The following is a 72,089-nucleotide window of genomic DNA, read 5'->3' as shown; positions in this document are numbered from 1 at the left end:
TTTTCTGCCAACCTCTGAATACAAATATGAAATCTTAATAATAGTGCTACTGACGCTATAATCACAATATAACTTGAAGCAATTATCAAATCATAAAACACTTTGAACTGAATAAACCATATCATATATGAAGGTCGTGAGAAACCTTCCTTTGACACCTGGTTTGTCTTGGCATTGTAATTTTCTTAATTGCGTGATTTCCCACTTGAACAAGAATTAACATGATCATACTTGCGGGTCATGAGAACCTGTTTCTTGGACCCCCCTGGTTTGTATTGCAATTGTTATAATCTGAAGGCGCGACCCCCCAGTGTGGTACCTCCAATGTTTAACCCAGCCCAGAACGACATAACTACATATCAAATGGAGTTAAATGCGTATTTATAACGACATACATGCCAAAAATAGCCTGCCGTAAAGGACGAAAACTGATTTTTCTCTATGACGTCAAAGGGCGTCAGAGAGGTTACACACGTACAAAGAGAAGGGGGCATAACTCCACTATGCTTAGCACTAGTTTATTGTAACTCAGGTCAATTGGTGAGAATTAGTCGTGGGTAATTATTCAAAGTACACATGTATATAGAGAGTCGACTTGTGATTGGCCGTGATTGGCCGTGATTGGGAATTATACAATTTACACCTGTAGAGGGTCGACTTGTCACATCAGTACAGGGGGCCGTGATTGGGAATTATACAATTTACACATGTATATAGAGAGTCCACTTGTCACATCAGTACAGGGGGCCGTGATTGGGAATTATACAATTTACACATGTATATAGAGAGTCCACTTGTCACATCAGTACAGGGGGCCGAGATTGGGAATTATACAATTTACACATGTAGACGGTCGACTTGTCACATCAGTACAGGGGCCGTGATTGTGAATTTTACAATTTACACATGTATATAGAGAGTCGACTTGTCACCTCAGTACAGGGCGGCAGTGATTGGGAATTATACAATTTACACATGTATATAGAGAGTCGACTTGTCACCTCAGTACAGGGCGGCTGTGATTGGGAATTATACAATGTACACCTGAAGAGGGTCGACTTGTCACATCAGTACAGGGGGCCGAGATTTGGAATTATACAATTTACACATATGGAGGGTCGACTTGTCACATCAGTACAGGGGGCCGTGATTGGGAATTAAACAATTTACACATGTAGAGGGTCCACTTGTCACGTCAGTAGAGGGGGCCGTGATTGGGAATTATACAATTTTCACATGTATATAGAGAGTCCACTTGTCACCTCAGTACAGGGCGGCTGTGATTGGGAATTATACAATGTACACCTTTAGAGGGTCGACTTGTCACATCAGTACAGGGGGCCGTGATTTGGAATTATACAATTTACACATGCGGAGGGTCGACTTGTCACATCAGTACAGGGGGCCGTGATAGGGAATTATACAATTTATACATGTATATAGAGAGTCTACTTGTCACATCAGTAGAGGGGGCCTTGATTAGGAATTATACAATTGATACATGTATATAGAGAGTCGACTTGTCACATCAGTACAGGGGGCCGTGATTGGGAATTATACAATTTACACATGTGGAGGGTCGACTTGTCACATCAGTACAGGGGGCCGTGATTGGGAATTATACAATGTACACCTGTAGAGGGTCCACTTGTCACGTCAGTACAGAGAGCCGTGACAGGGAATTATACAATGTACACCTGTAGAAGGTCCACTTCTCACGTCAGTACAGGGGGCCGTGATAGGGAATTATACAATTTACACATGTAGAGGGTCGACTTGTCACATCGGTACAGGGGGCCGTGATTGGGAATTTTACAGTTTACACATGTATATAGAGAGTCGACTTGTCACATCAGTACAGGGGGCCGTGATTAGGAATTATACAATTTACACATGTATATAGAGAGTCTACTTGTCACATCAGTACAGGGGGGCGTGATTGGGAATTATACAATTTACACATGTGGTGGGTCGACTTGTCACATCAGTACAGGGGGACGTTATTGGAAATTATACAATGTACTCCTGTAGAGGGTCGACTTGTCACATCAGTAGAGAGAGCCGTGATTGGGAATTATACAATTTACACATGTATATAGAGAGTCTACTTGTCACATCAGTTCAGGGTGTCGTGATTGGGAATTATACAATGTACACCTGTAGAGGGTCCACTTGTCACGTCAGTACAGGGAACCATGATTGTGAATTATACAATGTACACCTGTAGAGGGTCCACTTCTCACATCAGTACAGGGGGACGTGATTGGGAATTATACAATTTATACATGTATATAGAGAGTCTACTTGTCACATCAGTTCAGGGGGCCTTGATTGGGAATTATACAATTTACACCTGTAGAGGGTCGACTTGTCACATCAGTACAGGGGGCCGTGATTAGGAATTATACAATTTACACATGCGGAGGGTCGACTTGTCACATCAGTTCAGGGGGCCGTGATTGTGAATTATACAATGTACACCTGTAGAGGGTCCACTTGTCACATCAGTAGAGAGGGCCGTGATTGGGAATTATACAATTTATACATGTATATAGAGAGTCTACTTGTCACATCAGTAAAGGGGGCCGTGATTGGGAATGATACAATTTATACATTTATAAAGAGAGTCTATTTGTCACATCAGTACATGGGGCCGTGAATTCGGAATTATACAATGTACACCTGTAGAGGGTCCACTTGTCACATCAGTACAGGGGGCCGTGATTGGGAATTATACAGTTTACACATGTAGAGGGTCGACTTGTCACATCAGTACAGGGGGCCGTGATTGGGAATTATACAATGTACACCTGTAGAGGGTCAACTTCTCACGTCAGTACAGGGGGCCGTGATTGTGAATTATACAATTTACACATGTAGAGGGTCGACTTGTCACGTCAGTACTGGGGGCCGTGATTGGGAATTATAAAATTTATACATGTATATAGAGAGTCTACTTGTCACATCAGTTCAGGGTGTCGTGATTGGGAACTATACAATGTACACCTGTAGAGGGTTCACTTGTCACGTCAGTACAGGGAGCCGTGACTGGGAATTATACAATTTACACCGGTAGAGGGTCCACTTGTCACATCAGTACAGGGGGCCGTGATTGGGAATTACAAAATTTACACATGCGAAGGGTCGACTTGTCACATCAGTTCAGGGGGCCGTGATTGGGAATTATACAATTTACACATGCGGAGGGTCCACTTGTCACATCAGTAGAGAGGGCCGTGATTGGGAATTATACAATTTACACATGTATATAGAGAATGTACTTGTCACATCAGTTCAGGGTGTCGTGATTGGGAATTACACAATGTACACCTGTAGAGGGTCCACTTGTCACATCAGTACAGGGAGCCGTGACTGGGAATTATACAATGTCCACCTGTAGAGGGTCCACTTCTCACGTCAGTACATAGGGCCGTGATTGGGAATTGTACAATGTACACCTGTAGAGGGTCGACTTGTCACATCAGTACAGGGGGCCGTGATTGGGAATTATACAATGTCCACCTGTAGAGGGTCCACTTGTCACATCAGTAGAGAGGGCCGTGATTGGGAATTATACAATTTATACATGTATATAGAGAGTCTACTTGTCACATCAGTAAAGGGGGCCGTGATTTCGGAATTATACAATGTACACCTGTAGAGGGTCCACTTGTCACATCAGTACAGGGGGCCGTGATTGGGAATTATACAGTTTACACATGTACATGTAGAGGATCGCCTTGTCACATCAGTACAGGGGGCCGTGATTGGGAATTATACAATGTACACATGTAGAGGGTCAACTTCTCACTTCAGTACACGGGGCCGTGATTGGGAATTATACAATTTACACATGTATATAGAGAGTCTACTTGTCACATCAGTTCAGGGTGTCGTGATTGGGAATTATACAATTTACACATGCGGAGGGTCCACTTGTCACATCAGTAGAGAGGGCCGTGATTGGGAATTATACAATTTACACATGTATATAGAGAATGTACTTGTCACATCAGTTCAGGGTGTCGTGATTGGGAATTACACAATGTACACCTGTAGAGGGTCCACTTGTCACATCAGTACAGGGAGCCGTGACTGGGAATTATACAATGTCCACCTGTAGAGGGTCCACTTCTCACGTCAGTACATAGGGCCGTGATTGGGAATTGTACAATGTACACCTGTAGAGGGTCGACTTGTCACATCAGTACAGGGGGCCGTGATTCGGAATTATACAATGTCCACCTGTAGAGGGTCCACTTGTCACATCAGTAGAGAGGGCCGTGATTGGGAATTATACAATTTATACATGTATATAGAGAGTCTACTTGTCACATCAGTAAAGGGGGCCGTGATTTCGGAATTATACAATGTACACCTGTAGAGGGTCCACTTGTCACATCAGTACAGGGGGCCGTGATTGGGAATTATACAGTTTACACATGTACATGTAGAGGATCGCCTTGTCACATCAGTACAGGGGGCCGTGATTGGGAATTATACAATGTACACATGTAGAGGGTCAACTTCTCACTTCAGTACACGGGGCCGTGATTGGGAATTATACAATTTACACATGTATATAGAGAGTCTACTTGTCACATCAGTTCAGGGTGTCGTGATTGGGAACTATACAATGTACACCTGTAGAGGGTCCACTTGTCACATCAGTACAGGGAGCCGTGACTGGGAATTATACAATTTACACCGGTAGAGAGTCCACTTGTCAAGTCAGTGCAGGGGGCCGTGATTTGGAATTATACAATTTATACATGTATATAGTGAGTCGACTTGTCACATCAGTACAGGGAGCCGTGACTTTGAATTATGCAATTTACACCGGTAGAGAGTCCACTTGTCACATCAGTACACGGGGCCGTGATTGGGAATTAAAAAATTTACACATGTATATAGAGAGTCTATTTGTCACATCAGTACATGGGGTCGTGATTTCGGAATTATACAATGTACACATGTAGAGGGTCCACTTGTCACGTCAGTACAGGGAGCCGTGACTGGGAATTATACAATGTACACCTGTAGAGGGTCCACTTCTCACGTCAGTACAGGGGGCCGTGATTGGGAATTGTACAATGTACACCTCTAGAGGGTCGACTTGTCACATCAGTACAGGGGGCCGTGATTGGGAATTATACAATTTAAACATGTATATAGAGAGTCCATTTGTCACATCAGTACAGGGGGCCGTGATTGGGAATTATAACATTTACACATGTATATAGAGAGTCGACTTGTCACATCAGTTCAGGGTGTCGTGATTGGGAACTATACAATGTACACCTGTAGAGAGTCCACTTGTCAAGTCAGTGCAGGGGGCCGTGATTTGGAATTATACAATTTATACATGTATATAGTGAGTCGACTTGTCACATCAGTACAGGGAGTCGTTACTGGGAATTATGCAATTTACACCGGTAGAGGGTCCACTTGTCACATCAGTACAGGGAGCCGTGATTGAGAATTATACAATTTACACATGTATATAGAGAGTCCATTTGTCACAACAGTACAGGGAGCCGTGATTGGGAATTAAAAAATTTACACATGTATATAGAGAGTCTACTTGTCACATCAGTAAAGGGGGCCGTGATTTCGGAATTATACAATGTACACCTGTAGAGGGTCCACTTATCACATCAGTAGAGAGGGCTGTGATTGGGAATTATACAATGTACACATGTATATAGAGAATGTACTTGTCACATCAGTTCAGGGTGTCGTGATTGGGAATTATACAATGTACACCTGTAGAGGGTCCACTTGTCACGTCAGTACAGGGAGACGTGACAGGGAATTATACAATGTACACCTGTACAGGGTCCACTTCTCACGTCAGTACAGGGGGCCGTGATTGGGAATTGTACAATGTACACCTGTAGAGGGTCCACTTGTCACGTCAGTACAGGGAGACGTGATTGGGAATTATACAATGTACACCTGTACAGGGTCCACTTCTCACGTCAGTACAGGGGGCCGTGATTGGGAATTGTACAATTTATACATGTATATAGAGAGTCTACTTGTCACATGAGTACAGGGGGCCGTGACTGGGAATTATACAATTTACACATGTATATAGAGAATGTACTTGTCACATCAGTTCAGGGTGTCGTGATTGGGAATTATACAATGTACACCTGTAGAGGGTCCACTTGTCACGTCAGTACAGGGAGCCGTGACTGGGAATTATACAATGTACACCTGTATTTAGAGAGTCTACTTGTCATATGAGTACAGGGGGCCGTGATTGGGAATTATACAATTTACACATGTATATAGAGAATGTACTTGTCACATCAGTTCAGGGTGTCGTGATTGGTAATAATACAATGTACACCTGTAGAGGGTCCACTTGTCACGTCAGTACAGGGAGCCGTGACTGGGAATTATACAATGTACACCTGTAGAGGGTCCACTTCTCACGTCAGTACATGGGGCCGTGATTGGGAATTATACAATTTATACATGTATATAGAGAGTCTACTTGTCACATCAGTTCAGGGGGCCGTGATTGGGAATTATACAATTTACACATGTAGAGGCTCGACTTGTCACATCAGTACAGGGGGCCGTGATTGGGAATTATACAATTTACACATGTATATAGAGAGTCTACTTGTCACATCAGTACAGGGGGGCGTGATTGGGAATTATACAATTTACACATGTGGAGGGTCGACTTGTCACATCAGTACAGGGGACGTGATTGGAAATTATACAATGTACACCTGTAGAGGGTCGACTTGTCACATCAGTAGAAACAGCCGTGATTGGGAATTATACAATTTACACATGTATATAGAGATTCTACTTGTCACATCAGTTCAGGGTGTCTTGATTGGGAATTATACAATGTACACCTGTAGCGGGTCCACTTGTCACGTCAGTACAGGGAGCTGTGATTGGGAATTATACAATGTACACCTGTAGAGGGTCCACTTCTCACGTCAGTACAGGGGGACGTGATTGGGAATGATACAATTTATAAATGTATATAGAGAGTCTACTTGTCACATCAGTACAGGGGGCCTTGATTGGGAATTATACAATTTACACCTGTAGAGGGTCTACTTGTCACATCAGTACAGGGGGCCGTGATTGGGAATTATACAATTTACACATGCGGAGGGTCGACTTGTCACATCTGTACAGGGGGCCGTGATTGGGAATTATACAATTTACACATGCGGAGGGTCGACTTGTCACATCAGTACAGGGGGGCGTGATTGGGAATTATACAATGTACACCTGTAGAGGGTCCACTTGTCACATCAGTAGAGAGTGCCGTGATTGGGAATTATACAATTTATACATGTATATAGAGAGTCTACTTGTCACATCAGTACAGGGGGCCGTGATTGGGAATGATACAATTTATACATGTATATAGAGAGTCTATTTGTCACATCAGTACAGGGGGCCGTGATTTCGGAATTATACAATGTACACCTGTAGAGGGTCCACTTGTCACATCAGTACAGGGGGCCGTGATTGGGAATTATACAGTTTACACATGTAGAGGGTCGACTTCTCACATCAGTACAGGGGGCCGTGATTGTGAATTATACAATTTACACATGTAGAGGGTCCACTTGTCACGTCAGTACAGGGTGCCGTGACTGGGAATTATACAATGTACACCTGTAGAGGGTCCACTTCTCACGTCAGTACATGGGGCAGTGATTGGGAATTATACAATTTATACATGTATAAAGAGAGTCTACTTGTCACATCAGTTCAGGGGGCCGTGATTGGGAATTATACAATTTACACCTGTAGAGGGTCGATTTGTCACATCAGTAAAGCGGGCCGTGATTGGGAATTATACAATTTACACATGTATTTAGAGAGTCTACTTGTCACATCAGTAAAGGGGGCCGTGATAGGGAATTATACAATTTACACATGTATATAGAGAGTCGACGTGTCACATCAGTACAGGGGGGCGTGATTGGGAATTATACAATTTACACATGTGAAGGGTCGACTTGTCACATCAGTACAGGGGACCGTGATTGGGAATTATACAATGTACACCTGTAGAGGGTCCACTTGTCAAATCAGTAGAGAGGGCCGTGATTGGTAATTTTACAATTTCAACATGTATATACAGAGTCTACTTGTCACATGAGTACAGGGGGCCGTGATTTGGAATTATACAATTTACACATGTATATAGAGAGTCGACTTGTCACATCAGGTCAGGGTGTCGTGATTGGGAATTATACAATGTACACCTGTAGAGGGTCCACTTGTCACGTCAGTACAGGGAGCCGTGACTGGGAATTATACAATTTATTCCTGTAGAGGGTCTACTCGTCACATCAGTACAGGGGGGCGTGATTGGGAAGTATACAATTTACACATGTGGAGGGTCGACTTGTCACATGAGTACAGGGGGCCGTGAATGGGAATTATACAATGTACACCTGTAGAGGGTCCACTTGTCACATCAATAGAGAGGGCCGTGATTGGGAATTATACAATTTAAACATGTATATAGAGAGTCTACTTCTCACATCAGTTCAGGGTGTCTTGATTGGGAATTATACAATGTACACCTGTAGAGGGTCCACTTGTCACGTCAGTACAGGGAGCCGTGATTGGGAATTATACAATGTACACCTGTAGAGGGTCAACTTCTCACGTCAGTACATGGGTCCGTGATTGGGAATTATACAATTTATACATGTATATAGAGTGTCTACTTGTCACATCAGTTCAGGGGGCCGTGATTGGGAATTATACAATTTACACCTGTAGAGGGTCGACTTGTCACATCAGTACAGGGGGCAGTGATTGGGAATTATACAATTTACACATGCGGAGGGTCGACTTGTCACATCAGTACAGGGGGCCGTGATTGGGAATTATACAATTTACACATGCGGAGGGTCGACTTGTCACATCGGTTCAGGGGGCCGTGATTGGGAATTATACAATTTACACATGCGGAGGGTCGACTTGTCACATCAGTACAGGGGGCAGTGATTGGGAATTATACAAATTATCAAGTATATAGAGAGTCTTCTTGTCACATCAGTACAGGGGGCCTTGATTGGGAATTATACAATTCATACATGTATATAGAGAGTCGACTTGTCACATCAGTACAGGGGGCCGTGATTGGGAATTATACAATTTACACATGTGGAGGGTCGACTTGTCACATCAGTACAGGGGGCCGTGATTGGGAATCAAACAATCTACACCTGTAGAGGGTCCACTTGTCACATCAGTACACGGGGGCCGTGATTGGGAATTATACAATTTACACCTGTAGAGAGTCTACTTGTCACATCAGTACAGGGGGCCGTGATTGGGAATTATACAATTTACACATGTATATAGAGAGTCGACTTGTCACATCAGTACAGGGGGGCGTGATTGGGAATTATACAATTTACACATTTGAAGGGTCGACTTGTCACATCAGTACAGGGGGGCGTGATTGGGAATTATACAATGTACACCTGTAGAGGGTCCACTTGTCCCATCACTAGAGAGGGCCGTGATTGGGAATTATACAATTTAAACATGTATATAGAGAGTCTACTTGTCACATCAGTACAGGGGGCCTTGATTGGGAATTATACAATTCATCCATGTATATAGAGAGTCGACTTGTCACATCAGTACAGGGGGCCGTGATTGGGAATTATACAATGTACACCTGTAGAGGGTCCATTTGTCACATCAGTAGAGGGGGCCGTGATTGAGAATTATTCAATTTACACATGTATATAGAAACTCGACTTGTCACATCAGTACAGGGGGGCGTGATTGGGAATTATACAATTTACACATTTGAAGGGTCGACTTGTCACATCAGTACAGGGGGGCGTGATTGGGAATTATACAATTTATACACGTATATACAGAGTCTACTTGTCACATGAGTACAGGGGGCCGTGATTGGGAATTATACAATTTACACATGTATATAGAGAGTCGACTTGTCACATCAGGTCAGGGTTTCGTGATTGGGAATTATACAATGTACACCTGTAGAGGGTCCACTTGTCACATCGGTACAGGGGGCAGTGATTGGGAATTATACAAATTATACATGTATATAGAGAGTCTACTTGTCACATCAGTACAGGGGGCCTTGATTGGGAATTATACAATTTATACATGTATATAGAGAGTCGACTTGTCACATCAGTACAGGGGGCCGTGATTGGGAATTATACAATGTACACCTGTAGAGGGTCCATTTGTCACATCAGTAGAGGGGGCCGTGATTGAGAATTATTCAATTTACACATGTATATAGAAAGTCGACTTGTCACATCAGTACAGGGGGCCGTGATCGGGAATTATACAATTTACACATGTGGAAGGTCGACTTGTCACATCAGTACAGGGGGCAGTGATTGGGAATTATACAAATTATACATGTATATAGAGAGTCTTCTTGTCACATCAGTACAGGGGGCCTTGATTGGGAATTATACAATTTATACATGTATATAGAGAGTCGACTTGTCACATCAGTACAGGGGGCCGTGATTGGGAATTATACAATTTACACATGTGGAGGGTCGACTTGTCACATCAGTACAGGGGGCCGTGATTGGGAATCAAACAATCTACACCTGTAGAGGGTCCACTTGTCACATCAGTACACGGGGGCCGTGATTGGGAATTATACAATTTACACCTGTAGAGAGTCTACTTGTCACATCAGTACAGGGGGCCGTGATTGGGAATTATACAATTTACACATGTATATAGAGAGTCGACTTGTCACATCAGTACAGGGGGCCGTGATTGGGAATTATACAATTTATACATGTATATAGAGAGTCGACTTGTCACATCAGTACAGGGGGCAGTGATTGGGAATTATACAATGTACAACTTTAGAGGGTCGACTTGTCACATCAGTACAGGGGGCCGTGATTGGGAATTATACAATTTACACATGTATATAGAGAGTCTACTTGTCACATCAGTTAAGGGGGCCGTGATTGGGAATTATACAATGTACACATGTAGAGGGTCCACTTGTCACATCAGTACAGGGGGCCGTGATTGGGAATTATACAATTTACACATGTATATAGAGAATCTACTTGTCACATCAGTACAGGGGGCCGTGATTGGGAATTATACAATTTACACATGTATATAGAGAGTCGACTTGTCACATCAGTACAGGGGGCCGTGATTGGGAATTATACAATTTACACATGTGGAGGGTCGACTTGTCACATCAGTACAGGGGGCCGTGATTGGGAATTATACAATTTACACCTGTAGAGAGTCGACTTGTCACCTCAGTACAGGGGGCCGTGATTGGGAATTATACAATTTACACATGTATATAGAGAGTCTACTTCTCACATCAGTTAAGGGGGCCGTGATTGGGAATTATACAATGTACACATGTAGAGGGTCCACTTGTCACATCAGTACAGGGGGCCGTGATTGGGAATTATACAATTTACACATGTATATAGAGAGTCTACTTGTCACATCAGTTCAGGGTGTCGTGAATGAGAATTATACAATTTACACATGCGGAGGGTCGACTTGTCAGATCAGTACAGGGGGCAGTGATTGGGAATTATACAATTTACACATGTATATAGAGAGTCTACTTGTCACATCAGTACAGGGGGCCGTGATTGGGAATTATACAATTTACACATGTGGAGGGTCGACTTGTCACATCAGTACAGGGGGCCGTGATTGGGAATTATACAATGTACACCTGTAGAGGGTCCACTTGTCACATCAGTAGAGGGGGCCGTGATTGGGAATTATACAATTTACACATGTATATAGAGAGTCTACTTGTCACATCAGTTCAGGGTGTCGTGATTGGGAATTATACAATGTACGCCTGTCGAGGGTCCACTTGTCACGTCAGTACAGGGAGCCGTGACTGGGAATTATACAATTTACACCGGTAGAGAGTCCACTTGTCAAGTCAGTGCAGGGGGCCGTGATTGGGAATAATACAATTTATACATGTATATAGAGAGTCGACTTGTCACATCAGTACAGGGGGCCGTGATTGGGAATTATACAATTTACACATGTGGAGGGACGACTTGCCACATCAGTACAGGGGGCCGTGGTTGGGAATTATACAATTTACACCGGTAGAGAGTCGACTTGTCACATCAGTTAAGGGGGCCGTGATTGGGAATTATACAATGTACACATGTAGAGGGTCCACTTGTCACATCAGTAGAGGGGGCCGTGATTGGGAATTATACAATTTACACATGTATATAGAGAGTCTACTTGTCACATCAGTTCAGGGTGTCGTGAATGAGAATTATACAATTTACACATGTATATAGAGAGTCGACTTGTCACATCAGGTCAGGGTGTCGTGATTGGGAATTATACAATGTACACCTGTAGAGGGTCCACTTGTCACATCAGTACAGGGAGCCATGACTGGGAATTATACAATTTACACCGGTAGAGGGTGGACTTGTCAAGTCAGTGCAGGGGGCCGTGATTGGGAATTATACAATTTATACATGTATATAGAGAGTCGACTTGTCACATCAGTACAGGGAGCCGTGACTGGGAATTATACAATTTACACCGGTAGAGGGTCCACTTGTCAAGTCAGTGCAGAGTGCCATCATTGGGAATTATACAATTTACACATGTGGAGAGTCGACTTGTCACATCAGTACAGGGAGCCGTGACTGGGAATTATACAATGTACACCTGTAGAGGGTCCACTTGTCAAGTCACTGCAGGGGGCCGTGATTGGGAATAATACAATTTATACATGTATATAGAGAGTCGACTTGTCACATCAGTACAGGGGGCCGTGATTGGGAATTATACAATTTACACATGTGGAGGGACGACTTGCCACATCAGTACAGGGGGCCGTGGTTGGGAATTATACAATTTACAACGGTAGAGAGTCGACTTCTCACATCAGTACAGGGGGCCGTGATTGGGAATTATACAATTTACACATGTATATAGAGAGTCTACTTGTCACATCAGTTAAGGGGGCCGTGATTGGGAATTATACAATGTACACATGTAGAGGGTCCACTTGTCACATCAGTAGAGGGGGCCGTGATTGGGAATTATACAATTTACACATGTATATAGAGAGTCTACTTGTCACATCAGTTCAGGGTGTCGTGAATGAGAATTATACAATTTACACATGTATATAGAGAGTCGACTTGTCACATCAGGTCAGGGTGTCGTGATTGGGAATTATACAATGTACACCTGTAGAGGGTCCACTTGTCACATCAGTACAGGGAGCCGTGACTGGGAATTATACAATTTACACCTGTAGAGGGTGGACTTGTCAAGTCAGTGCAGGGGGCCGTGATTGGGAATTATACAATTTATACATGTATATAGAGAGTCGACTTGTCACATCAGTACAGGGGGCCGTGATTGGGAATTATACAATGTACACCTGTAGAGGGTCCATTTGTCACATCAGTAGAGGGGGCCGTGATTGAGAATTATTCAATTTACACATGTATATAGAAAGTCGATTTGTCACATCAGTACAGGGGGCAGTGATCGGGAATTATACAAATTATACATGTATATACAGAGTCTACTTGTCACATGACTACAGGGGGCCGTGATTTAGAATCATACAATTTACACATGTTTATAGAGAGTCGACTTGTCACATCAGTTCAGGGTGTCGTGATTGGGAATTATACAATGTACACCTGTAGAGGGTCCACTTGTCACATCAGTACAGGGAGACGTGACTGGGAATTATACAATGTACACCTGTAGATGGTCCACTTGTCACGTCAGTAAAGGGGGCCGTGATTGGGAATTATACAATTTACACCTGTAGAGGGTCGACTTGTCACATCAGTACAGGGGGCCGTGATTGGGAATTATACAATTGATACATGTATATAGAGAGTCGACTTGTCACATCAATACAGGGGGCCGTGATTGGGAATTATACAATGTACACCTTTAGAGGGTCGACTTGTCACATAAGTACAGGGGGCCGTGATTGGGAATTATACAATTTACACATGCGGAGGGTCGACTTGTCACATCAGTACAGGGGGCCGTGATTGGGAATTATACAATTTATACATGTATATAGAGAATCTACTTGTCACATCAGTACAGGGGGCCGTGATTGGGAATTATACAATTTACACATGTATATAGAGAGTCGACTTGTCACATCAGTACAGGGGGCCGTGATTGGGAATTATACAATTTACACATGTGGAGGGTCGACTTGTCACATCAGTACAGGGGGCCGTGATTGGGAATTATACAATTTACACCTGTAGAGAGTCGACTTGCCACCTCAGTACAGGGGGCCGCGATTGGGAATTATACAATTTTCACATGTATATAGAGAGTCTACTTGTCACATCAGTTAAGGGGGCCGTGATTGGGAATTATACAATGTACACATGTAGAGGGTCCACTTGTCACATCAGTACAGGGGGCCGTGATTGAGAATTATACAATTTACACATGTATATAGAGAGTCTACTTGTCACATCAGTTCAGGGTGTCGTGAATGAGAATTATACAATTTACACATGCGGAGGGTCGACTTGTCACATCAGTACAGGGGGCCGTGATTGGGAATTATACAATTTACACATGCGGAGGGTCGACTTGTCAGATCAGTACACGGGGCAGTGATTGGGAATTATACAATTTATACATGTATATAGAGAGTCTACTTGTCACATCAGTACAGGGGGCCGTGATTGGGAATTATACAATTTACACATGTGGGGGTCGACTTGTCACATCAGTACAGGGGGCCGTGATTGGGAATTATACAATGTACACCTGTAGAGGGTCCACTTGTCACATCAGTAGAGGGGGCCGTGATTGGGAATTATACAATTTCCACATGTATATAGAGAGTCTACTTGTCACGTCAGTACAGGGAGCCGTGACTGGGAATTATACAATTTACACCGGCAGAGGGTCCACTTGTCAAGTCAGTGCAGGGGGCCGTGATTGGGAATAATACCATTTATACATGTATATAGAGAGTCGACTTGTCACATCAGTACAGGGGGCCGTAATTGGGAATTATACAAATTATACATGTATATACAGAGTCTACTTGTCACATGAGTACAGGGGGCCGTGATTTAGAATCATACAATTTACACATGTATATAGAGAGTCGACTTGTCACATCAGTTCAGGGTGTCGTGATTGGGAATTATACAATGTACACCTGTAGAGGGTCCACTTGTCACATCAGTACAGAGGGCCGTGATTGGGAATTATACAATTTACACATGTGGAGGGTCGACTTGTCACATCAGTACAGGGGGCCGTGATTGGGAATTATACAATTTACACCAGTAGAGAGTCGACTTGTCACCTCAGTACAGGGGGCCGCGATTGGGAATTATACAATTTTCACATGTATATAGAGAGTCTACTTGTCACATCAGTTAAGGGGGCCGTGATTGGGAATTATACAATGTACACATGTAGAGGGTCCACTTGTCACATCAGTACAGGGGTCCGTGATTGGGAATTATACAATTTACACATGTATATAGAGAGTCTACTTGTCACATCAGTTCAGGGTGTCGTGAATGAGAATTATACAATTTACACATGCGGAGGGTCGACTTGTCACATCAGTACAGGGGGCCGTGATTGGGAATTATACAATTTACACATGCGGAGGGTCGACTTGTCACATCAGTACACGGGGCAGTGATTGGGAATTATACAATTTACACATGCGGAGGGTCGACTTGTCACATCAGTACAGGGGGTCGTGATTGGGAATTATACAATTTACACATGCGGAGGGTCGACTTGTCACATCAGTACAGGGGGGCGTGATTAGGAATTATACAATGTACACCTGTAGAGGGTCCACTTGTCCCATCACTAGAGAGGGCCGTGATTGGGAATTATACAATTTAAACATGTATATAGAGAGTCTACTTGTCACATCAGTACAGGGGGCCTTGATTGGGAATTATACAATTTATACATGTATATAGAGAGTCGACTTGTCACATCAGTACAGGGGGCCGTGATTGGGAATTATACAATTTACACATGTGGAGGGTCGACTTGTCACATCAGTACAGGGGGCCGTGATTGGGAATCAAACAATCTACACCTGTAGAGGGTCCACTTGTCACATCAGTACACGGGGGCCGTGATTGGGAATTATACAATTTACACCTGTAGAGAGTCTACTTGTCACATCAGTACAGGGGGCCGTGATTGGGAATTATACAATTTACACATGTATATAGAGAGTCGACTTGTAACATCAGTACAGGGGGCCGTGATTGGGAATTATACAATTTATACATGTATATAGAGAGTCGACTTGTCACATCAGTACAGGGGGCAGTGATTGGGAATTATACAATGTACAACTTTAGAGGGTCGACTTGTCACATCAGTACAGGGGGGCGTGATTGGGAATTATACAATTTAAACATGTATATAGAGAGTCTACTTGTCACATGAGTACAGGGGGCCGTGATTGGGAATTATACAATTTACACATGTATATAGAGAATCTACTTGTCACATCAGTACAGGGGGCCGTGATTGGGAATTATACAATTTACACATGTATATAGAGAGTCGACTTGTCACATCAGTACAGGGGGCCGTGATTGGGAATTATACAATTTACACATGTGGAGGGTCGACTTGTCACATCAGTACAGGGGGCCGTGATTGGGAATTATACAATTTACACCTGTAGAGAGTCGACTTGTCACCTCAGTACAGGGGGCCGTGATTGGGAATTATACAATTTACACATGTATATAGAGAGTCTACTTGTCACATCAGTTAAGGGGGCCGTGATTGGGAATTATACAATGTACACATGTAGAGGGTCCACTTGTCACATCAGTACAGGGGGCCGTGATTGGGAATTATACAATTTACACATGTATATAGAGAGTCTACTTGTCACATCAGTTCAGGGTGTCGTGAATGAGAATTATACAATTTACACATGCGGAGGGTCGACTTGTCACATCAGTACAGGGGGCCGTGATTGGGAATTATACAATTTACACATGCGGAGGGTCGACTTGTCAGATCAGTACAGGGGGCAGTGATTGGGAATTATACAATTTACACATGTATATAGAGAGTCTACTTGTCACATCAGTACAGGGGGCCTTGATTGGGAATTATACAATTTACACATGTGGAGGGTCGACTTGTCACATGAGTACAGGGGGCCGTGATTGGGAATTATACAATGTACACCTGTAGAGGGTCCCCTTGTCACATCAGTAGAGGGGGCCGTGATTGGGAATTATACAATTTACACATGTATATAGAGAGTCGACTTGTCACATCAGTTCAGGGTGTCGTGATTGGGAATTATACAATGTACGCCTGTCGAGGGTCCACTTGTCACGTCAGTACAGGGAGCCGTGACTGGGAATTATACAATTTACACCGGTAGAGGGTCCACTTGTCAAGTCAGTGCAGGGGGCCGTGATTGGGAATAAAACAATTTATACATGTATATAGAGAGTCGACTTGTCACATCAGTACAGGGGGCCGTGATTGGGAATTATACAATTTACACATGTGGAGGGACGACTTGCCACATCAGTACAGGGGGCCGTGGTTGGGAATTATACAATTTACACCGGTAGAGAGTCGACTTGTCACATCAGTACAGGGGGCCGTGATTGGGAATTATACAATTTACACATGTATATAGAGAGTCTACTTGTCACATCAGTTAAGGGGGCCGTGATTGGGAATTATACAATGTACACATGTAGAGGGTCCACTTGTCACATCAGTAGAGGGGGCCGTGATTGGGAATTATACAATTTACACATGTATATAGAGAGTCTACTTGTCACATCAGTTCAGGGTGTCGTGAATGAGAATTATACAATTTACACATGTATATAGAGAGTCGACTTGTCACATCAGGTCAGGGTGTCGTGATTGGGAATTATACAATGTACACCTGTAGAGGGTCCACTTGTCACATCAGTACAGGGAGCCGTGACTGGGAATTATACAATTTACACCGGTAGAGGGTGGACTTGTCAAGTCAGTGCAGGGGGCCGTGATTCGGAATTATACAATTTATACATGTATATAGAGAGTCGACTTGTCACATCAGTACAGGGAGCCGTGACTGGGAATTATACAATTTACACCGGTAGAGGGTCCACTTGTCAAGTCAGTGCAGGGTGCCGTGATTGGGAATTATACAATTTACACATGTGGAGGGTCGACTTGTCACATAAGTACAGGGGGCCGTGATTGGGAATTATACAATGTACACCTGTAGAGGGTCCATTTGTCACATCAGTAGAGGGGGCCGTGATTGAGAATTATTCAATTTACACATGTATATAGAAAGTCGACTTGTCACATCAGTACAGGGGGCCGTGATCGGGAATTATACAAATTATACATGTATATACAGAGTCTACTTGTCACATGAGTACAGGGGGCCGTGATTTAGAATCATACAATTTACACATGTATATAGAGAGTCGACTTGTCACATCAGTTCAGGGTGTCGTGATTGGGAATTATACAATGTACACCTGTAGAGGGTCCACTTGTCACATCAGTACAGGGAGACGTGACTGGGAATTATACAATGTACACCTGTAGATGGTCCACTTGTCACGTCAGTAAAGGGGGCCGTGATTGGGAATTATACAATTTACACCTGTAGAGGGTCGACTTGTCACATCAGTACAGGGGGCCGTGATTGGGAATTATACAATTGATACATGTATATAGAGAGTCGACTTGTCACATCAGTACAGGGGGCAGTGATTGGGAATTATACAATGTACACCTTTAGAGGGTCGACTTGTCACATAAGTACAGGGGGCCGTGATTGGGAATTATACAATTTACACATGCGGAGGGTCGACTTGTCACATCAGTACAGGGGGCCGTGATTGGGAATTATACAATTTATACATGTATATAGAGAATCTACTTGTCACATCAGTACAGGGGGCCGTGATTGGGAATTATACAATTTACACATGTATATAGAGAGTCGACTTGTCACATCAGTACAGGGGGCCGTGATTGGGAATTATACAATTTACACATGTGGAGGGTCGACTTGTCACATCAGTAGAGGGGGCCGTGATTGGGAATTATACAATTTACACCTGTAGAGAGTCGACTTGTCACCTCCGTACAGGGGGCCGCGATTGGGAATTATACAATTTTCACATATATATAGAGAGTCTACTTGTCACATCAGTTAAGGGGGCCGTGATTGGGAATTATACAATGTACACATGTAGAGGGTCCACTTGTCACATCAGTACAGGGGGCCGTGATTGGGAATTATACAATTTACACATGTATATAGAGAGTCTACTTGTCACATCAGTTCAGGGTGTCGTGAATGAGAATTATACAATTTACACATGCGGAGGGTCGACTTGTCAGATCAGTACACGGGGCCGTGATTGGGAATTATACAATTTACACATGCGGAGGGTCGACTTGTCAGATCAGTACACGGGGCAGTGATTGGGAATTATACAATTTATACATGTATATAGAGAGTCTACTTGTCACATCAGTACAGGGGGCCGTGATTGGGAATTATACAATTTACACATGTGGAGGGTCGACTTGTCACATCAGTACAGGGGGCCGTGATTGGGAATTATACAATGTACACCTGTAGAGGGTCCACTTGTCACATCAGTAGAGGGGGCCGTGATTGGGAATTATACAATTTACACATGTATATAGAGAGTCTACTTGTCACGTCAGTACAGGGAGCCGTGACTGGGAATTATACAATTTACACCGGCAGAGGGTCCACTTGTCAAGTCAGTGCAGGGGGCCGTGATTGGGAATAATACAATTTATACATGTATATAGAGAGTCGACTTGTCACATCAGTACAGGGGGCCGTGATTGGGAATTATACAAATTATACATGTATATACAGAGTCTACTTGTCACATGAGTACAGGGGGCCGTGATTTAGAATCATACAATTTACACATGTATATAGAGAGTCGACTTGTCACATCAGTTCAGGGTGTCGTGATTGGGAATTATACAATGTACACCTGTAGAGGGTCCACTTGTCACATCAGTACAGAGGGCCGTGATTGGGAATTATACAATTTACACATGTGGAGGGTCGACTTGTCACATCAGTACAGGGGGCCGTGATTGGGAATTATACAATTTACACCTGTAGAGAGTCGACTTGTCACCTCAGTACAGGGGGCCGCGATTGGGAATTATACAATTTTCACATGTATATAGAGAGTCTACTTGTCACATCAGTTAAGGGGGCCGTGATTGGGAATTATACAATGTACACATGTAGAGGGTCCACTTGTCACATCAGTACAGGGGGCCGTGATTGGGAATTATACAATTTACACATGTATATAGAGAGTCTACTTGTCACATCAGTTCAGGGTGTCGTGAATGAGAATTATACAATTTACACATGCGGAGGGTCGACTTGTCACATCAGTACAGGGGGCCGTGATTGGGAATTATACAATTTACACATGCGGAGGGTCGACTTGTCAGATCAGTACACGGGCAGTGATTGGGAATTATACAATTTATACATGTATATAGAGAGTCTACTTGTCACATCAGTACAGGGGGCCGTGATTGGGAATTATTCAATTTACACATGTGGAGGGTCGACTTGTCACATCAGTACAGGGGGCCGTGATTGGGAATTATACAATTTACACCGGTAGAGGGTCCACTTGTCACATCAGTAGAGGGGGCCGTGATTGGGAATTATACAATTTACACATGTATATAGAGAGTCTACTTGTCACGTCAGTACAGGGAGCCGTGACTGGGAATTATACAATTTACACCGGCAGAGGGTCCACTTGTCAAGTCAGTGCAGGGGGCCGTGATTGGGAATAATACAATTTATACATGTATATAGAGAGTCGACTTGTCACATCAGTACAGGGGGCCGTGATTGGGAATTATACAATTTACACATGTGGAGGGACGACTTGTCACATCAGTACAGGGGGCCGTGATTGGGAATAATACAATTTACACCGGTAGAGAGTCGACTTGTCACATCAGTACAGGGGGCCGTGATTGGGAATTATACAATTTACACATGTATATAGAGAGTCTACTTGTCACATCAGTTAAGGGGGCCGTGATTGGGAATTATACAATGTACACCTGTAGAGGGTCCACTTGTCACATCAGTACAGGGAGCCGTGACTGGGAATTATACAATTTACACCGGTAGAGGGTGGACTTGTCAAGTCAGTGCAGGGGGCCGTGATTGGGAATTATACAATTTATACATGTATATAGAGAGTCGACTGGTCACATCAGTACAGGGAGCCGTGACTGGGAATTATACAATTTACACCGGTAGAGGGTCCACTTGTCAAGTCAGTGCAGGGTGCCGTGATTGGGATTTATACAATTTATACATGTATATAGAGAGTCGACTTGTCACCTCAGTACAGGGCGGCTGTGATTGGGAATTATACAATGTACACCTTTAGAGGGTCGACTTGTCACATAAGTACAGGGCGGCTGTGATTGGGAATTATACAATGTACACCTTTAGAGGGTCGACTTGTCACATAAGTACAGGGGGCAGTGACTTGGAATTTTACAATTTACACCTGTAGAGGGTCGACTTGTCACGTCGGTACAGGGGACGGTGATTGGGAATTATACAATGTACACCTTTAGAGGGTCGACTTGTCACATAAGTACAGGGGGCCGTGATTGGGAATTAAACATTTTACACCTGCAGAGGGTCGACTTGTCACATCAGTACAGGGAGCCGTGACTGGGAATTATACAATTTACACATGCGGAGGGTCGACTTGTCACATCAGTACAGGGGGCCGTGATTGGGAATTATACAATTTACACATGCGGAGGGTCGACTTGTCAGATCAGTACACGGGGCAGTGATTGGGAATTATACAATTTATACATGTATATAGAGAGTCTACTTGTCACATCAGTACAGGGGGCCGTGATTGGGAATTATACAATTTACACATGTGGAGGGTCGACTTGTCACATCAGTACAGGGGGCCGTGATTGGGAATTATACAATGTACACCTGTAGAGGGTGGACTTGTCACATCAGTAGAGGGGGCCGTGATTGGGAATTATACAATTTACACATGTATATAGAGAGTCTACTTGTCACGTCAGTACAGGGAGCCGTGACTGGGAATTATACAATTTACACCGGCAGAGGGTCCACTTGTCAAGTCAGTGCAGGGGGCCGTGATTGGGAATAATACAATTTATACATGTATATAGAGAGTCGACTTGTCACATCAGTACAGGGGGCCGTGATTGGGAATTATACAATTTACACATGTGGAGGGACGACTTGTCACATCAGTACAGGGGGCCGTGATTGGGAATAATACAATTTACACCGGTAGAGAGTCGACTTGTCACATCAGTACAGGGGGCCGTGATTGGGAATTATACAATTTACACATGTATATAGAGAGTCTACTTGTCACATCAGTTAAGGGGGCCGTGATTGGGAATTATACAATGTACACATGTAGAGGGTCCACTTGTCACATCAGTAGAGGGGGCCGTGATTGGGAATTATACAATTTACACATGTATATAGAGAGTCTACTTGTCACATCAGTTCAGGGTGTCGTGAATGAGAATTATACAATTTACACATGTATATAGAGATTCGACTTGTCACATCAGGTCATGGTGTCGTGATTGGGAATTATACAATGTACACCTGTAGAGGGTCCACTTGTCACATCAGTACAGGGAGCCGTGACTGGGAATTATACAATTTACACCGGTAGAGGGTGGACTTGTCAAGTCAGTGCAGGGGGCCGTGATTGAGAATTATACAATTTATACATGTATATAGAGAGTCGACTGGTCACATCAGTACAGGGAGCCGTGACTGGGAATTATACAATTTACACCGGTAGAGGGTCCACTTGTCAAGTCAGTGCAGGGTGCCGTGATTGGGATTTATACAATTTATACATGTATATAGAGAGTCGACTTGTCACCTCAGTACAGGGCGGCTGTGATTGGGAATTATACAATGTACACCTTTAGAGGGTCGACTTGTCACATAAGTACAGGGGGCAGTGACTTGGAATTTTACAATTTACACCTGTAGAGGGTCGACTTGTCACGTCGGTACAGGGGACGCTGATTGGGAATTATACAATGTACACCTTTAGAGGGTCGACTTGTCACATAAGTACAGGGGGCCGTGATTGGGAATTAAACAATTTACACCGGCAGAGGGTCGACTTGTCACATCAATACAGGGAGCCGTGACTGGGAATTATACAATTTACACCGGTAGAGGGTCCACTTGTCAAGTCAGTGCAGGGTGCCGTGATTGGGAATTATACAATTTACACATGTATATTGAGAGTCTTCTTGTCACATCAGTTAAGGGGGCCGTGATTGGGAATTATACAATGTACACCGGTAGAGGGTCCACTTGTCACGTCAGTACAGGGAGCCGTGACTGGGAATTATACAATGTACACCTGTAGAGGATCCACTTGTCAAGTCAGTGCAGGGGGCCGTGATTGGGAATTATACAATTTACACATGTATATAGAGAGTCGACTAGTCACATCAGTACAGGAGGCCGTGATTGGGAGTTAAACAATTTACACATGTATATAGAGAGTCGACTTGTCACATCAGTACAGGGGGCCGTGATTTCGGAATTATACAATTTACACCGGTAGAGGGCCGACTTGTCACATCAGTACAGGGGGCCGTGATTGGGAATTATACAATTTACACATGTATATAGAGAGTCGACTTGTCGCAACAGTACAGGGGGCCGTGATTGGGAATTATACAATGTGCACATGTATATAGAGGGTCGACTTGTCACGTCAGTACAGGGGGAGGTGATTGGGAATTATACAATGTACACATGTATATAGAGGGTCGACTTGTCACGTCAGTACAGGGGAAGGTGATTGGGAATTAATTATACAACACGATGGACCGCAATAATTGGCTTCACGCCAACATCTGTGGTTACCAACTAAGTGAATAATATGCTTTTACTTTTTAAAGCCACTGCTAGGGAAAGCACGAAAGGGGAAGAAGGGATGTTTCACATTTACGCCAGGTTTAGTGATTGGGTCAACTGGGTGAGTGAGTATCTTAGTTTTAAAGAATATCCAAGTCATGCACAAGACGAAAAAGGCAACCAGTCTTCATTATATTCAGAAGGTTCCAGGTCATATTCAAATGTCTGCCTGAAGGAAATATTGAGCAGACTTTTACAGCTCACACGAATATAAACACGCATAAACACAGACTTACAGTGTGGTGTGTTGTCACGTAACGTATACGACTTCTTTTGTTGAGTTGGGGTTGTCACAGCACAACTTGTAAACAGTGAGTGGTCGAAACTAATAGTCAACACACTTATTTCAAATGTGCAAAGTTCTAAACATGCTACATTTCAATGAGTGAACATTCACAACAACTTCGATGGGATCTCTGTTGTCAACACAAATGTGCTGGTGTCATCGCCGGGCGTGGGACACGACTTGACTGTAATACAAATCTGCTCGGAATAACTTCTGCGTTTCAAAAGGTAGAGTTTTAATGATTGAAATACAACTTATAGTGAACAGTAATATCTTTTCCGTTGCACTTGAAAAGGTTCGTCATGTATGACTAACCCCTCACTTTTATTGTACGCCTACAATGCACCTTACGGTAATGACTCACGGCAAAATACCCGAACACTGCGAGCATTCAGGGAGACGTGTATTTCTATGTGCGTGAAAAGTATGTATGCAAGTTTATGAAAAGGTAATATACATATCGGAGCATGAAGACATTCGATGATCTGGTCACAGAGCCCTGACTACTTAATCCCCAAGACTGTGGACCTTCTCTCATTTGCCCAACATATACTGTTTATCGTTCAAACTATTTTCCATATGTACATGCTTACACAAATCACATATGTCTTCTGATTTTACCCTCCTTAACAGCTTAGCAAATTATATCAAGGAAAAAGTAAATCTCCGATCTTCATTTCTGTAACTTATTTCATATGCTCTCGAACTCAATGTTCAAAATATGTTTGGTTATCAGTTAAACGTGGGGCGTTATTATCAAAATCTAATATTTGAAAGGAATAGCGTTACCAGAACAAGAAAACTAAACAGTGAGTTGTCAAATTAAAAGCTAAACAATGAGTATCGTTAGGGCTTGATCTTACATATCTATGCCCCGCATTTCAACAAGTGATCATGTTCTTCCAGTTGCCAAAGGAAATAATGTTCGAGACAACGCGAGGAGTCTGAAACTGCTTCCTTGAATATATCTTGTTTTGAATCCACCCCAACGCCACTGCAAATGAATATGATTGTTTTAATTAATCCTTAATATATTCATTTCAGAATAAAAGATTTCTTGTCCCCATGGATGTTTCAGGTGTACAATTGACTTGCCTTTGCATGTGTTTGTGATGGTGCCACCGACGGGTCAGGATACGCTCACGTTTCGCGAACTCCTTGTATCGTCACTATTTGATAATGATTCATAAACACATGCAAAGGCGACTAATGGGATCGGGTGGTCAGGCTCACTGACTTGGTTGGTACTTGTCATCGATCGCAGTTGCGTGGATCGATGGTCATGATGTCAATCACTGGATTGTCTGGTCCAGTCATATAGCTGGAATATTGCTGAGTGCGGCGACAACAAACAACAAACAAACAAATCATAAACACACGCTCATTACTCATGATATCGTTGGAATAGTACTTTCGACTCTGTGTTTGGCAGAAAAAAATTTATGATTATGGAAAGGGGTTTGTCGCTTTTATTTACCTGTTGCCATAATTGTTAAAGTATATCTGTTTAAGTGTTGACTGGTTTATGTTTTGACTGGATTACGTGTTGACTGGTTTACGTGTGGACGGGTTCAAGTGTTGAAGGGTTTACTTGTTAACTGTTTTTATTGTAGGTTGGTCTAAATGTCCCTGGCTTAAGTATAGACCGGTTAAAAATGTTGACATGTTTAATGGTTGACTGATTTGCAGTGGGGTGGGTGTGGTTCACGTGTGGACGGGTTTAGGTGTTGAAGGGTTTACTCGTTAACTGTTTTTATTGTAGATTGGTCTAAATGTTCCCTGGTTTAAGTATAGACCGGCTAAAGTGTTGTTTAATTGTTGACTGCTTTAAGTGTTTTCTGTTCTAGGGTTGACTGGTTTAATTGTCGACAGTGTGAAGTGTGGACTGGTTTAAGGGTTGACTGGTTTACGTGTTGACGGGATTAAGTGTTTACTGGTTTAAGTGTTTACTGGTTTAATTGTATACTGGTTTACGTTTGGACTGGTTTAAGTGTTGATTGGTTTAATTTTTGACTGGTTTAATTGTTGACTGGTTTGTGTGTGGACAGGTTTTATCTTTGACTGGATTAAATGGCGACTGGTGTAAGTCTTGACTGGTTTACTTGTTGACTGGTTTACGTGTTGTGTTCCTAATGTTGATTTAAAGTGTCACAATAAGTGTGCGTATACATTACAAAAAAATATTTATATTGCTCTCCAATGATTGTTTGTGTGGAAGTCCCACGTAACCTATTCCACGTGTTCGTGTGGAATCGTATCCTTTGGTCACATACAAACGGCAGCTTTGACTATTGTGAGCAGAGCTGTTAAAATATGATGGTTAGACCTTCAACATGTTCCTCATATAAACATGCCATATGAAGATTCTGCATTCTGATTGGTTCATCTTGTAAATAACAGAATGATCAGATGTAAATGTACAAATACATCAGGGTAAAGTTCATGGTAATAGGAGTCCAAGGAGCGAATTAGATATTGATACGCCATAATGAGGTATTTGTATTTATTTTGTCCTTATGGTCTGGCAACAAACATCGATATTTCTATTAGACAATATTTGTTACAATTATACAAATATATTAATGCAGTAGTTTGAATCCTTTCGATTTTTCAAACGCCTCTCATTTTCTACGAATAGAATGGGTGTTTATGCCTTATTTTTTTTCGCTCCAATTATGAGTTGCTTGGATTGTATCAGCAAACATTTTAACACTGTAATGCATTAAACTACTTGACGGGGTTGACCTACGGAAACAACAGTAGCCGAGGTGATGAATATTGAAGGAGATGAATGGCAACTGACTGATCAGTTTACTTGGCTATCCCCGAGGAAAGCATGAATCAGTGTCTCCTGGAAAGTTAGGTAAATATTTTCACATTGCATAATTCTTTAATGGTTATTCCAGAAAGCAAAGTTATTATCCAAATGATCGAACCACGTTTGTAGAATGAAATCCATCAATATATTTTGTTTATTTAGAAGTAAAGTAAAAGATTGTATCATCAATCAAACATCTTAATATGCATGTTCTATTACCCGTGTGTGAATGTCCTTAACTTTTCACCTTAACTTTACATAATATCCCTTTCATAATATTTTCATTTGAGGTTTGAAAGTCAACTAAATCCGATGAATCCATCTAGTGGCGTGACTACTGCCTACTTGTCTATTTGATCGGACAAAATGTAACCTATATAAGGACTTAGAAGCATTAGGTTTGAATTTTGTACCGACACATCACATTTTCCATCACACACACACATACCCAGACACAGACACAGACCCACACTACACACACACGCGGGCGCGCACGCACATACCCATCATGCACGTCAGTATATAAGAGCATAAAACATTAATGTAATCACACCTTCACACAAAAGACGAATTTCTTGTTAGCATTCAGCATCCCAATTGTAAAAAACTCACTTTTGAACTGAAAACATATCACCTGAACAGTCTGCAGATTTGTAGTTACCATATATTGTGCTTCGAACATGGATAAGTTCCCAGTTGCCATCATAATTCCGATGCACAAACCAGACAACCCTCATACTTACAGGGGCATTACACTATAAACTGTTTCCTCAAATTATTCATGTTTATCTGTATGATTAACTTCGTTGCAAACTTCCTTTTCCAGTAATGCGCGCTTGTTCACTGCTATGATATGCAAAGCAAATTATACGGAGTCATATTGTGAACTTTAAAACTGCTCTTGAGTTCAGTTGACAGGTGGTAATAAACTCACTGCAACACTCCCAATAGATCACTGTGACGAATGAGTCATGCTTTCCTCGGGAATAGCCACTTCTCCCGAAGACGTAATGGCCAAATAACTGTTCCTTTATGCGGCTTTTTATGCTTAAACATGCCCAGCTTGTTAATGATTTCTGATTATTTGTTACCTCTCACCACTGAATGAAAGATTCTATATTTTCTGAATGCACATACTTCTCGCATATTGTGTGTGTCATTGACTAAAACCCCATAAAAATATATTCTTTCACAGTTAAATTCATTGCACACATGAAATCGAATATCCCCTGACCCGCTGTTTATCTCAAGTTTGTACATAGCAGTTTGTTGTGTCAAGGTGACACATATTGTGTATTTAATAAAGTTTGGGGAATGAATCCCACATCTGCATAATGTCTGTCATAACAGGCAAGGATCTGGAAACAATCATCTTCACTAGTCAAATATACTCACCAGATAACTGTCTGATATTGACTACTATACTTATAAACAAAGGGGTGCTAGATTAGTTCATGTCAACTGTAAGCATTAAGCGCTGATCAGCCAACCTATCTTTATACTTTCAGCTATCCATTCTGGTAATACTAAATAGTGTTTGCTCTGAATTAGTATGTTGCATACATAAACGAATATTCTATATACAGGTTATATATGACAGCAAAGAGACCACCTCGCATGTTGTGCAGCCCTTACAGCCCTTGGTTAAGACAGTCTGCTTCTGAACTGAACTGCAGTTTTATTTACACGCAGCAGCATCAGAGGTACAAAATTATTTTGTTAAAACATTTTTGCCGAGCATGCATGCATATGTATAAAGATTCTCTAGGGTAGCAATATATGTGCAATTTAATAAGGGGGAGAGTTACTTGAGAGGTTTAGAAAATGTCATGATTTTACAGAATTTTCTCAATATTTGGTTTCAATTGGACACATTTACATGAATCCTGTACAAGTGCTGCTTCGAAGCCATTAAAAAATATTGCAAACAAGACAGGCGACAGGTTTTCTCCTTGTCATGATTTCATAATATGGTTCACATTATGGATAACGTTAAAACAGTTTCCACATATGTTATTTTATAATACTTATTGCCAAGTCCTGATCACAAAGCTGTATCAAATGCTTTTTGAAAAATTACAAACGCACAAGATATTTTCTTATTCCTAGCTTTTAATAATTCCATGAGGTTATATGGAGAAATGTGTGATCAACGATAGAGTAACCCTTTCTGAAACCTGCCTGAGCTTCCAACAGTATAGAACTGGTTTCAATGAATGTTTGCAAACCGTTATTTAAAACTGAAGTAAAAACTTTACCAAAACAACTTAGCAGGGTAATAGTTCTATAATATTCGGGCTTTTGTTTGTAACCTTTACCCTTAAACATTTGTTTGATAACACCTACTGATATTTTTTTCTGGGAATGTACCAGTATTAAGAACCATGTTAAAAAGTTTGATATAAATAGCTATAAAGACATCAATGGTAATTGAAATACAAATGTATATTCATTAATTATATTATCAAGACCAGCAGCTTTGTTATTTTTCAAATTCTGAGCACAGTTTAGGATTTCACCTCATGTTATAGCTGCATTAAGTAGTGTGCTTTCTTCAATGTTTACTGTCTCCACATGTAGGGTGAGGCTTACACAAAGTAATCTGAGATACATTTTCTGAGATTTACATTCACAGGGGGTAAGCGCTGTCCATGCCAAACTGGAAGTTGGTAGGTAGCAACTACGTTTTTCTCGCCCGACAGTAACAAATGTGATTTCACCCAAGCACATGGAGCTTCATTTCGGCAAGTGTTTAGCACGTTTAATGAATATTTTGAACTCCTTCTGGGACATAATCGTTATAGTATGCATAATATAACACTCAATAATATGTTCAATATGTTTATGATTACTTTTGATCTCATTTTGCACGAGAAAACAAAGTTGCTTTTCAGTGCGAAAACCACATCATTATTTCACACAAGTGCACTTTTGTGTCAAATGTAGCTTTGCATCAATGTATCACCTGTTTGTAATGTATATATTCCGAGATATTTAACAAAACAATAACTGTACGAGTTCATGGTGCGTGTAGTTGGTTTAACACTGTCTAGGTTATGGCTTTTCTATACAAGTTGTGTCATGATTGTAGCTTGACAAAGTATTATACCTTGTTCCTGTCTTTCAGATTGCCGATGAGCCACAAATTACGCTATATTGGGGATGTGTATTCTTCTAGGGATGATGGGAGCCAATTTTTATTGATATTACTGATAACTGTGAATTTTTTCCAAATGTAGTGATAGGCCGTATTTCGACTTGTACGTCTTCAGACACCATTCACACATTAAATCATGTATTTATGTGTGTGCTTGAAGCTAGGGCCCCTTGTTAATTGACACACATAACTAATTAGTTGCCTCGATCAGGATCTGTTACAAGCGACTTTGTTCACAACAAGGCTACTATTCAATAGTTGTTTGTTTGATTGTTTGTTGTTTAACGCAGGACTCAGCAGTATTCCAGCTGTATGACGGCCGTCTGTAAATAATCGAGGCTGGACCAGACAACTCAATATTGCTATTTGTTTAGTTTAGTCAAGACATACTGAACGGCCATTGATGCATTAATTACGTTTCGTGTTTAAATATCTTTGCGTATAGTGAAGCGGCAAGGAAGTGACACCTGGTGAATGCTGGCCAGGATGGATACTCGCAGTGTGTGTGTGAGAGAGAGAGAGAGAGAGAGAGAGAGGCCGTGCTCAAAACAGCCTGTGGCGCCGGGTGCGTTGACAGAACAGAGGTGGGATACATGTACGAGTTACCTCCCTTACTGAAGCACAATTTACACTGAGTACATATACATGTAAATGTGTAGGACTAACGCGTATTTAAACGCTGCTATTGCATGATATTACCATCTAAATATTAAAGATATAATCACATATACCAGTGCTAACAGTAACTACAGCCAGCCGCATCAGTTTTATCACGTGACAAGCTTCCAAATATGTCATTGACGGTTGCTTAGCCGTCCATTTGGCACTGTTTACGAAATTGTGAAATGTACTGTGGAAATATTTCTTCAAAGGAAAAATTGCTCGAACTTAGTGTGACCGTGTTGTAACTTCGATATATCCGTACATTCGCGATAACGTGACATAAACAGATCATGGAACAGTATTACAAATAGTGTAGTTCTACATACGAGGGGTGTTCATTCAAGATTTCCTCTAAACCACTTAGGGTTATCATATTTGGTTGAAATTTCACATGTGTAATGATACATGTATCTATAGGTTATGTCTGAATTTGCAGCACCGAACTATTAATCTTACCACTTTTACAGGTGTTATGATCGAGTAGGGTGTGACAATGGAGCCAGTAAATACCCAGCAGTGATAAGGTTGTTAATATTTGAAAGGTGGCACACCAAAAGAAACTTTCGATGAAATGAAAGCAACTTATGGGGAAGATGCCCATCATATGACGTTGTTAAACACTGGCATCGCCAGTTCAAGTGTGGTCGGACATCTGTGGAAACAGCTGCCATTCCTGGTCGCCCCAATTCAGCCATTGATGAGGACACTATCCATCAAGTGGAGACCGCCATTTTAGCAGACCGACGTATAACTGTTCGCCAGTAAGCAAAAGATGTCAAGATCAGTGAAGGGTCTGTGAAAAAAATCATCCATGACAATTTGAACATGCATAAGGTGTCTGCACGATGGATTCCCAGGTTACTCACACCTTTCCAAAAGCAGGAACGAGTCAATTGCTCAAAGGATCTTTTGGACATGTGCCAAAAAAAACAGGCAAACTTTTGACAGACTTATCACAGGATGAAACATTGGTCCATCACTATGATCCTGAGACTAAAGTTCCGTCGATGCAATAGAAGCATGTGGAGTCACCACCCCCAAAGAAGGCACGTGTCTAAACTTCTGCAGGCAAGGTCATGCTCAATTACAGGAGCTTATTATGCTTCACTGCTGCGGAAAATGCGGGACGCTATCAAGCTTAGAGGCGTGGCATGCTGACCAAGGGTGTCCGTCTCCTGCAAGACAATGCTCCAGTACACAAATCTCATGTTGCCCTGACAGAAGCGCGGTCCTATGGCTATGAAATCCTTCCACATCCTCCTTACTCTCCTGACCTTGCACCATCTGACTTCCACCTCTTTCCAACCATGAAGTCATTTTTGAAGGGAAAATGTGTCACTGATGACGAAACACTGATTTCTGAAGTCAAGTCCTGGTTTGAGACGCAAAATGAGGGCTTTTCAGTGGTAGAAACTAACAGTTTCAGTCCACTAGTCCTTTCCATCGAAAGTGGGTCAGGGGAAATCTTTAATGAACACCCCTCGTAGCAATACGGTTCCAGACACAAAAACACAAAACGTGTATGCGATGACAAATTGAAAATGACCGACGCAAAATCATCCACAACGACAACGGTATTTATCGGAATTTCGGACTATTTCCGTTGGTTTCAATGAAAAATATAACAACAAATAACAGGACATAGATTGTCAGAATGTTTCTGATTACTTACATGTCACATATATGTATATACGATCCCTGAATCAACGAAAGTCCCCTCGTAAAATCCCGCGTACTGTTGACAGTGAACACGCCATTTTGTAAAAGTCGGTCACAGGTAGTGATGTCATACGTCAACATTGTTGTACATATTTGGTCATTTCTTTGAGGTGAAGGTCCTTGAATGAGAGTGCACACGATCATTGTATCATGCTGTTTACAGTTTCAGTTATGATGTAGATTTTGCATATCTTTTATACATTTTTTCACACAATTAATTTCACTTTGGATATTTGTCAATGTTCAAAATGCTATCATACGTAGATATAGACCACAACATGTATGAACGAACCTTTGATAATCTCCTGTTTGTTTGAACATTGCGTACATAAGAATTGATAAGTTTATAGTGTCGAATAGGATATTTCTTTCCTTTGGACAAGTGTTACAAGATGAAGTATAAATGTAACTGCAGCATTTTAGTATTTCTTGGGATGTGTAATAGTCAATATTATAAGTTCATAAAACCAATGTCCATGAACAGCCGTTTCATTTTATGTTATAACTAATCCTGACTATATTACTTTAACAGAATGGATAATATTTTTCGTTAAAATATATGCACACATTTCTGAAAGACATGTCTTGGTCTTGGAATTGTGTTTTATGTCGTTTGATACACAGAACAGTGATATCTAACGATTCGCCAGGTGTGCGTTATAGTCACAAACAATTTACGAATTATTCCTCTCGTTTTGCATTATATATTGTAACATAAAAGTAGGTATGTTCTCTGATGTGATTGGTTAAAAAGTGTTGTCGAATGAGCATAACATCGCTGAAGTTTTGGGGTCTCATCACCGTGTATGTATACATTAATTAATGGAACTATTTTTGAAATCATCAACATGGAGGAACAGATGGAGATTTACCACATCGGAGATTTCGATGAAATATTGAGTGATTGGGACAACGAGACATTTTCTGAGATAATTCAAGAATTTGAAGGTAAATGAAATTTACCTATTTTCATTAATTACCCAATCATAATCATAAATGATGTAATTTTCTTGGGCTTGGCCTAAGGGAAAAGAAAAGAAAATCATTTTTTAACAGAGTAAAAACATTTATTGCAACTCTATAATAGTTATGACTTCCCTACACCCACCTACTTTTGTTATTATTATTACTCACAACAGCTGTTGAAGCTGAAAACCGTTCTGAGATGGCCCCTGAACTAGGAAATACAGCCAGCGTTTCCGTAGAGCCAAAAGTTCTAGCGTCCAGTGACCGCTTCGCGTCCCTTGATGCAAATGCAGTACAGGACATCGTGGATGGGAACCTCTCCAAATCTACTGGGCGTAATACCTCCTGGGGAGTTAAAATATTTCGACGTAAGCCATTGAAACATAAAAGAATACATAAACACATACCTAAAATTCCTACGCAGATTCGATCAACATCAGCGAGAGTTACCTCCCTTACACCATTGCCATGATAGCAATGTAAAGCGTGACCAATGTGTCATCGCAAAAATTGCCAAAAATATAACGAGATTGACCAAAATCTTAACGTAAATTAAATATTTCGTTTTGTAAGATTTGAGATATGTTATGCTAAATGGATACACGGAAATTTCATTTAAACACAACGCCGTAATAGGACTAATAACAAATTCTTCCCACTTACTGTCACATTTGTACCCTGAACAAGGCAATCTTTTTCACTTCCAGAATGGCTTGGTTTCCGAGGTTTGGAACCCAAGTTCGAAGAGCTTCCTGCTTCTCAACTGAATGAGAGACTGAGGTTCTTTTATGCCGAAGTCAGAAATGCTGAGGGAGATCTTTACTCAAAATCGAGTTTTGTTGGGTTGCGTGCTGCCATACACAGGCACACATCAGGGGACCGCCATTTGAGCGCAGCATAAACATTATCCAAGACCGGGAATTTCACACTGCAAACAATGTTTTTCTGTCCATGATAAAAAAACTCAAGCGCGATGGCCTTGACCAGACAACACATCATGCTGCTATCCCCGAGAATGATTTTAAAAAAATTCGTGAAAGTTTGGATACGGAAACTCCTTCCGGCTTGCTTCGTAAAGTTTGGTTCGACCTTACACTCGGTTTCGCTCGTCGTGGTAAAGAAAACCAAAGGGAATTAACTGTATCTTCCTTTCTTGTATCCACCAATGAACAGGGGTTTTAAGTTCATTGAAATGACACACTCCGAAGTCACAAAAAATCACAAGGGGGACCTCAAAGACTCAAATGGGCCCAACAAACGCATTTATGCAACATCGGACCAATTCTGTCCTGTACTTTCATTAAAAAAATACATGTCTCTCCTCAATCCCAACAATGGTGCTTTTTACCAGGCTCCCAAGAGACGACTCCACGTCGACGACACCGAATGGTACACCACGAGGCCAGTTGGTGTAAATGTCATTGGCAACATGATGAAAGAAACTTCTACCAACGCTGGTCTCAAAGTGTATACAAACCATTGTCTTCGGGCAACTGCTGTTACTTTGCTGTCAAACGCAAGCATTGAAAATCGCGAGATTTGCAAAATTACCGGCCACAAAACCGATGAATCGTTGAAGTTGTATTCCATTGACTCGAGCTCGGCTCAAAAACGACATTATTCGAACATTCTTCAGGGACAGCAGCAGCTCGCTAACGAACGTAATTTGGTACCTGTCAAAGATACAAATATCCTGCCACTGTCCACTGCTCCCGTGAATAACTTCCAGCTTAATTCTTCTGCTAATTCCCATGGTCTCTTTCACATATGTAATTCCACTGTGACAGTAAACAACTTTTTCCATCCCAGCTAATTAAGCTGCATATCTACAATCCCGCACATGTTTGACCTCTCTTGTCACTACCACAGCGAGTTAACACTTTCTTGTATAGGGGCCAAACAGTATGTACGGCTTTTCTAATTTTGATTATTTGTATTTTATAGATACGCATAACTACAAATTAGAAGTAAGATGAGGAACTGTGATAAAGAATTGAATTTGTGATATTTCCTGTTGTTTGTTTATTTTCTGAGACATGGGCTTGAACATGTGGCCACCCCTTTCGTAAAATGAACCATCATTATTTGAGTACCTCGAAACCGTTGATCGGTGGCACGGGTGGCCCAGTCGTCTAAGGCGCTGTGAATCGCTGTGCTGAGTTGCGTCCCTTGGGCATGCCAGAAACCTATGATTGTGGGTTCGAATCCCGGTTCACCCCGATTATGTTTCTAGGTTTGTCAGCACCATACCCGTGCTCGTGGGTTTCACCGAAGTGGTAAACGTCAGAGACCTGCATCACTTCGGGCTTTCCTCCCACATTAAGCTGACACGCCGCCATGTAACTTGAATACTGTTAAAAGCGGCGTTAAACCCAACTTACTCACTCACTCATAATGTCCTGATTCTGTCTGTATTATATTATGATACGACGTGTTCTTTATACCAAAAATGCAAAAGGGACACTTAATCTATTCTTAATACGTCTAAACGTTTACAGACCATCAGGGGCGGTCGGGTAGCCAAGTGGTTAAAGCGTTCGCTCGCCACACTGGGTTCGATTCCCGATATGGGTACAATGTGAGAAGCCCAATTCTGGTGTCCCCCGCCGTGATGATGCTTGAATATTGCTAAAAGCGGCGTAAAACCATACTCACTCCCTCACTCACTTACATACCATCGTCTGCAGCTGAATTAAGTGTATCACGCTCAATCAATTCAAGTTTATTTGTGAAAGGTAAATCTGTGGAAGAAAATGTGTACGCGGACTCAAACTTATCGGCAATTCAAACTGAAACTAACTGAAATTGTGTACACCAGCCATAGTACACAAGCGCCGCTATCTCAAATGAGTTTATCTGTTCAGGCATTAGGCATTGTAAAAGGGAGATAACTGTGACGTGGGTTCAAGTAATCAAGTAAAGTGTTGTAATCTGTCTTTCTTTGGATCGACGAGATAGAACTGACCTGTCGAAGCGAACGTAAATTTCCCCGAAAGCCTTGCATTAAACCATGCACTTTCGTGACAACATTACCTCAGTGAGTTTCGTTTGTTGGTTGGTTGGTTTGTTGTTTAACGCCGCACTCAACAATATTCCAGCTATATGACGGCGGTCTGTAAATAATCGAGTCTGGACCACACAATCCAGTGATTGATATCATGAACATCGGTCCACGCAATTGGGATCGATGACCGTGCATCAACCAAGTCAGCGAGCCTGACCACCCGATCCCGTTAGACGCCTTTTACGACAAGCATGGGTTGCTGAAGACCTATTCTACCCCGGATCTTCGAAGCTTTTAGCAATATTCCAGCAATACCACGGCGGGGACCACCAGAAATGGGCTTCACACGTTGTACCCGTGAAGGAGTCGACCCCGGACCAACAGTATGACAAGCGAGAGCTTTAACCACTAGGCAACCCCACCATTACTCAGGGGGCCACGGGTGGCCCAGTCGTCTGAGGCTCCGTGATTCGCTGTGCAGAGTTGCGTCCCTTGGGTACGCCAGAAACCTATGATTGTGGGTTCGAATCCCGGTTCGCCCCGATTATGTTTCTAGGTTTGTCAGCACCATACCCGTGCTCGTGGGTTTCACCGAAGTGGTAAACGTCTGAGACCTGCATCACTTCGGGCTTTTCTCCCACATTAAGCTGACACGACGTGATATAACTGGAATACTGTTAAAAGCGGCGTTAACCCAACTCACTTACACACTCACTCACTACCTCAGTGTTTGCTAATGCAACTGTATGGTGACAATCGTCTTAATTGTGCTCATTGATAAACAAGGCCTTATCGGATTCTCTAACACCTGGTGTCACATTATATAACTTTACGACATTTATTCTTGAGAATACATGTGTTATTCATTTCTCTTCCATTTTCTCTGGTTTGTTTGTTTTCTTTGTTTGTTGTTTAACGCCGCAATCACCAATATTCAAGCTATATGACGGTGGACCATTTCCTCCAGACAAAAGCATGTGTAACTATTATGACGATTAATTCATTATTCAGAAATATCCAAACTTTAAGCTGCATTAATAAAAATCACAAACAATCCTATCAATGAAGATTTCTTTATTTACACGTTGGGGACGTCATTGGCCTCTTGATCATATTGTGAGAAAGAGAAAACAATATGTATGGTGGACTTAATGTGTACATATAAATTATGATGTGTTAGAATGGGATACAACAGATTTACCAGTAATCTGATTTGTATGTGACAGACTCAGACCAGATGATGTCTGTTACATCTGATACTACTACCGTTTGATTTTATTTGTATATGTGATGGTTACTCCAGCTCATCGATATCATTGTGCTCAAAATACTTATTTTAGAATATTATTTTCAAAGTTTTTTACTGAATCCTAGCTAACACATGTAAACTGCAAGTACACAAACAGAAGGCTGTTGTTAGGTTGTTTTGTTGTTTGACGCTGCACTCAGCAATATTCCAGCTATATGATTGTAGTCTGGAAATAATCGAGTCTGGACCAGACAATCCAGTGATTGATATCATGAGCATCGATCCATGCAATTGGGATCGATGACATTCATCGCCTGATCCCCTTAGTCGCCTCTTACGAGAAGCATAGTCGCCTTTTACGACAAGCATGGGTTGCTGAAAACCTATTCTACCCTGGATCTTCAGGGGTACAAACAGGAGGTACATGTGAACAAAATTGAAAAACGGATCAACTAAAGCATGATGTGTACACTTGGTACAGATGTCATGTCAAATGTGTTAGAAAAAGGCTGAAAAATATTTATGAAAAATAGTAAATTTTTAATCATAAGACATAACTAAATTATTATTTTATTCATTTAAACCCACACGATTGTAATCAAAGTGAGAATAACAATATTGACCATATGAGTAGGCAAGTCGTCTCGTGATGCGTTCATAAAAAACTGCTTAATGCATTGTAGAGCCTGTCGCAGTAATGTGCACAAAACAAAATAAAAAAATTAACACTAGTCTGTGCAATAAACAAACATATCATATAAGTATAAGAGTATACGTTCACCACTAGACCGGTGTGTATAGAAAGTGTCAACAATAATTTTAACAGATTTAGAGTCCTGCTCCTGAAACGGTTAACGGACGGACACATACGCATTGATAAGGTAGGTCACACTGTATCTGGGTCGCCACCTCAACATTATGTGTCGGTATCACTAAACAAACAAAATACAATATTCATTCAGACACAAAAATGGGTATGTATGATATGTGTGTGAAGATTGACTTCTGAGGAGAAAGTGTCAAAGTTGGTGTCCAGTCACTGTTGTGAGAGAGTGAACGATTAACGTTGATTCGACGTTATTTCATTCATACAGCAAGTTGTATAGCATCCATAATGGCTTGAGAAGAATGAGTGTATCCGCTGCATATACTGGATAGAGTCATGTTTCCGACATTTGTCCTGTTCACAGATGGCTTCATTTACCTTCTGACGAATCGTGTTCACACATTGTTTATTCTCTTGCACAGGCTCCCCATGTATGCCTCCTATTGTCCTGAACAATTCTTGTCTCTGATCGTTTGCCTTCTCGGACTCTGTGCCAGTGTTGACATTGACAAGCACAGGTGGGTTGTGGCAGAAATGGAGGAAGTCTTTCAGGAAATTAGGAATGTTCTCTAGGTATTCCTTCAAAGTGAGGTTTTCATCTAATGTTGTAAGCACGAGCACTATTTTATGTGACATGGACTTCCCCGCAATAGATCTGACATATTTGAAGAGCAGTTCTTCAGCATATGTCATTGTAGATGCCTTGGCGACAAGCAAGAAGGCATCAATGGAACTTTCCTTTGTCACCACCACATCGACTGTTGTCTGAATGTTCTGTTTGTTGTACAACGAAAACCCAGGTGTGTCCAATATTTGAATTGCTCTGTTACCAATTCTTACGCGTTTCTCTTGACATACTGCTGTGGGTTTCTGTAATCCAGCATCGAACAGTTTCTCACCTGCAATTGCATTGGCAAGAAGACTTTTCCCTGTCTTTGGGTAGCCTATGAGCCCAATACTCAGAGTTTCTGTGGGGGGTTTAACTGAAACAAATATGCAGCAATTTACATTTTTTTCTGTGTGTTGTATCTAGCTTCATTCAGCAGAAGTAAATGTACTGCTATCAATTTCCATCAGGAACAATCAGCGAACTATAGTTTACATTTTTCAAAAAGGTAAACTGATTCTGTGCCAAATATAGCTGTATCCATAATATTATTCATGGCAATTCACAACCTTGAAGTAAAAGAAGCCATCTGCAAGGGATTGAAGAAATTAGGATAAAAATATTCTTACGTTCACAGGCATGACGATAATCTAAGTGTTACTAACCTTCGTCACGTTCGTAGATCCTCCATATTGGAGTCCTAAGTGCCTTCAACGTGTCCTGAATGTCCTTGAACTGGTGACGTGTGGCAGCTACAATGATGTACTTGAACTGTGACCAGTCCAGACCAGACTGACGGAAGGAGTCAATTGTCTCGATGGTCCCTTCAGCTGGGACATGACTGAAAGATGGCATGTTCTTTACTCTCATATCTTAACACTTCCATCACGCAAAGATTACATGTTAGTACACGTGTTATTATTATGCACAGTTGAAGAAGTTGCAAAGACATCAGCACTAGCCTAAGTCTCTACACCTATTAATTGTGAAGAATACCTCCTAATGTTAGACTGCTTTAGCAGCCTCTGTGCAGATAATTCTCAATCAACGTAGTTATATTCAAACCTTTCAGTTTAATATATCATGCCTGATACAGTATTACAATAGCTCTGATGGAGTATATTAAGTATGTTGTCTGCAAACCTACTTTTGTTTGGTCTTTTCCTCCACGCTGTCATAGATGAGCAGTGTTTTACCACTGCGTTCTAGTCGTAGGGCAGCTTCAAACATGAACACTGTTTTCCCAAGAAGTGTTTCAGATACATCTGATGGTTGGCGTAGATCAACATTGTTAAGTAACTTTGAAAACTGTTCTTTCATCAAAACCCAAAACGATCCCTTTCCCCCCTCTTTAGGTGCCATAGGAATACTTGTTCTTGCAGCTGTAGCTGTTAAAGCTTTCTTCAGCCCTTCAAATTTGGAATCAGTCATGTGTTTTTGATCAGGAAAGCAGGATTCAATTACCGTAGACCTTCTTTTATGGACAGTGGAGTGAAATTTGGTCTTTTTCCCATATATTTTCTCTTCAGTGGCCAAAAAGATGAAAGTGAACCTTTCTGCTGTGTATTTTCCAAATGTCACCCTCATGCGATGGGCCAATTCGGCATTATATTTGTCAATAGCATCATCAACTGCTTCTGATGAGAAAGATATAACAAAAGGTAGGCACTTTCGTGTGATGATCAATACATCACACTGCAAAACATCAGGTGGTTTGTGACAAGGCAAGTTTAAGGTTGTTGCCAGCGACCGACCAAATAAAGCAATGCCCCTTCTATTGTATTCTAATAAATCTGCCACACGTTTCACCACATGTGGATGTTTCTTCTTGAGGTCGCTGACAAAGTTCACTGGAAGCATTGCTTGCTCTGTGTAAGTAAAGGTTTATATAGTTACGTGTATGTAGTTACATATGAACAGCGGGCAGGCAATCCAACAGTCATAAAGGGAACAAAACTAGCATTCGTAATCAAGACCAGCGCATCATAGCTTGACCAATGGTTGCACCGCACACAGCGAGTTACAGAGGCTTAGATCAGGGTGCCTTCAATGAAAAACATACCAGTTATCTTTAAATAAATGAGCTCATGTATATGTAATATACACATTATGTAATAGAAATCACTGTCTGAACTCTTAATGTCACAGTTTATCAACCAACTTGACATCATAGAAATTAGACAAAAGGTTCGAACAAAATCGGCTTCATTTGTAATTGCTTTCTTGTGTTTGTAATTGAATAGATCCGTTTGTTCAGTTTGTTGTTCGCTAAACGCTGTACTTTGCAACATTCCTTCAATATGAGGATGAGATCTCATTCGCGATTCTCTCAGCTAAAGGTCAACAGTCGTAATGTGCAATGACATTGTTGAATTGTAGAAATGTACAAGATTACGTCCTTGTTTTAGCCGCTTAATGTCGAGCGCCAGGCAGGGTAACAACAAGTACCATCTTTTAACGTCTTTTGTTATGAGACGCGGTGTGGATCGAACCCCGGACTTTCCGCTCTCCGGGCAGACGCTCTACCACAAGACCACGGAGGCGGTCCTCGGAATTATGGAATATCTGTGCTTGAATCTTGTAAGAATATTATTCATTCGAAAGACACAGAGTCTGAAAATACTTGTAAAGTGTTTGTTATTCTGTACCTTGTGAAAAATATGTCTGAGCATCATCGAAACTGTCACCAAGGCAGAAGGTAGTTGGAGGAAATGGGTCACTGCATGGTAATTTCAGCTGGTGTTTTTCACTGTCTGTATCTGATCCTGAAATTAACATGAATATATTTAGGAAAAAGGTTCTGAGGTCCTTTAGGTTTTTCTGTAGGGATTCTGGGAAAGTGTTGGAACCTGTGGTCAGACTCTGTGACTTCCTAAATCTGTGTATGCATACCCGTAGGTGTTAGACGTTGCTAAAATCAAACAAGTATTTGCAGACTATCATGACATAGCGAGAATATTAATTCACTCACTTCAACAAGTGTCGCCTGTCTATTCCCATATAAAATCAAATATCTTAGCCTTGAAACCAGTGTGAAACTAACAAACAAACAACAAGTGGTGTACAATCAACAAATGTATTACAAAATTAACTAGGCTTACAAATCAATACAAATTACTGCACAGCTATTACAATGGCAGTACACAATAGAGTGGTAGTACAATATTCAGTGACAATACATAATATGATGGCAGAGTGCAGTATCAAATACAAAATACAGTGGTGATAGTAAAAGTCAGTGCGAACCATAGAAACATAGAGAAGTATGTACGTTAAGAAGAGATGTTTCCAATGTGTACCCCTTAATGACAAAACTAACAATCAGTGAAGTTTAACACAGTTTCTTTATTCTTATGCTGCACGTGATGACAAATGAAGACAAAATGAGTCATGGATCTACGACGTCCAATGTGTTCAAGCGCGTCGGGTCATACACCATAACAGTATGTTCGTTTTGCGAATATGAGTAATACTTTATATATTAACCATCATGTATGGTATTAGTCTTCTTTTTGTCGGTGAGCATATATTCACCCAGCGGTGACTGTGATCAAGCTTCCGAGATTGGCTAGACTGGGAGTCAGGGATCATGAGCGATACTTGAAAGATGGTTTCGAGGCGATGAAATACATGAGAGATACGTTAACACTCTTGTCCCACTATATACACAGCCAAGCAAGATAGCAGCACAAGAACATTACTGAACTTTCATATGTTTCTATAACATACTATCCTCGTCAGCAGTGTTCATCGGAAGTTTACACACCACACAAGCATCCAAACATAGAAACTTTTAGACGGCTGATCACTTTCCAAACAATGCAATGAGCGTCTACCGAATCTCAACAAAAATCAATGTAACACAGTTACAATCATTGTTCAACCATATAACACAAGGAAGACGAAATGTTAACGATTATAAATGTTTCTTATTGGAATTGAATCTGGAATCGCGACTGATTACGTCTCATATTTTATTAGTTTACAATCAGATTTCACAGTTGAGATTATCTTTACAGCACCGATAATTAACTATCAAAGATGATTGGTTGGTTTGAAGATAAGCAACTGTAAATATAGATAAAGGTCTTTATTTAAAAAATCCGCAAATATTCCATAAACACCTTCAACAAGCGCCAACCTTTTGTTCTTAACATTGATTGTATTTGCCTTGATACATGTTGATATATTTGTTATAGTGCAAAACATTTCAATACTTTTACTTAAATAGTGCAAACCATTTCAATACTTTTATTTAACATTTCATTTATCTAAATACCTAACTGGTTCAATATGTTTCCAAGTTCACCGAAATTCTATGCCCTTTGTCTGTTTAATATATTCAGCAAACATTCGGCGTTCCCCTCTTATCATACGCCCCTCCGGGCAGGACCCTTAATCTCCAGCGCTATCTATAAATTTCAATTAACACCTCCTAACGTCGCCGGATCTTACGTCTATACATACACGTGGGACAATGACCTTGCCACACGTTACGTAATACCTCGCTCAACAAAACCCGACTGACATGGTCAGTCAGGGAGACAGCCTAGAGAAGAGCCAGAAGGTAAGTGACAGAGCGAGTCTCCACCCGGGAACATTGGCCACTAGGTCCCGGTGTGCGTTCTGTCACGTTCTTATCAACATGTACCTTTGCGACTCATTTCAACCATCAACAATAAATATGGCTGCTGTCGTCTAAACTTCACTCCTGAGTTTTGTCTTCCGTCATCACCCTGAGCTACCATCCGAGGGCCGAAACTTAGGCCCTTGGACATATTGTTTGATTTTGTCACACCATTCATCTAACTCAAGTCGCCTCACAATTTCTACAGCATCATCATATCTATATGACACAGGTCCACATTTATCAAAAAATAGAAGTCCTCGATATGCAGGCACATGTACAACTAGAATCACCTTTTCCTTGTGAGATTTTGTTTCGATGCCGATTGATTTTGAATAATTTTGCATTTTATCAACAACAAATTGTTCAGTCACTGCAACCATTTCCTTCTCAATCTTCTCCTTCAGAAAGGCTTCCACATTTCCTGTTGTTTCGTTTGAAAAAGGAATGCCTGTAAAATCAATATATTTAGTGTTATATCGCTGTAGTATGTTTACTTGTTCAGCTACCCCACAGTAATAGGTCCCACCCTCTTCCAGTTTGGCAAATGCACTGATGTTTTCACCTAATTCCAATTTGCCCCAGATTATGGCCGCTGCGCCTTCGTGACTGACATCAGGTCCGACAGGAGGAAACCTCTTCAGCTGTACATGCCTACTTTCATGCAGATCGACAAGATCATTATCCCTCTGTTGTTGAAGTTGTTGCTTGTTCCTTTCTTGCTGACGTCTTGGTGACAGAGTCCTCATGAATGTTCTAAGACTTGGCAGATCAAGCTCCAGAAGACAATCGTCCAGAGGTAGTTTGGTCTTCATGTCCGCAGTGGTTAATGTACTGTTTGATGCAACGTCAAACTTTATCACATAACCACTGCCTTTCAAATGCGTCCTTTTGAAGTTATTTACAAATAGTTCGCCTGGCGGTAAGAGTAGATTCAGTTTTGTATCTACCATCTCATCAAACCCTCCAATGTATTTTCCTGGATCCTTCGTGTTCTTACCGAGGAGATGTACAATTATACTTCCACCACCAGAAACATTTTGTAGAGCACACACATTTCGTATGAAGCTATTCATAATTGCTTTCCGTTTATCAAGGAGGTCAGGATTTGCTTTTTTCTGTTTCTGTGATTTACTGTTGACAGCTGCTATGTCCATGTGCATACTCAACACGTGTCCCGTCGCATTTTTCTTGACGTTTGAGACACACGTGGTACACACGGGACAAGAAATATCTATCAGCATCATATTTGACCCCCCGAGCAGCTTTCCCTCTACTGTATATCGATGATCCTTGTCAACTGCAGTACTATCTAATTCCTTGAGAATGTCTTCAGTAGTTCCAACGACATCTTGTACTGCTGGGATAGCGTTTGTTTCTTCAAATGTGAGGATTACAGATGTTGATCCATGACTATATAAGCGTTCTATATGTTCCTGAAGATGATCCTTGTATTTGGCATTTTCCTGGAGATGCAGACATGACACATCAGGAGAGCCCGGACTAGTGTCCAAGAAGTCTTTACAGTGATGGCATGGTTCTGCAAACAAACCATGATGAATCTTTATTCAAAACTAGATAGATAGATAGAAAAATAGGTTCTGTTATTAGCTATCTAATAACACAGTTCCTACACCTCAATGACCTTGACAGTCAATTTCCAGTCATGAATGCTCAAAAATACGGTGTATACACAAGTTTCTTTGGACGTCTACATTCCACCTAGTGACCTTAACCTTCACATACGGAAACTTTAAAAACATTCAAAGTCACGACACAGCGCAGAAAGTGCTTCCACACGCGTTTATTGTAGGCCAGCTACATGGACACATTCAGTAGACATGAGGGCTTCCCCCACGATTGGTCAGACATTTGTTTAAAGGCGGAGGGAGTCTTGTCCACAGTGATAAAGCAGGTTCCGTTCGGACCGACCTAGCTTGGCCCCATAAACGTCACAGAAGGTGTAAGTTCACAAATGGAAATGAGGTCATAATCGTATGTGACTTTGTATAGGTATTCTGGGAATTTCCAAGAAGTGACGTCAAAACATTTCTGTTCATGAGCTTATGTGACTCTCAAATTGGTGAGAATCATCGGGACATTACGACTGTCATGGTTTCGTGAAAGTCTCGCTACAGAATTGACGTCACCATCTGTTGGTCAGATTTGTGTGACAGGAAAAAAATGGTGGACCCAATAACTGTCCTTCGTGAGCATGGTCCGAATCAATCTCACAATGACAATTTGAGGGAAGCGTGTCCACAATAATATAGCAGATATAGCAGGTTTCGTTTGGACAGGACCGAGCTTGGCCCCATAAGACGTCACAGAAAGTGTAAGTTCACAAACTGAAATGAGGTCATAACCGTAAATGACGTTATGTAGGAATTCTAGGTAATATCCATAACCAGAAGTGACGCCTTAACCGGAAATGACGTTGTATAGGTATTCTGGGAATTTCCAAGAAGTGACGTCAAATAATTTCTGCTCATGAGCGTTTGTGACTCTCGGATTAGTGGGAATTATCGGGACATAACACTACAAACACGGAAACGTCGTATATATGGTCATTGGACGGGAAAACAACGTTATTTGGACGCTTTCAAACCATCGGTTATTTTCGTCCAAATAACGTCGTTATTTGACATCGGAATTTACTGGGAGAGACCGATATCATCAAGCTCCTCCCTTTCTTGATTGACATTGTCAATCACGCAACAGCGTCTACCGGTAATATTTCTTCTTAGATTTCATTGGTCAGTTCTCGCGTGTGAGATTACAGGCCCGAGTTTGACGCTGTAGTCGAAGCGCTTAGCGGAAGTACTGAAATTAATCGTTCTACGCATGCAGCTTGTTTAAAGCCTTGTCCAAATTTTCCGTATTTCGCGTATTGTTTTCTACATTTAATGTCACCACTATTTGACAATGATTCATAAACACATTCTCGTGATAAGTTCGGAATCGTACAATGTCGCTTACATGTATGGCACGTACTTGATCGGCACCCATTTCCCATTAACTTATACAATGATAACGGTGATCATTTTAGTCAAAATAATTAGAAAAGCGCAAGGCTAAGGAACGGCTTAGTTTTTGAAAAAGATCAATACTTTCGCAAGTTATATAATCGTATAATACGCAAACGAATATCAACCGGTTTTTAAAACTTATTTTTGTAGAAGGTGATCTTGGTGTTTATTACCAGATATTATATGCATATATATTTTTCCAATATTGCTTATTTTAATGTTTATTAATAGATTTAAGGTTCTTCCTCCTAATTGACGAGATTCCACTTTCTCATTTGTACATGACACTTAAGCAGTGTCCTGTTACTGTTAACAGATTAGTTTCAATTTCCAAACTGGTGATGTCTATTCAGACTAAAACTGTATAATTTTGATAGAAATAAGTAACTTCATTTAAATCGATGAGGAGTCCCAGTGATATAGGAGATTCCGAGATGAGCCTATTCTATGGATATTCTAGGCTGCCACCCAAATCGATCCAAACGGGACCCGAAAGCTTATTGTATACTATATAGTCACATGGAAGTGGACCAGACTTATACATTAAGAGCAGCAATTCAAACTACTGAAACACTCAAACACAAGGCTGTAATCAAGCACTAGTGCAAACGCGATGCATCGTAAAACTGTATCGTGATGTATTCAGAAATACAATTGCAAATTTACTGAACCAAATTAAAAACTTCACAATCCTAAAATTTTAACATTTTGACCAGTTATCATTGTGGGCCCTTATTGTGTATTTAAGCAGCAATGGCCACGTATTGTCTTCAGATAACACCCGTTTTTTGTGCAGGTGAATCGATCATGTGCACAGCACTATAGTGGCAAAAGTGTTTTTTCACGTGCAACTGGTCGTGGACGTGGCCATAATGTGGCCGCACGTGTTTTCAGCCATACTTGTTGGCAGTCATTAACAAAAAAAGAAAAACACAAGACAACAAAAGTCTTTACGGCCATTTGTCATGCCACGCCTTTCAAATGTGCAACGTGAACATGCCATCGGCATGTTGCAGACGGGAACGTCCGTAGCTGATCGCCCTCGGCCAGGTCGACCACGTGTGACGTCACATGCAGAGGATCGTCAGATTGTCTTACGTCACCTCCGTAACCGATTTGTGACGTCTACATCAACCAGAAATAAACTGTGTAGGGGTAGACTGAGTGCGCAAACTGTTCGAAACCGTCTGAGAACTGCACACCTTCATGCACGATGGCCATACTGCGGGCCGATTCTGACTCAATTACACGTCAACGTCAATTGCGGGCACAGCGACACTTACGATGGACTCAGACAGTGATGAATCCCGATTTAATCTTCGATTTGCTGATGGTAGGGCGAGGGCGTGGAGGCGCCGTCATGAACGTTACGCCCAGTGTTGTGTACAAGAAGTTGACAGATTTCGAGGCGGAAGTGTCATGGTGTGAGGTGTTTTCTGTGGCAATGCACGTTCCAGGCTTCTTGTCATCCGTGGCAACCTCAGCGCTGCTGCTTACCGCGACCAGGTACTGGCACCAGAACGTCTGCCTTTCATGGCAGCACATGGACCCGGTTTGATCTTCCAACAAGACAATGCCAGACCCCACACAGCAATTTTGACAAGGAACTTCCTTCAGAATGCGGGAGTCAACGTCATGGACTGGCCGTCAAGGTCTCCCGACCTCAATCCAATCGAACACGTCTGGGATGCTCTTGGCAGAAGTCTGCGCACTCTCCAGAACCAACCACAGAATTTGCAAGATCTTGGCACCATTTTGCAGCAACAATGGCGTCGTCTTCCTAATCATGTGTTCACAAGCATCACAAGGTCCATACGGAGGCGTTGTGTGGCAATTGTCAACGCACATGGTGGCCATACACGCTACTGAACTTGTGTGCCTTCAGATTCTCGTGCTTGGGACTAATGATTAAACTGTTGATGTTATTATAAAATACCGTAGGTGCTTGGAACAAATTATGGTTACCACCGTTAATTAAAATCCTATTTGGACATTAATGATTAAAAATTACCTTCTCTGATACATTTGTCCGTTGTATATCATATATGGGATTACTTTTTAAAATGTGAAGTTTTTAATTGACTTAATACGAGATAGTAAGGCTAACCCTTACTCACCGGAAGAACGTAGACAATACCGCTGATACAGATATAACGTACTTAAATGTTAACACTAAAGACAAACACTTATTATTTTTGCAGTGACGATATAATACATATACACGTTTATTGGTAACTTTCAACAGTTTTGCTCTTCATTTTGATAACGTTGTTTTCATATATACATGCAACACTACCCGACTAGTCTGTCATACATAAATATGGGGCAGTTTTCAATCTTGTACTGACCTACTCTGGTGTTACTTGGCAAAGCTTATTGGCTTGGGTGTTATACCCCGTTTTTCTGGTAATCCTATTGTTACTTTATTCGTATCCTAATAACATCCTGTTCTCTGGATCACGGCTCCATAACAATTGAGAGGGACATTCAGTTGAAGTAAATGAATGAGTTTGTTTTGACACCACAGTCAAAGACCACCGATGTGCGGTTCGATTACACACTTCTACCAGGTCGAACATCGTGGATCCTCCCTCATCTAATCAGCTATGCCGATCCTCCTGGTGACGAAAAGGCCCCAATTTACCTTGGAATGGTGTACATATACTCAAGCGGGGCATTTTCTACCTAAAGAGAATCATGGTTCATATGCTAACCCATCTACAAATACCGTCCTGCTCAAGATGGCCTTACTTGTTGTTAAATCCATCATCTATCCCAACACTCACACCTCCATGCACCCCCATGCACCCCCTCTGGTCAACTCCGCCGCGCTACCGCAGCATGTTCGTCTAACTCTGCAGAGGGCGTTCTCAGTGGTTTCAAACGCGCTGAAATGTTTTCAAGATGGTGGACAAGTAAAACCGTGTGATATTTGGCTATTTAAGGTGGCTGTCTTTTTTTTGATTCTCCAATAAAGCCATTTAATAGTTACAGTGTTGTGAAGGAGCTTACAGCTTTATAACGCTTATTCATGTAATTCTGTAGTTATTATGTCACTGTTTTATTTCTTTAAAATTATATTAATTATTCATTTAACCATGTTTCCATTAATGATTGAAAACTATTTTCATGGAGTTAATATTTTGGTTTAAAATATATATCCAGGTACGTCTTGTGCTCTACCATAACCTTGACAAAGACAAAATGAAAGCGTACACTACTAAATCATCATTACAAATATACTCACAACCAAAAGAAACGCGAATACCATACATGTTTGATAATATACTCAACAACAAAAGTTCCTGTGACACCAATATTTCAGTGTGTTTTTCAAACGAGTAAAGTTTGGTTTTCAATATTGTAGTACATGTATGGAATCAAGACACAAAAACGCAACTGCTACAGAAAAGCATGCATTCCATACAAAAGTTGACTTTTATGCAAGCCCATTGCATTTCACTACTCGAGAATTGGTTTAAAAGCATGTGCGTAAACGGGATTCCATATGCATTGTTTACCATCGTGCTGACAACAACCACTCAGAAAAACAACAAAGTTACGCAATTATTCAACATTACGAAATGCCACGCCTGTCCGAAAATGAACGTCTGCGAGCCATAGGTATGCTTGAAGCAGGAACGATTCAACGTGATGTTGCAAGACAATTCAAAGTCCACAGAAACACCAATTGGTGTTTATGGCAACGTTGGCAACAGACGAATGCATCCTCGGAGTGGCAGGCCACGCGTAACCAGTAATCGACAAGACAAATGGATTCGAACAACACACCTACAAAATCGATTCCAGCCAGCAACAGCGACTGCAAGAAGAATCCCTTGCCTTCGACGAATATATTCACAAACCGTACGTCGCCGCCTCAGATGTGCAGGGATTGTCGCCAGAAGACCCGCCAGACGTCCCATTTTGACAGGAAACCACCGTCAAGCACGTCTACAGTGGTGCAGACAGCGTCTCCGCTTGACGGCCATGCACTGGGGACAAGTTCTATTCACCGACGAGTCTCGTTTTCACCTCAGCCATAACGATGGACGGATTCGAGTGTACCGACGTCGAGGTGAACGTTACGTCAATCATTGTGTCATGGAAGAAGATCGGTTCGGGGGCGGCAGCGTTATGGTATGGGGCGGGATTACAGCAAGACAGAGGACCCGTTTGATAATGGTAGAGGGAAATCTTAATGGGCAGCGCTACCGCGACGAGATCATAGGCCCTGTTGTTCTAGCGTTTTTTGGGTCGTCATGGCCCAGGCATTACCTTTCAACATGACAACGCACGGCCTCGTATTGCTCGACTTGTTCAGGATTCTCTTCATCAAAACAACGTGAATGTCATCCCCTGACCGGCTCGCTACCCTGATCTCTCACTAATCGAGCACATGGGGGATAAGATGGATCGGCGCCTTCGGCGACGTCAACCACGTGTTATCACGCAATGTCTGAAGTCAGAATGGTAAATTAAACCATTTGAACACTTTAGGAGTCTTTATCTGTTGCAAACCGAAATTGTTTCAGATTTAGGAAAAGGACATAACTTTGCATTAAATCTTATTCAATGTCACAGGAACGTTTGTTGTTCAGTATATATGAAGATTTTCCCATATTCAAGAGATAGGTTCGATGCACAAACGAACATACTGGTATGTTGTGTGGACCGATGCCCATGAACGCATCACATGTGACTTCATGGACACAGCGAGATGTACCATTTGTCTCGTGCAGAATTAGTGTGTAAATTTGGAAAATAACGTACAGCATATTGTGATAAGAATAAAGACACTCCGTGGTGACACTTGACTGACTGCTGGCTTTGTCATAACTTGGAAACACCCATTCTCAACATACATGCTGCTCTATATGGTTCTATGGTTCGCGTTTCTTTTAGCGGTGAGTATATTTGTCTGATTACCGAAAACGTAATCTAAACGTCGCTCTGGTATATTGACGTTTCTTTCCGGACGTCTACCACCGTGGGACCATGCGTTAGAATTAGTTTCCTGTAACCTATGCTTGTAAAAGGTGACAAAACGGGGTCGGGGGGTCAGCCTCAGTGACTTGGCGGATTATGTGTCATCCCGTCCGATGGCGTGGTTTGCTGCACGTGCTTTCAGTCATGGGTTTGTGTCATTTAGATTCGATTAATTACAGAAAGCGGTGATATAGCTGACTGCAGCGTAAAACAGCATAAATAGTGGAGAGGAGGCTTTTACCCGTTAAAGGGATGGTGTAAATCCTGCCGCTGAATCATGCAGGTAGCAGAAGTTGTGATAGTCCTCATGGCCCCTAGTCTGTTGACCTAACTTAATTGCTTGTCCCGGGTTATATTGAATTGTCAATTATAGTCATCACACTTTAATGCTCTAACACTAATTTTAAATATAATAGTATAGTTATTGTACTGTCCATCGTCGACAAGTTTTTATACAGTCTAAATCTATTTAATATTAAGGTATAACTGCATCATTGCCGACGTGACGTTAATTTTTAACTCATCATACATAATAGGAATAAGTTACCGGGCGAAACAGTTCTGATGTATAAAAAAACCGTATGAATATCAACCCTCCAGATAAACCTGACCGGTTTGTTCAAATGACGTAATGTAACCATTGGTGCATTCATATGGTATTTTCCTCAACAAAGGACGTCATTGGCTTCACTTGACCAATCAGCATTGAGAATCGCTAAAATGCACATGTGTAAACATCGAAAAGTTTATAGCACACGATTATTCTGCCTCATGAGTAATATATAATATTTGTTGAACTGGGGCCAATACACGAATATCACAATACACTGAGTCTGAACGTCTATCATAGAAATGAAATTGAAAGTAAAAGGTATTCATGTCGATCCGTCAACAAGGAAAACTTACAATCTATTCGACCGTAAATATAATTTTGGGTAAAATTAATTGACTGATAACACGTCACTACATTTTCCTGGTTTAAGTTGAATGATTATTCATGTCCTTTGTTGCCAATAAGGTTCCCTTCCTGCCAGAATGATAATGTGGTCTGTTATCACAGAACAGAGTATCGTTTTAATCACAGGTTGGCCAAACATTTCAACATCGAAAATCATGACAATATCAGATGCCTTAATTACTCTATGCATGCTCTCCTAGGGTTCATTTAAACATCTTCCATGTGACGACATAGAAACATATTCTCATGCAAAAAGGGGGTTCTCGTGATTTGGCTCTGTTTAATAACATCACGGTTATTGAGCATAATGGGGCGGTCGGGTAGCCTAGTGGTTAAAGCGTTCGCTCGTCACGCCGAAGACCCGGGTTCGATTCCCGATATGGGTACAATGTGTGAAGCCCATTTCTGGTGTCCCCCGCCGTGATGTTGCTGGAATATTGCTAGAAGCGGCGTAAAACCATACTCACTCACTCACTAATCACTATTGAGCATAATGCGCGATGTAATGCAGGTCGTAGACGTTTACCACATTGGTGCGATGTATAACAAAGATAAGGTGCTGATAAATAAACGATCCTTGTCAAGCTGAATTCGAGGATCGTGGCAGGACTGGGATCTCTGGTTCCAGATGAAATGATTGTATTAAGCGGTTACTGAGTGTGACGATGAGCTACCTGTGAACAGCAACCTATCCCTAATGTCACTGCTTGACTTACCGACACATAGCAAGTCTTTTATGCGAATTTAAAAGACATTAGGTAGAAGGCTATGGTAACCTAAAAGCGACAAAATCCTTTCTGTAATCATAAGAAATGTTTGCTTAAAGCAGAGTCCATTATAGGATTCTGACTATTTATAAGGCGTGATTGTGTTTATGAATCACTATGAAATAATGATGATTCATGTACTTGGAGTGTATCACGCCCTACCGGTTGCACCCGTCACAAACACATGCAAAGAACTTCCTTGTTCTCACGACCTATCTGCAACAGTTGGTTTGTTGTGAAACGGGTGGATCTATTCTTGTCTGCCCCACGTTTTTATGCGAACACGAGCGGTCCGGTAGCCTAGTGGTTAAAGGGTTCGCTCGTCACGCCGAAGACCCGACATGGGTACAATGTGTGAAGCCCATTTCTGGTGTCCCCCGCCGTGATATTGCTGGAATATTGCTAAAAGCGGCGTCAAACCATACTCACTCACAATGAGAAAACGTTTTTACTAACCGCTTGGCTGACACAACCTTCATTTTATTGTTTGAGTTTATAGTTATATATTATTTTTGTAGTTGGGGCCTCAATCCGACTCCGTTATATCTTACGCTCCATTTTATTGTTCGCTTGTGTTCCCCACAATGATTATGATAATGAAGAACTTGAAAATCCGTTCACAAAAGTATGCCAACTGAATGTGGTTAGAGTAGATTTTGCTCACGTTTTGAGTTACAGGATGACACAGTCGTCTGAGGAGGGTTGCGTCCCTTCAGTACGCCAGCAACCTATGATTGTGGGTTCGAATCCCGGTTCACCTTGATTATGTTTGTAGGTTTGTCAGCACCACACCCTTGCTTGTGGGTTTCACCAAAGTGGTAAACGTCTGATACCTGCATCAATTCAGGCTTTCCTCCCACATTAAGGTGACACGCTGCGATACAACTGGAATACCCACTCCCTCACTCACCCATACAATGTCCCTTGGTAATTCGGAGTTAGTGTAGGTCCCTCAGCACCTAAAACATGTGCTTGCCGTACGCGGCTACTAATTCGATCGGGTGGTCAAGCTCGGTGACTTTGTTGATTGCGTGTTGTTGTGACAAAGCAGTGTAGGACGTTGTTCATAAGACCAGTCAGTTGTTTGTCAAGCCCAAACTTATTAAATTACGGGCCAACATCATTAACTGGAATATTACTGAGTCTGGCTTTAAACAAACAAAACAAACAACTTGGACAAGAATTTAGAATCTGATCCTGTTCGAAAGCATTAGTCAAATTTTAGATGTTAACTAAACAGTTGACAAAAAAACGTTTTTATCATACCGAATAACATGGTATAAAGTATCTAATCAAGGCAACATTCTAACGTATGCACCTGTACTTATCAGGAGGAAAATTGTTTTGAATTTTTTGAAAAAAGACTTCCTGGAAAATGTGTAGTTGATAGTATCAGTCATTGTTGCCTGTTTTCATATCACAATGAAATGCATCGACAAACATCTATTTATAAAGCTTAACAATGGACACCTAACATGACTACATTTGAAAGCTTTTACATTTGATAAGCTCCACGTTGGTCATGGTGATCATAATACATCATGCATAATTCACCTTGTTTTCCTTGTACACTGTTACTAAGAATGTAGCCTGTGACACTGGTCACTACGCATGTAGTAGTAATGTGATCGCAGCATCGGTGTGTGACTTGTAAAATTCTTAACTACTACGTTTGAAACTTTATTACATCCATGAAAGGTATATGTACACATATTGGAGTGGAACATTTAAATTTTATTATCTACTTAAATTTAATTTGTTTGTACTATCATATTTACATTTTATTTCATTCATAATACGAAATGAATAATTCATTTATCACAGTATTCGTTTATATCACTATCTGATGTTAAGGTTTATTGCAGAAATTACTTCAAAATGTAGAAAGATACACAATTTGCCATTATTTGAAATGCAATATTTCTCATCTTTTAAACTATATAAAGTATAATATAATGATTAGAATGCCTGTAACGTGAGTGTTTAAGAAAGAAATATTAGTGGATTAGTCCTATTTTTCGGATATCTGCTTCAGTAGTATTATTGAATATCTCCAGATAGATGTTTACATTGTAGTTCTCATTATTGGTGGATAATTCATATTTATAGTCTACCATGAAGAAAGAATACAGAGTATTCAATAACTCGTAATTGTTCAAAAATAGAATTCAAATCACAATAACATATCTGATATAAACAGACTTGTTTGAGGTGGTAATGCTTTAATCTCTACACTGTGCCTTTGTTCGTGAGCCCTTGTTCTATTCAGCAAACAACCCAACCCTGAAACCCCACATCATATCCGATTACACTGACCCAGGCTGGCCCTATGTGGATTCTCCCCACACGTCAGTTCTCCATGCGATACTGATGCCCTTGCATGTCTCCCAGACCATAGAGAATAAATCTCAAAGGCAACCAGCTCAATTCAAGAAAGATTCGGCAAGCCTAGATTGCCTCAGTTTTATCCATGAAAATAAGCATTAATGTAAAAATATTGTTCTTGGCTCCTTTAGATTATATTTTGTAGATACATATTTTAACTACAAAAATTTTACTGACACCGGTACTGTCCCTATTGAAGCTATTCATAGCTCGAATAAGAATGGCGAATTGTCGTCCATTGTTCGATGTCAATACATCGATGACAAGTGAGTTTATCATATATTGATCGTTGATGCCACGCTACACTATGATACAAATTATAATCAAGTTGACTGGTATGTACATTACTACAGTGAACATGTACATGAACAGGCCCTTCATATTATCGAATGCTAACATGTTATTGTGTCTTGAATTTAAGTGGATCAGAAGTAACATGTAACAAGTAACAGTAACATTAATATTCCATCAACTCTTTACTGGTTGGTCTATCCATGTCTACAAAATAAAAATGATAAAATTTAAAAAAAAGCACAGAACCATTCTTAATTTCAGGCTAGAGCTGTGGAAATCTAGACTTCCCAATGATTGCAGACTTGAGTTGGTCTCATTTGTTACTTCATTCTCATGGGTCTACATCACAGCTCATACCACACAATAACAAGACCAGTTTGCCGCCCGCCGGAGCTCCTGGATTTTGGTTATATCATCTAACATGGCCAAATCTGCGCTTAAGTAAACAAGAACCTAATCAGTGAGGGGTCCTAACAAGGTCACAGGTCAGGCGTACACTCGTCACTTGTCTGATACTGTCAAGAGTAAGATCTTCCGGACGACCACAGCACTAGGGGGATGTGGATTGTTGATGAGGTACTACGTGTTTGGAACTTGGAGTTGTACACTAAGCATTCATAGAGAAAAGCGGACGGACTGGTGATTTCAATTCACGACGTACATGTATCTGGTTGAATTTCTACGACAGATATAACTTGGTTACCGCTTCCTAACTGTAACATTAACTGAACTTTACGCCTTTTAAACACATTTGTGATGGGGCGACAATGCGACAACAAGACATATTTTGACCTTGAAAAAGATAAAGTGTAAAAATGCGCTTTTGCAGCTTCAGATTACATAGCTCTTCAAGAAGCATTATCAATAATGGGATGGGTGATGAGTTCAACTGCATGCCGAGTCTATACGCTATAATTAACAATAATGCTCTTAGTGAATACATTTTGTCAAATGTATGACATGTATTAGCTGTAGGAACATAGTGTTTCTACTCGTCCATGTTTTTGACGGAAGATATGATTGACATGCTCGGTAATAGTGAGGACGGGCGTCATTGTGTGTTTCCGTGCTTTGTTCAGGTGAACAGTTGACTTGTCCTTACATGTGTAAGTGACGGGTACCACCTATATGGCAAAACACGCTCACCATTTCGTGAACACCCGTTGGATGGCCTGAACCACTTCTGATTTTTATCCCACATCAGTATGATGCGCCGTGATATAACTGAAACACTGTTCAAAGTAGTGTTTAATGCGATCACCGTAGTGTGTTACTGCAACTGTCCAAATTTTGTGTAGTGATGTTATGTAATATGTAAAAGAAAACATATTCAATTATCCAATTGAATTGATTAGAATATACTTGCATCAGTGTATTTTATTAACGCCCCAAACCGTATTTGTTAAACAAATATAACAACAGATCATATACACGCATGGTGCCTTGACTCACTGTTAGCTTTAATAGGCCATCCCGGAATAAAAAAGTTCCCCCAAAAGCGAGGAACATCTGTTTTAGTTTGTTTACAAGAAACGTATTCCAAAAAAATATCGTCATTCGATGAGAAAGGTCTGTAAAGAACTACCTCAGTAGGTCAGTCACAATGACAGAACGTCGTAATACATTTAAATCAAATACAAGACGTCAAAATTGCCGACACGATAAACGTGACGGGAGATATTTCCAAAGTTGTTAATAAACCTGTGGCTGTTTCAAGCCTTTGTCATCACTGATCAGTTGGCCGATCATTGAAAGGTGATTGTGAAGATGCGTCAAATAGATACAAAGGTAAATTCATAGATTGCTTTAGATTGTCACAACGATAGTTTGGATGTTGGGTTTTTTTTCGGGTTTTTTTTCTTCTCTATGATGGGTTGTAGCTAGGGTATCCTTGAATGGGCATGCAATCAAACTCTCTAACTTTTTCAAAGTTCAAAATTAAACAACGCTTCTGTAAGAATTCGTGCTTGGGAATTCCCAGGGTTTCCCCGAGGAATGTGGAAGTGGTCAGTGTTTACGTCATTTCAAGAAAACAGTCACGTGAAAAAAGTCATGTGACCGACCTCTCGTCCTTTGGAAAAGCAGTATATTGTGTAAACTTCACATTAAAAATTAGTTACTGTTATAACCAAATACAATACAATACGCGGGACGCTCACCATTAATCACAGACGTAAGACTCGCAAATAATAGTTGGATAATTATGAAGCACAATAAAAATGGCGAGCAACATCAGCAAAAACCTTATTGATACAATGTGTATGAATTAATAAACGAATATATAAAAGGAACATGGGGGAATTTTGTTCTGAGTTTATTGACGTGTTTATTTTATGCTAACTACATCACATTCAGAAGAGTGAGTAGTGAGTGAGTGAGTGAGTGAGTGAGTATGGTTTTACGCCGCTTTTAGCAATATTCCAGCAATATCACGACGGGGGACACCAGTCCATTGAATTGAAACATATACTGGCGTTATACGTTTCTGAATACCACCTTCATATAAGAAGTACGGGTAAAATGGGATTTAACCCTCGTGGCGCCTGGCTTTACATACCGCTCAGTACCACACCGTGATGACGTCGCTGTTTCAAAAACGTCTACATTGTATCAAAAGTGTTACAACGTTCTTAGTTCTTCACACAGTGTAACCAAATTGTATAACATTCGTACTACCATTCGCAAGTGCAAGGAGATTCAAACAAAATCGTTGAACCGTTTCATCGGCAGCAAATCTATTCAACAAACCTATTTTAAATCACTCGTAACTATGGCGCCATATGTCATACAATCATTGCTTCGTTGTGCAATCGCACAGACCGCTTTTTTATACTTCGGGTGTTATGATGTGTTGTTAATGGCTTACATCTAACTTATAGAAAGCTTGAAACGAGATGTAATTTGACAAGTGTAATACTTGAATCAAGAAGCGTAGAGTAGACTATATTTAGTACAAGGAAACCATAATTTGCACAGGTGAAGAAGGAAATATTATTGTTTTTACGGTACTATTATAAGAAATATCTAGATTAGGGGAAAGAGAAAATTGTGAAAATATGAAGTACTTCGATTAAAGTAGTGTTCAATGTAAATATCGTTCATGTACTAAAACATGTATTTATGGATAACAACTTCTTTAATTACCATTAAATTTATCCATAAATTGTGTCTACTTTGTCATCCGTCAACTTCTGAGTAATGTCTATCAAATAATACATCATGAGTGTAGGTCAATGAAAGTAATGGAATTATTTGTCATAAAAGGAAAAATATATTCTTGGTATTGAACTTCGAAAATATAGCTAGCAAAATCATTAATATAAATGTTTTTAAGTTATCATGTCTTTTCTCATTTCTTTTGAACAAGCTGACATACAGCTTTGGTGGAACATGTACAACTTAAATTTGTGAAAAAAAGAACCACAAGAATGCATTTAGTCTGCTCTTAGACAAGATCTTTTTAACAAATTATATTTCTTACTAAGGATACAAAACAAAGTAATTATTAAAAATTACTTAAGTAAATCACAGGTCACTTGTCACTGATCAAAACTTTTGATAATTTAGATAATGCAGGGGGGAAAAACATAATGCAAACTAATTCAAAACATCAAAACGAAATAACATTTACACTGGAAACATTTTGTCCTTCAGAAATCGATCTTTTATATAATGTGTGTAGATTATTCGAGATTAAAAAAATTGAGGCTAAAATTTTAAAAAGGCTGTGTAATATGCGAACAAGCCCAGCAAATCACTTCGTCATTCAATGTTTACGTGTTGATCATGAACGTCCAGCCAATAAATATACACTATACTACCTTAATATTGACGACCATAGCTAATTTCCATATCTTAAAATTGAATTTTTCTGCAAATCAGCATCACAAACAGAACGGCAAGCTTCACTGTCGTTTCGTCTCCAGCTCCGAGCTAAATCGCTATGACACACAGTTGAAAACAATATGCAATACTTGACTAAAAAACCTTCGTTGCGGACTGAACGTTAGTAGTCTTACGCAAAAACCTGAACAGTGGGGAAAAGTACATCTTTATGACAAGTATGGTAATTTCTTTTTCAAATTTGCTGTCTGATATCATAATAGTTACGTGTATGTGACATGGGTGCATAATCAAAATTTACCGTCATTCGCTTGGAGTTCAAACATGGAAGAAAAGGTCGAGATGTGCGGTAACCACTTTACTAATCTCACTATATTTCGCAATCTGTATAGTAGCACCCTATAAAACATGAGTTACACGATGTTAACGGTTAGCTGATTGGGGTGTTTATGATTATAATTTTTATTTTGAGAACTCAATGTTTTACATCTTAATTTACAGTGACCATATATGAACCCGTGGCACCATGAGGGTGTGCAAAATGAGGGACTATGTATGGTCCCCTGGCCTCAAGAGGGTTAACGTCGCGTCCAAGATTTTTCACGAATATAGAGACGTGTCTGTGTGTGTGCGTGCGTGCGTGCGTGCGTGCGTACGTGCGTGCGTGCTTGTGTGGCTGCAACTAATGCCGATTTAATAGCGTTAGCCCACACCATGCAGCGTTTCACATGAACACCCAATTCAGACACAGTATACTGACTCCGCGCCCTTCAGTCCTTGTTTTAACATGTAAATGCCAAGCGCCAGGCAGGGTAACAACAAATACCATCTTTGAACGTGTTTGGTGTGATGCAGCTGGGGATCGAACCCCCGACCGTCCGCTCTCCGGGAGGACACTCTACCACTAGACCACGAAGGCGGTCTCTTAATACAGGAGCAGTTTTGTTTTTGTTTTTGTTTTGTTTAAGGCCAGCACTGTTCTAGCTATATGAAGGCGGTCTGTATATCGGGGCACAAGAGCAGTTAGAAAAATACCGTCCATGATCTGTGACGGGACTATACGTATTTTACAACGACACCAGTTAACGCCGCACTGTACCCGATCGTTAGCTCTAATTGTTTTATCTGGTGGACTGACAATGTACTCACTGACGATCGGGCACAATACTATCATTCATTGCTCAGTTAAGTGTATAAAGATCATTCCTTATCGCACATTATTTGTAACAAGCGTATTCCACCAACCTTTAGTATATCCTCTTGGATCAGTTTTTTTGGGCTGTATAAACAAAAACAACACAAAAAGTCATCCTGGAAACGTCTTTTTTCAAGTATAATTTTATGTCAATATTAATATTACCGATACAACCACAAACGACACATTGAACATTTGTAGCGTGACTACCATTTCGTACACAATTTGCTGCATTTTAAACAATAACATTTAACTTCCCGGTTAAGGGAAGTTATCACATATTTCGGATAAATCAATTATGTGTTTAACTTACACGTTTGGATTTTGGCTGTGTCTGTACCCCTCCAGCACGTTTTTCCCCTGACATAAGTGTGCATACAAATGGCTAAGGTATTCTTCCAATTTTAGACTTCACTGTCATTTGAGCGAGTGCGGTAAACTGACGTTGAAGCGGACACGCAAGGCCTGCGATTTGTAATCTCGTTACGTATATTTATAACAACGAGGCTCAACTACAGCCAATCGGCTCGTGGTTGTTAACTCGCATGGGACTGCAAACTTCACGCTATCTACAGGGTAAGCAATATTCATCACATGCGATTATTTCACCATGAAGTCGTCAGTTATACACAACCTTTGTGTACAAATATGTTACTAAAGTTATATTTGGGGTTACGCTTTCTTGGTAAAGTGACAGCCTCCGTGTACTTGTGGTAGAGCGTCCGCCCGGAAAGCGGAAGGTCCGTGGTTCGATCCCCGGCTGCGTCATACTAATAGACGTTATAAGATGGTACTTGTTGTCACTATGTCGTGCGCTCGGCATTAATGGGCTGGAACAAGGACTGGTCGGCTCGGGGTCAGTATACTGTGTCTAAGTGGGGTATCCATGTTAAACTGCGACATGGTATCTCAGTGGGCCTGGACTGGGCATTAGTCCGGACTGGTACAACTAGCTACATACACACATGCATGCTTATCGCTATATAAAGGCAATAATTTTGAACGCGTCGTTAAACCCCGTTCCACATCACCTCACCTTCTTTAAATTATGCAATGTGAAATCATAAATCTCTCTAAAAAAATAACATACAATATCCCTGTACCAATGTTTCATCAGATATTGGTGGTGTCGTTCACATTTATTTACATGCTGTCAATTTCATATAATCGGGGTTTCCAAACGTTGCATGGAAGTTGAGGATGTGTAAAAGTAAGGACGCGTAGGTACACGTCTCCAGGGATGTGAAATAGTCACTTAGCCTGGGAACATATAAATCTGGTTTTCAAAAACAAAATGGGGAATATCTAATAAGCAGTGCATAATTACTTTCCACTTATATACACTATTATCTGACTGTGATTAATTGCCCCATCGAACAACAAGATGTTCTTGATCTGGAGAAGTGTAAACAACATTTAACAACAAAATTTCGATTTTAACATTCTGATTCATTAAATCATATTTCGTACACGTATGCCCTTGTTACATGTATTTGGTATGTATTTGGTAAGTTGGTTATACAATACGTTCTGTTTGTCCTTGATGTATCCCAAGAACCTAGTAAAGCTCCTCTGATTAGACATTGATTCATCGTCCTCTTTTTTAGAGCACAATGGATGACACACTACGACTGATACTTGTTGGTAAAACTGGGAGTGGTAAAAGTGCAACAGGAAATACCATACTTGGAAAACCAATGTTTGAATCCGCTACAAGGGCTATCAGTGTGACAAGGAACTTTCAAAAAGAAAAATGTGTTCGTCTTGACAGAGACATAGAGGTCTTGGACACACCACACATTTACGGGGAAACACCAAATATCTATCTGAATAAAAACATGAGTAATGCTCCTCATGCCATACTCCTTGTGACGCAAGTTGGGCAAACCGACGAAACAACGGCAGACATGATAACCAATATGATGAAGGTGTTTGGCGTCAACATTGAGAACTATTTGGTTTTTGTGTTTACTAGATCAAATGATATGTTCTCATACGGTATGTCACCTGATTTATTCATTCAACAGTTGCCTACTTCTATTAAGAACATAGTGAGGAAACGTCCGTGTGTATTTTTGGACAATGAATCTTCAATCTCGGAAAAAGAGGAAAGGGTTCAAGAACTCTTGTCTGCAATAGAGGACATGACACGTCGAAATCTCCCGGAACATTTTCTGTTCAGACGGCATTACTATCTTCGACCAAGAGTTTAAATACAACCAGTTGTGGAAAATACAAAGTTGAACAGAACTGGAAAATCCTACAAGGATACTTCATTTACTTGGGACACTAATTTCAACCATTTCAACTTATCCTGTAGAGTAGTCCAAAGGTCACGTTACAGATGCACTTAAAACAAAAGAAAACAGTGTAATGTACGATTCCGACTATATCTTTGAGCATGTGTTTGAATCAAATAGTCAAGATACCAGATGTTCGAGAAAAAGTGTATCCTGCCCCATTGGTACCACCCGTCATAAACACATGCAAAGTCAAGTCACCCGTAACGGAAAAGTCACCTGACTAACAAGTGTTTATAATGGATAAGGTACAAAATAGGTATGAATTATTATGTGAAATATACTCTTCCAGACATTTGGTCATGAATTTAAAACCATTTATCTTATATGTTTATGTTACTTGAAACAATAAGGGATGCTGCCCTCACATTGCATACAGATTTCTACATTCATTTGGCGCATGAATTCTTCCGTGGATTCTTTGTCCTCTTCATTGATGATTAGAGATAACTTATATTTTTTTCACTGATGGTGTCCTGACAGTTGAATATTTCTAGGGTGTCTTCAACAATGTTTCGCAGTATATTCTTCAACCAGTTTGGCAGTGTTATCTTCAGTAGTTTTTGGCGGCATAATCTTCAAATTTGTTCTGGATCAAGCTTCTTACCAGGTTGCTGCTGATTGGTCACATAATGAGTCATAAGTGAATCACTCGCCCCAACCATCTCCGATTGGTTGTAGAAGTTTATCTGGCAAATTCGAAGTATATTCCATTCTGAGCACATGTTTTATTTCCATCACATGCCAACATAACTAATACTCAGACTGGAAAAGCAAGAAGAGGCTTAGTGATGGTAATGTGAAAATATGAGTACAAGAGAAAGGCAAGGAAGAACTTTGATGTAGCATTTGACACAGAAGCAGAAAAACTTTCATTTGAGATGAAGTTTCAACAAGCGAAGAACAAATTTCCTGGTAAAGGAATGACTTTTGTGATGAATATTTTGCTTGATAACTATTTGTCACAAGAAACCATGACGAAATAACAAAAAGATCTTTCAACAGTGGCAGATAAATGTGAAGATAAAGAACTGTTCTTGTGTACCAAAACACAGTTGTTTGAATTAGATCGTTTATCACAAGTTCATGGTCCACTGGAACCAACTGAATTCGAGCGAGTTGGACATACAGGGAGGCTTATTCTTCAACCAGTTTTAAAATCATCCCATTCTTTCCTGTTTTGGCATTCTTTACCTACGCTAGCTCACGACTAGTGGCTGAACTATCATCTCATCCATGCATATATGCTCCCTGTACAATATGAACGGTTCTGCCAATTTGCCAATATCGATTAATGGTAAAACGATTAATGGCAAGGAGCGTTCCTGTGTATGAAGAAACTGTTTAACAACTTCGAGATGAGAAGATTCAACAGGTCCTTGATGGAGAAACAGTTATCATTAATTGTGGAAAGAAAAGGTGATATAATATATATAATTATTTCGTGATTAATGTATATTAGTTATTTGATTAGCATTTGCACTTTGACTGGATATATTATTATTATGCAGTTTCAGTATTATCAAATTTGCTCCGTAGCAGTCCGTAGCGGCCATGGTCCGTAGCAGTCCGTAGCGGCCATTGTCCGGAGCTGCCATGGTCCGTAGCAGTCCGTAGCGCCATTGTCCGGAGCAGCCATGGTCCGTAGCAGACCGTACCGACCATGGTCCTTAGCAGTCCGTAGTGGCCATGGTCCGTAGCAGTCCGTAGCGGTCATTGGGCCGTAGCAGCCATGGTCCGTAGCAGTCCGTAGCAGCCATGGTCCCTAACAGTCCGTAGCAGCCATGGTCCCTAACAGTCCGTAGCGGCCATGGTTCGTAGCAGACTTGGTCCGTAGCAGTCCGTAGCGGCCATGGTCCGTAGCAGTCCGTAGCAGCCATGGTCCGTAGCAGTCCGTAGCAGCCATGGTCCCTAACAGTCCGTAGCGGCCATGGTTCGTAGCAGACTTGGTCCGTAGCAGTCCGTAGCGGCCATGGTCTGTAGTAGTCCGCATCAGCCATGGTCCGTAGCAGTCCGTAGCGGCCATGGTCCGTAGCAGTCCGTAGCAGCCATGGTCCGTAGCAGCCATGGTCCGTAGCAGTCCGTAGCGGCCATGGTCCGTAGTCGTCCGCATCAGCCATGGTCCGTAGCAGTCCGTACCGGCTATTGTCCGTAGCAGCCATATGTACAATATGCAGCAATAAAACATGTTCACCACTAATTAACTGCAATATGGTCCACAAGTAGTTTGAGAACAATACCCGTCTTGTTATCTTTCTCAGTGCAAGGGAGTGTCTTTGTTCCGTATGTGTACCAGGGCGTCTGTAGCGACCAGAATTGGCATACGACCAGAACTGGGATAATTTACTGCGGAAATGCTTTCGGTTAGCTCGAAAACGTATGGCGATATATATGCTGAATATGATTTAGTTTATGTTATTTTGGGGGACCATACTGAATATGATCTTTTGTATATTTTCATGTTCCGTTCCCAATAAATAACTCACATTAAATTCTTCACTATAAATTGGAAACATCTTGAGTGTTTTGGTATTTTGTACTTGTCAAATATTCACACGCCTTTATGTGCGGCAATTCACATTCATGCACAAATGTCACTGTATATGTACGATATTTCTTTTCACAAATTATGCTACTTGTTTGAGGTGACTTAGTTCAGTTGTTAGATGTTGCTTCGTGGAACAGATGTTGTGAGCTCGTCTTGCTAGGGTTGAAACAAGGGGAGCTGGCCATGGTCCGTAGCAGTCCGTAGTGGCCATGGTCCGTAGCAGTCTGTAGCGGTCATGGTCTGTAGCAGTCCGTAGCGGTCATGGTCCGTAGCAGCCATGGTCCGTAGCAGTCCGTAGCACTCATGGTCCGTAGCAGTCCGTAGCGGCCATGGTCCGTAGCAGTCCGTATCAGCCATGGTCCGTAGCAGTCCGTAGCGGCCATGGTTCGTAGCAGACTTGGTCCGTAGCGGCCATGGTCCGTAGCAGTCCGTAGCGGCCATGGTCCGCAGCAGTCCGTATCAGCCATGGTCCGTAGCAGTCCGTAGTGGCCATGGTCCGTAGCAGTCCGTAGCGGCCATTGTCCGTAGCAGTCCGTAGCGGCCATGGTCCGTATCTGCCATTGTCCATAGCAGTCCGTACCAGCCATGGTCCGTAGCAGTCCGTAGCAGCCATGGTCCGTAGCAGTCCATAGCACCAATGGTCCGTAGCAGTCCGTAGCAGCCATGGTGCGTAGCAGTCCGTAGCGGCCATGGTCCGTAGCAGTCCGTAGCGGCCATGGTTCGTAGCAGACTCGGTCCGTAGCAGTCCGTAGCGGCCATGGTCCGTAGTAGTCCGCATCAGCCATGGTCCGTAGCAGTCCGTAGCGGCCATTGTCCGTAGCAGCCATATGTACGATATGCAGCAATAAAACACATTCACCACTAATTAACTGCAATATGGTCCACAAGTAGTTTGTAGTCAGCTTCTAAACATATTTGTTTGATTTTGATTTATTGTGATATTTGGCCCTGATTTGACCTGACATGAGATCATGACCCTATAGCCATATAGGCTGAACGGCTGTAACTGGCGGTTTAAACAAAAAGTTGTATCATTCAATTTGAAATTTCATTTCCCCTGGTTTACTACTAAAGTGCGAGAACAATACCCGTCTTGTTATCTTTCTCAGTGCAAGGGAGTTTCTTCGTTCCGTATGTGCACCAGGGCGTCTGTAGCGACCAAAATTGGCATACGACCAGAACTGGGATAAACAGGTGCCCCGAAAGAGTTCTGGGGTCATTGTTTGGATGTAGGATGACAAAGGTGTCATCAACTTTGCGGAACCAGCAGAGGGGAGTTATTGGGGATGATTCCAGGGCGTTTTCTTCAAGGTGGGCCATAAATATCTCGGTAATCAAGGGTGATAGTGGGGTGGGGTTAAGACAATTGGACAAAAAGTAGGCATTCCCGTGAGCACCAACTGAGCTCCTCTTCTTGCTGATTCTACTTGTTTCTCTTAGCATATCAATCAGAATTTCTGCTCGGATTAGCAAAGAGAAAATAAGGTAATTTGGCCAAGAGGTTTAACTTAAGCTTCAGGTATATCGATGATCTGATATATTTCAATGACAATCAAATAGCCGTTTCCCTTCGACTGATTTACCCACCTGAACGAGACATAAAGGAGGCCAGTGAGGCTGCCTCATCTGTTTGATATTATTACATCTATGCATAAAGATTCATAGTGGCCAAACACTATCCACAAGACTGTATGACAAGAGGGATGACTTCAACTTTCCAATAGTCAACTTTCCCCTTGTGTCGATTAATATTCCTGCAGCTCCAGCCTTTGGTGTTTACATTTCACAACTTTTGAGATACACTCGAGCATGCTCTTTCTTCGAAGATTTCACAGGGCGTCATACGACTCTTGCTCAGAAGCTGTTTGATCAACATTCAAGGTCTCAGTAAAGCTTTCAAAACGGTGTATGGTAGAGATGTGGAGGACATTTCCAAATTTGACGCCTCAGTGACAAAAATTATGTCCGATGCATGTGCATGATGTGAGATACGTTCCAGTGTTTTTCTTTCCGGTGAAAGATTCATAAACACATGTTCATGATATAGTCGGTATCGTACAGTCGCCTCTGTATTATGCTGTGACTATTAGATATGGAAAGAGATGTGTCGCTTTATTAAATGGTTTTTTTCGAATATGGAAAGGGTTTTGTCTCTTTCATTTTGCCGTCTCATTTCTCACAACCTTCACAATAAACTCCCTCAAAGACAAGCTTAAGTTACAAATGCAATGCGGCGATAAAGTATGGGTTAACAACTACGCAACATGACCAAGCCCTGAGGAGGATAGTTGTGAACGGTATGTTTGCAAATTCCTCTTCGCATATCCCAGGAATCGGCGTTGTTTCAGTTTTGACGTATAATCTCGCTCTGAAGGCATCGGCGTGCAGAATGAATGGAATCTCTGTGAGGTTGTGAGTATTATCATCTGTTAGGGTGTACGTTTAGCATTTCGAATCACCAACCTTCCAGAATTGAAACTTCATGTATATTTTGATACTTATCTTTTTAGGGGAAAGGGTTTGTGGCTGAAAATAATCTAACAAGGACATTTCTTAGGAATATGGAAAGTGTTTTGTCGCTTTTATTTAATTACAAGTTGAAACACACAGATGTAACAAAATAAAAGATGGTGAAAGGATGTGTAATTTATGCAAGCAACATGACTTTGATGATGAGTATCAGTATTTAAAACAACGTGATTTCTTGGAAGGGAAAAGAATGTCGTTAACCATGGAAACATTTAAAATAGCCAGGAATAGAACAAGAGCTTTAAAAAGAAGACAACTAGAGACAAGAAAACCACACATCTATTGTTTACAGGATGCAAACTTTACAGGTGATATGGAGACACATATATATTAATGACATTAAAATGAGTGCAAAAATTGGTCTATATTCAAAGAATAATTAGACTTCGATCTTGTCAGAGAAAAAAGTACGTTGGTAAGGAATGTTATCACGTACGCCAGACTTAAATTTCTTACAAAACACTAACGCTAACACACCATCGAACACATGTAGTACGGTCCAAACCATGAATCTGCCTATTTCCTGTTTTCTATTTTCTATTCGAGGACGTCAGGAAATTCGTACAAACCTGTAGAGGTTATAGATTCTCTGATGAAATCCTCCTTGGGGCACTTATTGCATTTTCCTTGCTCAAGTTGTAACCATTTTCCTTAATAAAACAGCGTTTTTGTATGATATATGACCACCCCAACGGGGCCTCACTCTCTACAGGCGACACGCGCCAAGGGGAGCGACTCTCACCCAAATCACTTTTCCAATGTCTCATGGAAGACGGAGTGTGGGGAGGCGGGCGGCCGTGCCCCAAGGAGGATTTCATCAGAGAAAGCATAACCTCTACAGGTTTGTAAAATTCTCTTTCAGATTAAATCCTCCCTGGGGCACTTATTGCATCAAGATAGACTCCTAAAGATAATAAAGGAAGTGGTATCCGTCTGCAACAAGCGTAAATAAACACATCGTTTTAGAAGACTATAGAGAATTTAAAAAATGGAACCCACCTTATCGTGAGGCACCACCTGACCTACCGCCTTTTACGACAAGCATAGTCGGCTTTTACGGCAAGCATGGGTTGCTGAAGTCTATCCCGGATCTTCACGGGTTCGCCCTATGGATAACATGGTTCGTTTTAAGCGTGTTCGTCATGAACGTATTTTACTGTATTACAAACAAGCCAAAGAAGTCATCGAGCCTGACCACCCGATCCCGGTAGTCGCCTTTTACGACAAGCAGAATCACCTTTTACGACAAGCAGAGTCACCTTTTACGACAAGCAGAGTCACTTTTTACGGCAAGCATGGGTCGCTGAAGACCTATTCCACCCGGAAGCTTCACGGGTCAGTAACATCGGGTGAAACTTTAACCTAACAGTGATCTCATGTTTACGGCATTATAATGTCCCGGGGACACGGGTGACCCACTCGTCTAAGGCGCCGCGTTAACACGCTTGTCCCACTAAATATACAGATAAACAAGCTTTCATATGTTTCTCTAACTTACTTGGGGCACTGGTGGCCCAGTCGTCTAAGGCGCCGCGATTCGCTGTGCAGAGTTGCGTCCCTATGGCACGCTAGGTGGGTTCGAATTCCGGTTCGCCCCGATTATGTTTCTAGGTTTGTCAGCACTATACCCGTGCTCGTGGATGGCGGTCTGTAAATATACGAGTCTGGACCAGACAATATAGTGATTGATATCAGGAGCATCGATCAACGCAGTTGGGATCGATAACCGTGCATCAACCAAGTCAGCGGGCCTGACCACCCGATCCCGTTAGTCGCCTTTTACGACAAGCATAGTCACCTTTTACGACAAGCATGGGTTGCTGAAGACCTATTCTAACCCGGATCTTCACGGGTCTCAGTGAGTTTGGTGTTACGACGCTTTTTGCAATATTCCAGCAATACCGCGGCGGGGGACACCAGAAATGCGCTTTACACATTGTACTCGTGGGAGAATCGATCTCGGGCCATCAGTATGACAAGCGAGAGCTTTAAACACTAGGCTACCCCACCGCCACTCATTACTCAGGGGGCCACGGGTGACCCAGTCGTCTCAGGCTCCGTGATTCGCTGTGCAGAGTTGCGTCCCTTGGGCTCACCAGAAACCTATGATTGTTGGTTCGAATCCCGGTTCGCCCCGATTATGTTTCTAGGTTTGTCAGCACCATTCCCGTGCTCGTGGGTTTCACCGAAGTGGTAAACGTCTGAGACCTGCATCACTTCGGGCTTTCCTCCCACATTAAGCTGACACGCCGTGGTGTAACTTGAATACTGTTAAAAGTGGCGTTAAACCCAACTCACTCACTACCTCAGTGTTTGCTAATGCAACTGTATGGTGACAATCGTCTTACTTGTGCTCATTGATAAACAAGGCCTTATCGGATTCTCTAATACCTGGTGTCACATTATATAATTTTACGACATTTATTCTTGAGAATACATGTGTAATTCATTTCTCTTCCATTTTCTCTGGTTTGTTTGTTTTCTTTGTTTGTTGTTTAACGCCGCACTCACCAATATTCTAGCTATATGACGGTGGGCCATTTTCTCCAGACAAAAGCATGTGTAATTATGATGACGATTAATTCATTTTTCAGAAATATCCAAACCTTAAGCTGCATTAATAAAAATCACAAACAATCCTATCAATGAAGATGTCTTTATTTACACGTTGGGGACGTCATTGGCCTCTTGATCATATTGTGAGAAAGAGAAAACAATATGTATGGTGGACTTAATGTGTACATATAAATTATGTTGTGTTAGAATGGGATACAACTGATTTACCAGTAATCTGATTTGTATGTGACAGACTCAGATCAGATGATGTATGTTACATCTGATACTAGTACAGTTTGATTTTATTTGTATATGCGATGGTTACTTCAGCTCATCGATATCATTGTGCTCAAAATACTTATTTTAGAATATTATTTTCAAAGTTTTTTTGCTGAATCCTAGCTAACACATGTAAACTGCAAGTACGCAAACAGAAGGCTGGTGTTAGGTTGTTTTGTTGTTTTACGCTGCACTCAGCAATATTCCAGCTATATGATTGTAGTCTGGAAATAATCGAGTCTGCACCAGACAATCCAGTGATTGAAATCATGAGCATCGATCCATGCAATTGGGATCGATGACATTCATCACCTGATCCCCTTAGTCACCTCTTACGAGAAGCATAGTCACCTTTTACAGCAAGCATGGGTTGCTGAAGACCT

At 41.3% G+C, this 72,089-nt stretch overlaps 1 protein-coding gene and 1 long non-coding RNA gene across 2 annotated transcripts; both read right to left on the bottom strand.

The window, feature by feature from the left end:
- Positions 1–33,887: 33,887 nt before the first annotated feature.
- LOC125378656 lies at positions 33,888–34,440 on the bottom strand. The gene is made up of 2 exons (XR_007220457.1): positions 34,385–34,440; positions 33,888–34,066 (listed from the first exon to the last, which is right to left on the bottom strand). It is a non-coding gene; the product is annotated as an uncharacterized LOC125378656 (long non-coding RNA).
- A 4,594-nt stretch (positions 34,441–39,034) lies between these two features.
- On the bottom strand, positions 39,035–61,939 carry LOC124121779. Its single transcript, XM_046484844.2, has 6 exons — positions 61,808–61,939; positions 61,545–61,578; positions 42,056–42,172; positions 40,555–41,275; positions 40,073–40,248; positions 39,035–39,783 (listed from the first exon to the last, which is right to left on the bottom strand). Exons 1-6 carry the CDS (start codon positions 61,859–61,861, stop codon positions 39,035–39,037), a joined length of 1,851 nt encoding a protein of 616 aa, XP_046340800.2. The 5' UTR covers positions 61,862–61,939.
- Between the last annotated feature and the right edge of the window lie 10,150 nt (positions 61,940–72,089).

Source organism: Haliotis rufescens, unplaced genomic scaffold (genome assembly GCF_023055435.1).
Source record: "Haliotis rufescens isolate VD_foot unplaced genomic scaffold, xgHalRufe1.0.p SCAF_13, whole genome shotgun sequence".
NCBI lineage: Eukaryota > Metazoa > Mollusca > Gastropoda > Lepetellida > Haliotidae > Haliotis > Haliotis rufescens.
This window is presented reverse-complemented; position numbering and strand designations above follow the sequence as displayed.

What these genes read in the sequence shown, in the direction of transcription:
- LOC124121779 (XM_046484844.2), bottom strand. Translation starts at nt 61,861, where the DNA reads ATGTCAGGGGAAAAACGTGCTGGAGGGGTACAGACACAGCCAAAATCC. An exon ending in TCCAAGAGGATATACTAAAG is followed by an intron (nt 42,173 to 61,544) that starts GTTGGTGGAATA and finishes TGTTAATTTCAG; the next exon opens with GATCAGATACAGACAGTGAA. An exon ending in TCAGACATATTTTTCACAAG is followed by an intron (nt 41,276 to 42,055) that starts GTACAGAATAAC and finishes TTACTTACACAG; the next exon opens with AGCAAGCAATGCTTCCAGTG.